Raw genomic sequence first — 72,089 nt, forward strand, 5'->3', positions numbered from 1 at the left:
CACCAAGTGCTGGCTCCAGCACCTGGGATCTCACCAGAACGCAGAGGACACAGAATACATAGCTCTTGACCCCCACCCAGAGGTGACAGGCAGTAACTGTGACCAAATACTACTACACTGCACAAAACAGAGCCATGCCCTCTAGCAGTATCAAAACGTATTTTAAATCTCCAGACCAGAGAGAAAATGACAAGTACCCAGAAATCAGTCCTGAGGACACAGAAATATGCAATCTGAATGACAAAGAATTCCAGATAGCTATCATCAAAAAATCAACAAGTTAAAAAAGAATGTAGAGAAATAATTCAACAAGTTCAAGAGCTACTTCACAAAAGAGATTGAAATTATAAAGAAGAATCAGTCAGAAATATTGAAGATGAAAGACACAATAGAAGAGATAAAACAAAATATGGATTCCCTGAATTCTCAAGTGGATATCATAGAGGGGCAAATGAGCATAATCGAGGATAGACATGTTGAAATGCTCCAGATAGAGGAGGAGAGAGAACTAAGACTAAGCGTAAATGAAGAAAATCTCCAAGAAATATCCAACTCAATTAGGAAATGCAACATAAGAGTTATAAGTATTCCAGAGAGAGAAGAGAAAGAGAATGGAGTAGAAAGCTTGTTCAAAAAAATAATAGCAGAGAACTTCCCAAGCCTTGGGAAGGAGATGGAAATCCAAGTGGAAGAAGCTATCAGATCTCCTAAATATGTCAATGTAAAAATGACCTACTGCAAGGCATATAGTAGTGAAACTGGCAAAAGTGAATGACAAAGAAAAATACTAAGGGCAGCATGGTGGAAGAAAATAACCTACAAAGGAACCTCTATCAGGCTTTCACAAGATTTCCCTGTAGAAACCTCGCAGGCTAGGAGAGACAGGAATGACATATTCAAATCTTTGAAGGAGAAAAACTTTCAGCCAAGAATACTCTATCCAGCAAAAATATCCTTCAGATATGATTGAAAAATAAAAACTTTCCCAGATGAACAAAAGCTAAGGAAGTTCATAGCCATAAGAGGCTCCCCCTACAAGAAATCCTCAAGAAGCCCCTCATACCTGAAAAAAAAGGAGAAAACAGTTACAAATCATGAAAGAAGGAGATAAAAAGGCAGACAAAATCAGAAAATTGTAGCTATACATCAGAACAGGTTAGCAAATACTGAAGAATAGCATTAAAGATAAAGGGAAGTAAAACACCAAAAACAAAGATAATCTTTTCATTTTAACCACAAGCTGACAACACAAGATGGAATAAGATGTGAGAAAAACAACTTAGGAGTGGAAGAAGAAAGCAATTGAATCAGTTTAGTCGAAGAAAAAGAGACCATCAGAAAATGTACTATCTTATCTACAAGATTTTGAATATAAACCATGATAACCACTAAACAAAAAAGCAGAACAGAGACACAAATAATAAATAAGGCGAAAACAAGGAAACACAACATCAAAAAGTACGTAACTCAATTGGTAGACCAAAATACACAGGAGGAGAAACAAAGGAAATGCAGGAGAACCAGAAAACGAGTGATAAAATGGCAGCATTAGCCCTCATATATCAATAATCACCCTAAATGTAAATGGATGGAATTCTCCAATAAAAAGACACAGAGTGGCGAGACAGATTAAAGAACAAGACCCAACAATATGCTGCCTCCAGGAAAGACATCTCAGCTCCGACCACAAACACAGGCTCAGAGTGAAGGGACGGAAGATGATACTACAAGCTAATGGCAAACAAAAGAAAGCTGGTGTTGCCATACTTCTATAAGACAAAGTAGACATCAAGATAAAAAAGCCAATGAGAGACAAAGAGGGGTAGTATATAACAATAAAATGGGCTGTCTATGAAGAGGACAAAGCACATATAAATATATATGCACCTAACACAGTAAGACCAAAGTACATAAGGCAACCATTAATTGACCTAAAAGGAGATATTAACAGCAACACAATAACAGTACGGGACCTGAACATCCCACTTACATCAATGGAAGGATCATCCAGACAGAAAGTCAACAAATAAATAGTGGAACTAAATTAAAAACTAGACCAGACGGACTTAATAGGTAAATATAGAACACTCCATTCAAACTCACCAGAATACACATTCTTCCCAAGTTCACATGGAACATTCACAAAGATAGACCATATGTTGGGAAACAAAGCAGATCTCAATAAATGTAAGAAGATTGAAGTCATATCAAGAATCTTTTCTGAACATAATGCTATGAAACTAGAAATCAACTACAAGAAAAAAGATGGGGAAATGACAAACATGGAGACAAAACAACATGCAACTGAACAATGAACGGATCGCTGAAGAAATTAAAGGAAAAACCAAAAAGTATTTGGAGACAACTGAAAATGATAATATACCATACTAATTCACATGGGACGCAGCAAAAGTGGTCCTAAGAGGGAAATTCATAGCAATACAGGCCCACATTAACAAATAAGAAAAATCTCAAATAAGCAATCTTAAACTATACCTAACATAACTATAAATAGAAGAATAAACAAAGACTGAAGTCAGTACAAGGAGGAAAATAATAAAAATTAGAGCAGAAATAAATGAAATTAAAACCAAAAAAAACAATAGAGAGGGTCAATAAAACTAAGAGCTGGTTCTTTGAAAAGATAAGCAAAATTGACAAACCCTTAGCTAGACCCACTAAGAAAAAAAGAGAGAACTATCAAATAAATAAAATTATAAATGAAAGAGGAGAAAATACAATGGATACCAGAGAAATACAAAGGATTATAAGAGAATACTATGAAAAACTATGTACCAACAAATTGGACAACCTAGAAGAAATGGATAAATTTTTAGACATAAAACCTTCCAAAACTGAACCAAGAAGAAATACAGAATCTGAAAAGACTAGTCGCAAGTAAAGAGATTGAAACAGTAACCAAAAACCTCCCAAAAGATGAAAGTTCAGGACCACATGGCTTCTGTGGAGAATTCTACCAAACATTCAAAGAAGATTTAGTACCTATCGTGCTCAAACTGTTCCAAAAAACTGAAGAAGATGGAACACTTTCTAACACATTTTACAAGGCCAACATCACCCTGATCCCAAAGCCAGACAAGGACAACACAAAGAAGGAAAATTACATGCCAGCATGGCTGATGAACATAGACACAAAAATACTCAAGAAAATAATGGCAAAACGAATACAGCAACACATTAAAAGGATCATACACCATGATCAAGTGAGATTTATTCCAGGGATGCAGGGATAATTCAACCTCTGCAAATCAATCAATGTGATACACCACATTAATAAAATGAGGAAGAAAAATCAGTTAATCATCTCAAAAGATGCAGAGAAAGGATTTGTCAAGATCCAACACCCGTTTACAATAAAAACTCTCAACAAAATGGATATAGAAGGAAAGTTCCTCAACATAAGAATGGCTATATATGACAAACCCACAGCCAACATCAAACTCAAAAGGGAAAAACTGAAAGTCATCCCTCTGAGAACAGGAAGAAGACATGGGTGCCCACACTTGCCATTCCTGTTCAACATAGTCCTGGGGGGTTTGGCCAATGCAATTAGGCAAGAACAAGAAATGAAAGATATCTAAACTGACAAGGAAGAAATGGAACTTTGCTGTTTGCAGGTGACATGATTTTATATACAGAAAACCCTAAAGAATCCATCAGAAAAGTATTAAAATTAATCAACAACTGCATTAAAGTTGCAGGGTACAAAATCAACTTACAAAAATCTGTTGAATTTCTATACTCTAATAATGAATTAACAGAAAGAGAACTCAAAATACAATCAAATTTACAATTGCAACAAAAAGAATAAAATATCTAGGAATAAATTTAACCAAGGAGGTGAAAGACCTATACAATGAAAACTTCATGGAAATAGAACAAAGAATCCTAAAATTCATATGAGACAACAAAAGACCCTGAATAGCTGAAGGAGTCCTGAGAAAAGAGAGCAAAGCTGGAGGCATCACAATCCCTGACTTCAAAGTATACTTCAAAGCTATAGTAATCAAAACAGCATGATACTGTACAAAAACAGACACACAGATCAATGGAACAGAATTGAAAGCCCAGAAACAAAACCACACATCTATGGACAGCTAATCTCTGACAAAGGAGCTAAGAACATACAATGGAAAAAGGAAATTCTTTTCAATTAATTATGTTGGGGAAACCGGACATCCACAAGCAAAAGAGGGAAAGTAGACCACTATCTTACAACATACACAAAAATCAACTCAAAATAGATGGAAAACTTGAAAGTAAGACGTGAAACCATAAAACTCCTACAAGAAAATATGGGCTGTACACAATTTGACATCAGTTTTCGAAGGATCTTTTTGAACACAATTTCTACTCAGGCAATGGAAACGAAAGAAAAAATAAACAAATGGGTCTTCATCACTAAAGATCTTCTGCTTGGCAGAGGAAATCATTAACAAAACGAAAAGACAACCCATCAATTGGGAGAAAATATTCACAAATCATATATCCAGCAAGGGGTTAATCTCCAAAATATATGAAGAACACATTCAACTCAACAACAACAAAAACAAATAACCCAATAAAAAAATGGGCAGAGGGTATGAACAGACATTTTTCCAAAGAAGACATACGGATGGCCAACAGGCACATGAAAAGATGTTCAACATCACTAACCATCAGGGAAATGCAAATCAAAACTACAATGAGATATCACTTTACACCTGTGAGAATGGCTATAGTCACCAAGGCAAAAAACAACGAATGTTGGAGAGGATGTGGAGAGAAGAGAACCCTCACACACTGCTGGTAGGAATGCAAACTGGTGCTGCTACTATGGAAAACAGTATGGAGATTTCTCAAAAAATTAAAAATAGAAATTCCATGTAACCCAGCTGTCCCACTGCTGGGTATTTATCCAAAGAACTTGAAACCAACAATTCAAAGAGACTTATGCACCCCTATGTTCATTGCAGCATTATTCACAATAGTCAAGATGTGGAAGCAACCCAAGTGCCCATCGACTGATGAATGGATAAGGAGATGTGGTATATAAATACAATAGAATACTACTTAGCCATAAAAAAGACAAAACTGCCCCATTTGCAACATGTATGGAACTTGAGAGTATGATGTTAAGTGAAATAAGCCAGACAGAGAAAGACAAGCACCATATGATTTCACTCATATGTGGAAGATAAACAAATACATGGACAAAGAGAACAGATTATTGGTTACCAAAGGGCAAAGGGGTTTAGGGGTGGGCATAAGGAGTAAAGGAGCACATATATATGGTGACTGACAAATAATAATGTACAACTGAAATTTCACAGAGTTATAAAATCCTATGGCCTCAATAAAATTTTTTGAAAAGAAACACAAAAGAGCAATAGAAAAAGGAAAACAAGTTTTCTTTTCTCCACCCCCATGTGTTTTAGGAACACATAAGACTGCCATGAACTCACCATTACAACATAGATTTTTCATAATAAAATTCTGATCATTGATAACACATTACATTTTTTATGTGCAGGTCATCCTTTTCTTGGCATTAAAAGAAAGTTTGAAACTCCTATTTTTCCTCACTTTAGGGGACCAAAGATCCTACTGCTACAGTTCCTTATTTTGGAAGCCATGAAAATCCTTATCTTATGGGAATCTAAGATACTCCCTTCTAGAAACCCTCCATTTGTTTCCCAAAGATCCAGGCACATTCAATAATTACGCTTTTCTGATTGAACATATAAACAAATGCACTCCATGGACTTCCAGCCAATTAAGAGAAAGAGGTAAACGCAGTTCACTGAAATGTAATTTTTAAAACTTATAGGATACAATAGAGCATATAATTTTCATGGAAATATAGGCTACCAAAATGGACTAAAAAAAGGGGAAAAATCTTTTTTTTTTTTTGGAAGATTACCCCTGAGCTAACTACTGCCAGCCCTCCTCTTTTTGCTGAGGAAGCCTGGCCCTGAGCTAACATCCGTGCCCATCTTTCTCTACTTTATACTGGGATGCCTACCACAGCATGGCGTGCCTAACAGTGCCAGGTCTGCACCCAGGATCTGAACCAGCAAACCCCAGGCCACCAAGAAGAGGAATGCACGAACTTAACCACAGCGCCATCAGGCCAGCCCCAAGGGAGATCATTAATTGTAAATGAATTGAAAAGGTTGTCAAAGACAGACCATTTTTAAAGGCATCAGGCCCAAATTGTATTGTGGGTGATTTCCAATAAACATTTAAGGATCCTGAAACTTTCGGTTTTCTTATGAATTTTTCTTAACTCATTCTGTTAGGACAGCATAACCCTCTCTGCAAACCAGATAATAGCACCTAATATATCTGATAACATCACACATCTAATATATGTATACACACCAATCACATCTTCGAATATAGATGTAAACTTCTTATAAAACATTAGCAAATTACATATCAATGAAATAAAGCAATGAAAAATCATTATTGGGAAGAGTTTAGTCCAGAAATTCAAGGAGAAATATTAATGCTGAAACAGCAGATTTAAAAGAAAAATAATGTGGATTACCTCAGTGATGCAAAAAGTATTCAATACAATTCAGCCCAAATCCTTGCAAGAAAAAAACACTTAAGAAGCCAGGAACTGAAGAAAAAAAGTATTATCTTGATAAAGAATATCTGCGAGAACTATATAGTAAACATTATACCTAATGAATAAACAATAAAACACTTTCCATTACCATCCATGGCTAGACACTGATGCACTTTATTACCACTAACATTAATCTTTAAACTTTAATTCACTACAGTTCAAAAGACACGAGAAAAAATGAGAAAGTATATAAATTTTGGAAAGCTGGAGAAAAAGAAATCATTGTTCCCTGGTATTGAAAGGATGTATCCAAAATAATTTAAAGGAATTCACTGAAAAATTATGGAAAATGATAAAAGAGTTCAGTCAGGTGGTAACATGCTAAATCAAATTATGTACATCATTGGTTTCCTATACACCACCACTATCCATGGAGAAAATGTAATAGAGCTTCCTCAGGCAAAATGAAAGACCATGTATCATAAAATAAAGTCATGATCTAAATGTGCACACACACATTAGAATTGCTTCTACCAAACATCCACTTAAACACACGTCAGGAATCACAGGAAAGGAAGGGAAAGGCTCAGGACCAAACATAGATAGAAAGCAGAGAAGTTAATACCCGTCCATCAGTGAAAGGGTAAACTGGAAAAAAATCCACCTACCAGCAAAGAAGATAACAGTATAACTTGTCTGCCTCAGGCTGGGCTTTGAGAGGAAGAAAGATAATCTCTTCAGAGAATTCAAAATCCTGATGTGAGTTTGGGATTCGAGTTTGCAATGCCTACATGGAATGGGAAGCCCCAAAGTGAGAAATTAACTAAGAATGATTCAGGGTTAGTAAAGCCCTATGATGCCTGAAAGAAACAAATATCTGCCCTCTCTTAAGGAATGCACACTGAACACAAGCCTTCCAAAGTTTCCACATAAATAGCTGAGCATAAATTCATAATTCAAAATAACAAAAAGCATGAAGAAACAAGCCATTATTAGCAAGAATCAAAAGAGACAACCAAAACACAATCACACTCTCAAGGACTTTGAGTACTGGAGTAATCAGATAGAGCATACAGTATAAATATGAACGCTAACAGAAAAAGTCTAAAGGTGATACTTTAAAAACATGAGCAAGAAACAAGATATTATAAAAGAAAAAAAGAGATTTGTAAAAAGAATAAAACAGAAATTCTAGAAATGAAAACTATACTGAACTAAAGAAACTCCCTGAAATAGATCACATACAAAGAGAGAGAATACACAAGAAAGGTGGTTAGGAGACATGGAGAAGAAAACGAATGCATTTAATAAATATTATATGTGACATGAGTTTCAGGAGGAAAAAATAAGAATGAGGAAGAAGTACTATTTTATGAGATATAACTGAGAAATTTTCACAACTGATGAAAAATACAAATTCCTAGATGTACAACATATCCTGACAGAATACATAAAAAGTAATCCACTTATACTCACATTGTAGCAAAACTGCACATCACCAAAGACAAAAAGCACATCATTTCTATACACTAGCAACACTCAGAATAAGAAATTAAGAAAACAATACCATTGTGCCCCGCCTGGTAGTGTAGTAGTTAAGTTCACGTGCTCCAACTCAGCCACTGGAGGTTTGCCTGTTTGGATCCCAGGCATGGTCCTAGCACTGAAGGTCAAACCATACTGTGGTGGCATCACACATAAAATAGAGGAAGATTAGCGCAGATGTTAGTTCGGTGACAATCTTCTTCAAGCAAAAAGAAGAAGATTGGCAACAGATGTTAGCTCAGGGACAATCTTCCTCACCAAAAAAAAAAAAAAGAAGAAGAAAAAAGATACTAGAAAAAAATGTATCTTTAAATTTAAAAGGAAAAGAAAAGAATCCCAATCACAATTGCATCACAAGAATAATACGCCCAGGAAGAAATTTATTCAAGGAAGTGAAAGATCTGTTCATTGAAAACCTTAAGACATTGATGAAAGAAAGTGAAGACGATATACATAAACGCAAAGATATCCCATCCTCATGGACTGGAAGAATTACCATTGTAAAGTATACACGCTACCCAAAGAAATCTACAGATTCCATGCAATCTCTTTCAAAATACCAATGGCATTTCTTACAGGAATAGAAAAAACCATACTGAGAAAGAAGAACAAAGCTGGAGGCATCATAATTATGATTTCAAACTATATACTACAAAGCTACAATAATCAAAACAGTATGGTACTGGCATAAAAACAGACATACAAACCAATGCAACAGAATCAACAGCCTAGATATAAACTCATGCATATACAGGCAATTAATTTACAACAAAGTCAAGAATATACAACAGGGAAAGGATACTCTCTTCAATAAATATTGAGAAAACTGGATAACCTCATGCATAATAATGAAATCAGACCCCTATCTTACACAACTCACAAAAATTGCTTGAAATGGATTAAAGATTTAAGCATAAGAACTGAAACCATAACCTCCTAGAAGAAAAAATAGTGGAAAAGCTCCTCAACATTGGTCTTGGAAATAATTATTTGGCATTGATAGTAAAAGCACGAGCAACAAAAGCAAAAATTGATAAATGACACTACATCAAACTAGAAAGCTTCTGCACAGCAAAAGAAACAGTCAACAAATGAAAAGACAACCTACAGAATGGGAGAAAATATTTGCAATTTATGTATCAGATAAGGTGTTAGTATCCAAAATACTTAAACAAACTGATAAAATCAATAGCACAATAAAACAAAATCAGATTTTAAAATGGGCAGAAGAATTGAATAGATATTTTTTCAAACAAGGCATTCAAATGACCAATAGGTACATGAAAAGGTGCTCAACATCACTGAGCATGAGAGAAATTAAAATCAAAACCACCGTGAGATAATCACTTCGCACCTGCTAGATTGGCTATCATCAAAAAGACAAGGGATAACAAGTGTTGGTGAGGATGTGGAGAAAAGGAAACCATTGTGCACTGTTGGTAGAAATATACATTGGTACAGCCACTGTGGAAAACAGTATAGACATTCCTCAAAAAATTAAAAATAGGACTACCATATGGTCCAGCAATACCATCACTGGGTACATACCCAAAGGAAGTGAAGTTAAGATCTTGAAGAAGTATCGGCATTCCTATGTTCATTGCAGCATTATTTACAATATCCAAGATATGAAGACAATCTAAGTGTCCATCACTGGATGGATGGATAAAGAAGATGTGGTCAGTCATAAAAAATAGAAAATCCTGTCATTTGTGACAACATGGATGGACCTTGAGGGCATTATGCTAAGTGAACCAAGTCAGATAAGACAGATATTGTATGATCTCAAATATATGTGGAATCTAAAAATCTGAACTCACAGAAACAGAGTAGAATGAACATAGGTTACCAGGTGCTGGGGATGGGGAGAAGTGAAGAGATGTTGGTCAAAGTGTACAAACTCTCCGTTATAAGAAGAGTAAGTTTTCGAGATCTAATGTGCAGATGGTGATTACAGTCAACAACATGGTAATACTTGAAAGTTGCTGAGACAGTATGTCTGAAATCATCTCACTCTAAAAAGAACTGGTAATTAACATGAGGTGATGAAAGCATTAGCTAACACTAAGATGATAATCATTTCGCAATTATAAATGTACCAAATCAATACATTGTATACCGTAAACAAACACAATGATACATGTCAATAGTATCTCAGTAAAGCTGGGGGGTGGAAAGGAATTACCCGTCTCAAACACACAAGCTGTCTCATGCAGTTTTTAATCAGTGTAGACTAGCATAATGTACTAAAACAAGACAGAAAAGCAGGTAAATCCAAACCCATGAGCATTCTGCAAACAGTGGAAGTGCATTCTATATAAGATCAAACCATTCAATAAATTCAGCTAATCTTAAATAACTACTGTAATTTTGTAGATAGCTTCACTAACATGCTTATCTAGCTGTATCCAAATTAAGAGATTTCATATGAGTAGAGTGTTGGAAAAGAGGAAAACTGGGCAAGCATTTTTCCCCAAACATCGTCTGTTTCTCTACATGTGGAAACTTATAGCAACATTATGAGACTATAATCATTCTGCATATAATTAAAAACTGGACTGGTAGCCAAGGATTTGAGGTCCAGTTCTCTTCTAGGTTTTTGGCAATCTAATTGAAACTCATTTGTATGTTGTGCTCTCTGAGCCTTACAAGCCATGAAAATCGAGCCCTTGTACTCTCTCAGGCATAGCATTTGGCATGTTTTAACAAAATTCTCTTTGAGCTATGGTTAAGCAGATAGATTTCCTCTACTGCCTCTAAATAATTTGGATACCAATCAAAATGTGTCCGTGTGTGTGTGTGTGTGTGTGTGTGTTTCCACACGTGCATATCTCAGTAACTTCTTAATGACTCCCACTGAAACTTCATCACCAGCAGCAGAATCAGACACTTGACTTCCACTTCCTTGTCCAATATTATTCCCTTTGCAATTCTTATATTAATCCTGAGGCTGAGGGATTTTCACATAAGACAGGGACACAATGGAAGTTCTTGAAAACGTGACTTTTTGAATCTGCCCTTTCTTTCCTGAAAGGGAAGTAAAGACACTAAGATGTTTAGTCTGCTAAAAGGCTATACCTTCAGAAACAATATTTTCAAGAATTAATGTCACCAGTGTTCATTCTGCTCTGTACCTAATAATATACAATTTGTAGTTGGAGTTTCAGGATCAAAGAATTAGGTAAAGACGTTAAGCTTTTAGCTCAGGTTAAAATTGTGGATAGTGAAATTGAGATGTCGTATTGATTACATATAAATAGTTTGACTTTGATATTTTCCAGGTATATTAAATGCTTCAGAGCCAAGATGATCTTCTCAGTGCCAGAAACAACAAAGGTGGGTGTTAACTATTGGGAAGAGAGGTGATGTGTTAAGAAGGATTCAGAAATGTGGTCCATTCAGTGTGAGAGAAGGCATCATGCATTTGCTGTGACTCTTTGAGTTGCTTATTGATGAGGCTGCCTCAGGCTAAGGTCAACATAAATTGGGTTTCCAGAGCCCCTTTCTGCCAAATTCTTATCTTCAGGCAGACTTTACCAAATATTCTTGTTATACGAAATTAGACCCCATATTTATAAGATTGAAGGGGGAAAACAAACCGTTGTGTCTTCCCTCCTTTTTCAAGATTTCCCTTTGTCTCAGTCAAACATAGATTCATAATATAATCCACATGAAAAACAGGAATAATATTAATACTTACCAGAGGACAGTGATGAAAATTCAATAAATCAACATTTCATAACTTTTCACACACAGTAAACACTCAAAAAATAGTATCTTTGTCACTGCTGGAAATCATATCTCCTAAATTATCACCTATCCAGCCCAAATCTACCTCTACTTTCCTCTTGACATTTTACATTTTGTCTTGCATTATGTTCATTAATTTATAAAAATCATCCACTTTTCCTAAGCTGAAAACACTTTGACAATGTGGTCCCATTTATCCATATACATTTGAAGACTGCAATAAATGTCCACTTGCTAAGTATGAGGTAGAGCAAATAATAATTTTAAATTTCCTAAGAATGATCAATAACACCTTATAAAAAATAAGCATTATTCTAAAGATGTGTACATCTCTGCCTGCTGTGTGATGCCTCCACTCTCTTGGCTTTTCCCACAAAGGGAAAGAGGAAGAAGAGAATGTGATTGATACAGTATGCACCACCTCTCAAAAGCAGGTCACTATCTTTATTCTCTTCCCTACAATCAAGCAAGGATCATATCAGTTATGCAAAATGAATAAATTCTAGAGAACTGCTGTACAGCGCTGTGTCTAATACTGTATTGTGCACCCCAAAATTTGTTAAGAGCGTAGGTCTCATGTTTAAGTCTTTTTAACACAATAAAAGAAATTACAGATATTCTTTAAGATTTGGATTTGCATATTGTCTCAATTTGTTTCCCAATAATAAATTTTAAATATTTTAAAATAATTATCAAGCAAATAATCTGATTAGTATAAGGTAATCACAGTGACAAGTAACCTATATGGAACAATAGGTTGTATTTTAAGAAATTCAAACAAAGCAGCCAACAGCAAGGAAACTGACTCATGTCCCAGTAACATTGCAGTAAGAAACAGAACGATATCCATTGTTTTTAGCAAGATAAGATGCTGTGGAAGTCAACAGAATGTTTGCTAATAAGAATATAAAAGTTGTAGACTACGAGTCTACAGTGGTTGGAACCATGGTTAGTTAACTTTGTATTTATGCTTCAGACAGTTCCTGACATTCAATAAATTTGTGTGGAATAAAAAATAATAACAAAATTTAAAAACTAAAATATGTTAATTAAATGAAATATGTAACCATCACTACTTAACATAAATGATTATTCTTTTCAAAAAATAGTTTTATAGGGAAAGAATTATTGAATGACATTGCTTGTGATAATTTGATTTGATCACCAAACTGACTGGATCTTTAAAATTGGGACAACTCAACAAACTGCAAACAGTACAACCACATGAGGAACATCCTGAATTGCATTCTTAGTGCGTTGGAAGAAAACAAAATAAATAGCGAAGTCTTTTCAAATGAAGTAGCTTGAAACAAAGGAGAGAGAAAGATGACTCAATGGAGCTGAAAAACTACACCAGGGTCAAAGAATTTATTTTCCTTGGCCTAACCCAAAATCAAGAACTGAACTTGCTCTTATTTCTCTTATTGCTTTGGGTGTATGTGACAACCCTGCTGGGAAACCTCCTCATCATGGTCACCGTGACCTGTGACTCTCGCCTCCAAACCCCCATGTATTTTTTGCTCCGTAATTTGTCTATTGCCGACATCTGCTTTTCTTCTATCACAGTTCCCAAAGTTCTGGTGGACATTCTGTCACAGAGAAAGACCATCTCCTTCAATGGCTGCTTCACCCAGATGTTTTTCTTCCACCTCATTGGAGGGGTGGATGTATTTTCTTTGTCGGTGATGGCATTAGATCGCTATGTGGCCATCTCCAAGCCCCTGCACTATGTGACCATCATGAGTAGAGGCCATTGCATTGGGCTAATAGTGGCCTGCTGGGTGGGGGGCTTTGTCCACTCCATCGTGCAGATCATCCTGTTGCTCCCCCTCCCCTTCTGTGGACCCAATGTTCTTGACACTTTCTACTGTGATGTCCCCCAGGTCCTCAAACTGGCCTGCACTGACGTTTTCATGCTTGAGCTGTTGATGATTTCCAATACTGGACTGCTCAGTGCACTGTGGTTTATGTTCCTGCTTGTGTCCTACACAGTCATCCTAATGATCCTGAGGTCTCAGGCAGGGGAGGGCAGGAGGAAAGCCATCTCCACCTGCACTTCACACATCTCTGTGGTGACCCTGCACTTTGTGCCCTGTATCTATGTCTATGCACGGCCCTACACTGCCCTCCCCCCCGATAAGGCCATCTCCGCCACCCTCAGTGTGATCTCCCCTCTGCTGAACCCCGTGATTTACACTCTGAGGAACCAGGAGATGAAGTCAGCCATGTTGAGACTGAAGAGAAGATTTGTGCCTTCTGACAAGGTATAGACTGGTCTCTCACTCCTCACCACGTTTGAAAATGTTTGTCCATCACATAAACTCTATTGACTACAGGATTTCTATATAATCATTATATTTCTACTAAGATGCACATGACTTTCAGAGATTCTGATCAGCATGCAATAATAATGTAAAAAGATGAATTTCACATTACAAAAGGAAGTAGAAAACTCAAATTGTTAGCTAGAGAAGTGTTTATTGCTTTTGTGACACAGTCTTGGGAGAAATAAAGAAATCAGAATAGAAATACACTCGGACAATTTTATCACATTGGAATTGTTGTGGGGTTTGTTTCCCAGCTCTAGTGGTGTAACTGACAAATAAAAATGGCATGTATTTAAGATGTACAACTTGATGTTTTGATATACATATAGATCGTGAAATGAACATTGGGGGGAAATGGGTTAAGGTGGGATCCCTCTCTCTTATTTCTTACAACTGTGCGGGAATCTCCAACTTTCTAAATAAAAGTACCAGTAAGGAAAAGGAAAAATATATATGCTCAGACATTCCCATTCCAGGAATGAAGTTGAGACACATGTTAGAAAATAATGCAGTTTGGACATTGGATTTTATAAATTCTCTCATGAAGTAATCACATCGTAAAGAAGTAAACACATCCAAAGTAACTTCCTCCTCTGATTCTATGATAGGATAAATAACTATCACCTGATGGTTTTTCCATATAAACCCACACTCCCATGGATGAGAGCAGGTGCCTGGAAGCTAGCACATTTGGAGTTAGAATATGGACCTCACCAACTACAAATCCTGTGACCTCATGCGAGGTCCTTACCCGAACCTTCCTCTGAACCACAGGTCCACTGGCCATGCCTCCACCACTCTCCCTCCATGCCCTGGGCTTAGCTTGAGCACAGCACTCAGGACCTTGTTTCCAATTCCCTGTCCTCCTTCTTCCTATCTCCCCCGGTAGAAAGAGGCTTTACTTGTTGTATCCCCAGCATCTGGCACAGAAAGTAGAACATGGAAAATACTCATAGAAGTTTTTCAGTTACAAAACTCAATGAATGAATATTGCCTCTAACTCTCTTCTGCTCCTCTCAAGTCATTGGAGAATAGGGTTAAGAAAACAGTTAATTTGTTATTATTCTCTGTTACCATGTCTCCCTAAAAATGACAGAAACATACAAAGCTACATCAGACTATGCATATGCATTCAGAAGGGTTGGCATGAAGTGGGAAACATTATTCAATATATCAGCTTGGCTTTTATTTGTTTACTTTTTACAGCTGCTGGGAGTTGGATATTTTTTCCTCTCATTTCTGGAGGTACATCCTAGATTTTAGAATCTTTGAAACTAGAAATATGTTCATGTCACAGTACAAATCTCAGTCCAAAAATCAGACATGCAAATGTCCTCAGGTGGGGATGTGCCCAGAGCATCCAAGAAACAGCAAGGAGGCCTTTGTAAGTAAATGAAAGGAGGAGAGAGCTAGTAGTTGAGGTCGGAGAGATAATGGAGCCATAGGACCAGGTCTTTAGGAAGGTTTAGACCATTATGAGGATTTTGATTTTCACATTAAACAGGATGGGAGGCAATTGGAGGGCTTTGAAGAGCAGAATAGTGATGCATGTTTTAACAGAATTGCAGGGGCTACTGTTATGCCTAGACTGAAGAGGGATGAGGACAAAAACAGGGAGACCAATTAAGAGGCTGCTGCAATAGTCCCATGAAACAAATAATGAAGACATGATTTAGGGTAGTAACAGTGGAGGTGGTGAGAATATCAAAAAACTCTGAAGGCAAGCAAGTAGGATTTGTTGAAGGATCCAGCATGGATATTCTGGTTGCATGTGTATCCTGTGAGAACTACATTACCTATTTTGTTCATCAGCTCTTTGAGAGCTCCCTCACTCTCACCTACATAACCTCTTCAGGTCCAACAGCTCCTTCCAATACTTGAGTATCACACTTCAGGAATCACCTTGTGTGCATGAAACTGCCTAAGGAAGTTGCTCAGAATTCTGAAGAATCAACGTTAACATCCCAAAAGAAAAGCTATCAAGAGGAAATGTCGGGAGTAATGTGGAATTCTGGCTAAATTGACTTAACAAGATTATCGCTAAAGCCAGGCCAAGGTGATCAGACATCACTTGGGGGATGGTGGAGGTTGAGGAATCTGAATAGAGGGTGATAGGATATGGAGGATGAGAGATTTTGGCTAAACTGGCTTAGCAGGATTTTTGCTAAAATTGGACAATGCAGAGACAAGCATGGAGGTCCAAAAGTTGAAGCCCAGTTGAAAAGTTCAGGGGAGCCTGAGTAGAATATGGTCAAGGAGAGAATCTTTATCACTGCTAGAAAATTTTAGACCCTGGAAAATATTATTTCCTGAGTCTGCCATTTTCCATGTAACGATAGAAGGGAAGCTGCTGAAATCACTGGCTTTGAGAGGGGTGTTTAACAGAATTTTCTAAAGCTAAGTGAATCCCAAGGTACGTGAGAACATTATTTAAGATATTGGAGAAGGAGATTGGAGACTTTAGGCAAGAAATATAGCTGTATATGAGGGTGAACGCCAGTGCTGTCTGGGTATCTATGCACAAGCATGAGAAAAGAGTGCGAATAATTGAACTCTAGATGTAATCGTTACTATTCATAAATACATTCTGTCTAAAAATAATGTAGTAAGTACACAAGATGCTACATTCCAGGGTGAAACTTCAGTGACAGGCAGCACAGCTAAGAAATATGAACAAAGAGAATATTGTGAAGTGAGAGTCATAGAAAGGAATTCAGTTTGGAATTGGGGAAAAGGCAACTCTTTTTTTTTCCTTGAATCCCTTGAATTACACAAAGAAGAGATTATTGTCAGGCTTCTTTCCTGTAGATGGATCTCCTCAGATTGAAATCTACAGAGTTGCTTCTTATACTAAATTTAAAACTAGAAAGAAAATAAAATGTGTCAAAACTTATAAAAGTTGGAAGAATAGTGCAATGAACACCTACATACCCTTCCTAGATTTACCAAAGAATAAAAATTGTATGGCAATGATATTCTTTCATATGTCTTTCCATGCTCACATACTTGTGTCCTTTCTTTCCAGAAAAACTTCTGTCTCATGAGCAACTTGTATATATTCAAGTGATCCCCTAAAGCCAGATCTTCTGTTCTCTCCCCTCCCATATACTGCAAACATAGATGTCACCGCTTCCATGCAGGTTTCTCTGAGCCTCTAGGTGAGAAGTCGCCCATTTCTCACACATGGCTCATTTGTCTTTAGCCGGTCCCCAACACTCCCATATCACTGTTAGATTTCAGTTCTTTTTCTACTGCTTTTGGATTATATTCCTTTCTCTCAAATAACCTTGAACCCTGTCAATTTTATATCAATATTTGCTAAATAATTAGATGGATTAAAAATAGGGAAAAATGGAGTAGAAGATGGAGGATGTTGCCTGAATTACCAAAGGTAGTTTGTGAACACAAGACCTATTCCTTTCTGACAAATAAGCCTGACTTGGGGTCTAAGGTACTATCTACCTTCTACCCTTCTGTGTAGACCATAATCTGTTATTTACATGGGGGTCCCTGTGGAGTGCTTTCATAACTAGTTTGGACCTCCACGATATCTCTAGTAACTAAAAGGAGGAGATGTTTTCTGGTGATCATTTCTGCTCTTTAACTATTAGAATTGATGGCTCAGCTGCCATTTAGTTCAACACAATCCATTTCCTGATAAGCCTCCAGTGTTAAGGTTAGCCAACATAGTACTAATCATAACAGATGACCAGCCACGTATTCTGAGACTCTGCATATGTTAATTCACCTAATCCTCATAACTTCCCTGTGAGGTGGGTGTTACTATAATCCCTATTCCACAGATGAAGAGGGGGAGACTCCATGAGGTCTCACTTACCCAAATGACACAGTGACAAAGCCAAGACTTGAGCCCAGGTGGCTCTCATTGCAGAGAACTACACTGGACTTCTCTGGTCTGCTACGATGATGTCAGATAATAAGCCAAACCAAGAAGGTACCCCCTTGCTACCATACACTGTCACCACCCTCTGGGCTACTCTCATTGACACTGGGAGAGAAACACTTGCAATTTACCCCAAAATGGTATGTTCTGTTCAAGCTCTTTCAGAATACACGTTCTGGGAAATGTACAGTTCCTCTAAAAGATTATCAGTATATTTAAAGAAGCTGTGTGTCTGTGACACTTACTAACCTGGAATTTTTCTTTAAGGTAACACAAGTGTAAGCTCACATATTGATTAGGCAATGCTCTAAATATTGATGCTTTTGCATAGATTCACTCATTTAATCTTCACAAAAATCACATGAGGGAAACGCTATTGTTTCCAAATACCGATGCAGGGGCAGAGGCCAAAGGGCTAAATTAGCTTCTCTTGTAGCATAATGAGTAAGTGGCCAGCTAGGAGTTGATCAGGCTGTGGGATGTCAGAAGCTCCCAGGTATCTCCCTGTATGCTATGATACCTTTTTGTAGCTATTTTAGTTTTCCATATTAAGTAGACTTGGGACAAAATTGAGTACAGACAAAAGAAAACTTGAAAGGAATGTAGCAAGGTGAAAAGAAATATCTTCGTTTGTACTGAGAAACACACTCAAAAAGTGGGAGAAGTGACTTTCACCTTTTGTTTCTCTTTATGGTAAGAAAAGGAAGATAAACTGCAAAGAAAGAAATTAAAGTCCATTTCAAAGATTGATGGAAAAAAAGAAGGCATTTAAAAACAATACAATTATATAGTGAGTATATGCTTAACATTTTAAAAAACTGACAAACAGCTTTCAAAAGTGATTGCACCATAGTACTTTCCCACCAGAGTTTCAGTTCCTCTGCATTTTTGTTGACTGTTGCTACAAGTCTTTTTTTCTTTTAGCTGTTCTAATTGGTGTGTACTCTTATCTCAGTAGTGTTTTAATTTACATTTCCCATGATAAATGATGCTGAGCATCTTTTCTTATACTTATATGCTGTCCGTGTATCTTCTTGTTGAGGTGTCTGTTGAAACTTTTTGTCACTTTTTTAAAATTCAGTTGTTTGTTCTCTTATTATTGAATTTTAAGACTTAAAGCCATTCTACTCCTAGGTACTTACCCAAGAGAAATGAAAACATATGTCCCCCGAAGACCTGTACACAAATATTCGTAGCGGCTTTATGTGTAATAGTCAAAACCCAGAAACAACCCAAATGTCCGTCAACAAGTAAATGGATAAACAAAACTGGCATATCTATGCAATAAAAAAACCCAAAATATTGGTACACACAAAAACTTGGATGAATTCTATGAGTGAAACAAGCCAGACAATAAGGGAGTGCATATTGTAGGAATTCTTTTGTAGAAAATGCAAATGAATGGATAGTGACAGAAAGCATATCAATGGTTGCCTGAAGAAGAATGGGTAGAGAGGACATATGACAAAGTGTGACAAGAACACTTTTGGTGTCAACAAAATGTTAATTATCTTAAACATAGTGATGATGTCATAGGTATATGCTTATGTCAAAGCATATCAAAGTGTACTCTTCAAATATGAGTCTGTTGAATGTCATTGATAGCACAATAGAAAAATAACTTTTAAAAATAAATTTGAACAATGAAAAGAAGAGAAGCTCTAAGTTACCACTTTTCTTTTAATACTTTAGGAGCTATTCAACAGCCAAGGGTTTTGGTACCTAAAGAAGTTTAAGGTAAAGACAGAAACAAAGTAGTCCCCTTAATGAAGAATAGCGGAACAGAAAATTTTCTGGCTTTAAAATTTTCTAATTTTTCATAGCATTAAATTTGTGATTTAAAAGAGGGAGGCATGCTTCTGTAGAATTCAGTCCAAAGAGAACTATTTTTCAGATGGGGGTTCTTAAACTCTTTAAATGGAGAACTCAGTCTGGAAAAAACCCCACACTCCTGTGGAAACTCAAAGGCCCCCAGTCATACCAAATAGGCACTGCCTTATCCATACACAAAAGTGCTCTATCTTTATATCCTTCATGCCACAATAGTCCATTTCTGAATATTTAACATCCACTTGTTCACCTTGGATACTTAGAAATTATATGCTAAGAACATTGTTTTTATGCATTTTCTAAAATATTTGTAATTTACACAAGAAATAATTAAATGCATGCTTGTGTAAAAGATGTCATTTTCGACACGTTAGACATAACCTCGACCAGCTCTTCATGTCTTCAGACCTAATACTTGTCTCCATAAACCTGAATCTATTAGGGGAGAGTAAACCCTTTCTGAAATAACACGTTTAATTTTTTCCAAGTTACATGAGGAAGAACAAACATGATTCGATGGAGTTGGGAAATGGCCCCAGGGGAAAAGAATTTATATTTCTGGGACTTACTCAGTCCTAAGACATAAGCTTGGTCTTGTTTCCCTTTTCATACTTTGTGTACTTGACATCTCTGTTGGGAAACCTCCTCATCATGGTCACCTTGACCTGTGAATCTCACCTTTGCACCCACACATACTTCCTCCTCCACAATCTAGCCACATGTGACATGTTTCTCCTCAATCACTGCTCTGAAGGTCTTAATAGACATTCTGTCAAATACAAAGCTGCATGACATATCCTATACAAGCTGCATGACACAGATGTTTTTCTTCCATCTCCTTGGTGGAGCAGACATTTTTTTCTCTCTCTGTGATGGTGTTTGATTGCTAGATAGCGATCACCAAGCCCCTGCATGATGTGCCCATCATGATTGGGGGCTATGCACTGCCCTCATTTTGGCTTCCTGGGTGGGAGGCTTTGTCCACTCTATCGTGGAGATATGCCTATTGCTGCCCCCACCCCTTGCTGTGGACCCAGTGTTCTTGACACCTACTGTGATGGTCCACAGGCCCTCAAACTCATCTGTATCTTTGCACTTGAGCTCGTGATGATTTCGAACAACGGCTTACTCAAAACCCTGTGGATTATCTTCCTGCTTGTGTCCTACACAGTCATCCTAATGATACTCAGGTCTCAGGCTGGGGAGGGCAGGAGGAAAGCCATCTTCACCTGCACCTCACACATCCCAGTTATACACTTTCTGCCCTGCATCTATGTCTATACCTGGCCCTTCACTGCCCTTCCCACAAATAAGGCCATGTGTCACATTCACTGTCATCTCCCTTCTGCTGAACCCCTTGATCTACACTCTGAGGAACCAGAAAACGAAGTCAGCCATTAGGAGACTGAAGAGAAGACTCATGCCTTCTGTGGTGGAACAAAGTAAGAGTCTCCTACCTCTTCATCACCAAAGGCTCTTTTCATTATTTTTCTCATAGAGTCCTATATATATACTCAAATATTTTGTCAATAAATCAACTATAGTTACTAGGTAACAATATATTTTTCTAGCTAAGTTAACAGGTTGCTGGTAACCCAAGTTTCTGGTAAGCATGATGTAACTAGTGTTATAGGATTCACCTGATTGATGTATTTCCACTCAAAGACCAAAGTAGCAGTGTGTCAATCAAGGAAACTATATGGCAGATGAAGAGATTGTTGAATCCAACTCCTTTTCAAGAGGTAAGTAAACAGAAGCCTAGAGATAGAGTTATTTGTTCAAGATCTCATATCAACTTAATTATAGAGTCTTCCAAAACCCAATCAATTGCTCTTCCACCATTTGAATATAATTTATGACATTACTGTACCTGTCTATGGAAAACTGCAGTCCTGTTCTAGAGAGATCTTACGATCAGTGCATCTGAAGTACACATATATGGGTACATATTTGTCATCACAGTTTAAGACATTGTTTCTGCTTAAACTCCAAAAGGGCTTGTGTCCTTGAGAACCTCAAAGGTACATAATGGTTGTCTGTCTGGATTCCCATCAGGAATGAAGAAGCTTTGAAAGATTTCCAGTAATAGCCTAAAGGAATTTGTGTTACATAGAAATAGATGGGCCAGATTCACATTCTTGTGATAAGTTTAGACAAAGGCAGAACCTCAGGGATCCTAAGCAAAGAGTAAGTCATTCTCATTATTCAAGAACTGATTTTCCAGTTACAGCCTTACCAGGGCCAATCTGAGACTGGTTTCATCATTGAGGATGTACATTCTTCTCACTTCTCATTTCCAAGAAAGGAAGAGGAAGGGTTAAAGTTGATAAAACACTAATGAATCTATTTTTCAGTCTGTTGGTGTTTGTGAACAGGAATTACAAGCTAGTGTTTTTGTGTGGGAAAACATGGTAAAAGTAAAGTACTATAGCTGAAAGCTGTAACTTCACAGTCATACAAACCAGGGTCCAAATCCTATCTCTGCCATCCACCAGAGTGGGAACTGGAACAAGTTATTGTATCTCTTCACAGGTCATAGTTCACCTATACAAAGATACTTATAATATCCATCTCATGGAGTTGTTATGAAGGTTAAAATGAGATGGTATATGTGAAACATACAATGTTTGGAAGACAGTAAGTGCTCACTGAAAAACCAAATTTTTTTTTATATCATCCATATTGCACTGCCTAACAAACACACATTCTGTCCTTCATCAATGTGTTTCACTCTCCTCCTGTGTGGCCCAAACTCATCATTACACGGAAAAAATGAATGGGGTAGAAAATATAGGAATGTGCAATGAATTCAAATAACTTTTCATCTTAAAATCTGGGCTTTCTGTCATTAAAATGTGAAAATAGCTTTGCTTGCTATTTTTATAGCTTAAAGAATCATCCTGAAGCTGATGAGATAAAGCAAAAGAGTATTTCATATCAAAAGAAGGCAATGGCTCAAAGATAAACCCTTGGCTTTTAGAGTAGAGGTAAAAGATCAGATCATGAAGTCAGATCCCATGGGATAGAAAAGAACTCAAGGAAAGTTAGCCAAAGGATACGGAGTGTTGAAAACAAACTTCACTTACGTCCCACATTGAATCTGGAATGGTCCCAGAAGCACTCGTCACCTAACTGGCTCAATTGATTGCCATTTCCTGTCACCAGGTCAATCCATTCTATCTTTTACAATATTAATCTACTTCCCCTAGCATGAAAATTCTAACGATAATTCACAAGTTAAGTCACTATTCACAGGGTCCCACTATCTTTGCTCAGGTAGCTCTTGTCTCAAGTCCCTAAGCTTTTCCATACGAAATTGCCTATGCTAAATGCATACCATGAACAATTTTATAGCCTGTTTCCTGCCAATGGATCCTTTCCTTTCCTTCCTATCTCTTGTGACTCACTCAAATCAGATTTTTATGACTATTTCAGAATCGGATGATGCCAAAGATCTGTAGGGTCTGAATCACTGGCTGTATCTCAGAAGCATAATCCCAAGGGGCAAGAACCCAGGAACTCCTGCCACATCATTGTCCCTGAGACTTCATCAAACCATGTAAACACACAACACAATCTAATTCATTATTTCAATAGAATGGGAAATAATTGCCTCTGACTGAACAAACATATATCATTTATCTGGATGACATAAAATCACAAGCCGGGCTGCATTTTGTCCAATTAAATCAGTTATTATTATTTTTTAAGCTCTGCTGCTAAGAGCCATAAACATCAACTGTCTCTTGGCACACACATGGCTTTCAAACTACCCTCTCTTTCATTGCTCCCTGAATCAAACATTTCAGTGATCAACATCTCTGGGTAACAATGAACCCAATAATATAAAATAATTCTGAAATAATTAAACTGATGAATATCAAGAGCTGTCACCATGATACCTCTCTAGATTCTAAGTGAGCTGTGGATCTTAGAGATGTAGATTAAGATAATTGCATAGGGTCAATGTATATATTGTGTGGGGGAGTGGAATTAGCCACCCCAAGATATGTCTCTTTTGCATGAGGATTATTTTGGGTTGGTGACTTTTAAAAACTGCAGACAGTTTTTGAAAAGTTTCTGAAAAGTAGAATTTACTTACCCTTTGTTAAGAGATGTTTACATTTGTAAAGGAAATCTCCATCTGAAAAGGTGTCTCCCTTTCCGTACCAGGAAGGAGGGATGACCTTATCTCTAGAAACTCTCATCAATATAATAACCTGACTCTTGTTTACTGTACTTGTCTGGTAATTTCCCATAACTGACCCCCCACCCAACATCCTCCTTTGTCTTTAGCTGAGGGTGGTGTTTAAGATGAGAACTTCTGCCATTTTGGTGAATTGATCAGTTTGCCTGAGCCTCTCCCATGTATACATGTTATGAAACTCTGTTTAACTTTCCCCTGTTATTCTGTCTCATGTGAATTTAATTCATTGTCTGGCCAGAAGGACCCAGAGCAGGTAGAGGAAATGTCTTCCTCCCCTACAATTGCATTCAACAGAAATTGCACTTATAAATCTACATCATTCAGTCTTTGATAGTTGCCCTGACAGCCACCACAGAGCTTTGATTTTTCCATTGCTACAGTTTTATTTAAGTTTTCTTTCCCAGTCAATTGCAAGCAAACTGATTTTGATCAGGAAAAAGACTGCACAGTCCTTGGTGTGCATGACACCTCCTTCTTGAGTCAAGAGGGATAATACTCTGTCTAGAGAAAAGGATAATTACTGAATGTACACTGGTGCCTCTGTATGTACTTATGTGATGGGACAGAGAAGAGATGACGGAGAGAGAGGAGGACAGCTTGGTGACATTTTAATGACTCCCACAGGAACTCCATTGAATTGGACAGTCAGCTTCCACTTTCATACCCCAAAATAATCCCTTTGCTAATTTCTTTATTGGGCTTGTAGCTGAAGGAATAATAGCAGTGGCTGAGGCACTGTAAGGCAAAGTGTAAGAATCAGAATTGATTGATTCCCTGAGGTTGCCTTTTCCTGTCTGAAGGAAGAAGATAGCAAAATCACTAGCTTGAGGTATGATTTCTATTAAACATAGAATTTTCCCAGAACTCAGTTCCTCTAAGATGCAGTTGGAGCATTATAAGAAGATCAGTTTCTCACTTGGAGACTGACATCAGATAGTGTTGGTGTTTGTGAACGTCTGAAACTGAAAATCTGTTAGAGTTGAGTTTTCAGAAATGCTGCAATTGTGTGGAATGTTCCTGTTGAAACCAAAACTCTTAATGAAGCAAAGAAAAGAGGTAGTTTTTCACTACTAGGAAGAGGGGAGGCGTGGCTTGTAAAATATTGGAAGAGGGTCACTTGGTTCCAGGGGATGTGATACGTTCTACTTGCCAGAAAGTTGAGGTTGGAGGTGTTTGTAAGGCAATTGAGAAGTTGCTAATGTCCCCAGCTCTCTGGAGGGCGATTGCCTTGGAAAAACAGCACTCAAAGACAGCAATACCTGAATTCATTATGTGCAGCCTAGTCAGCTTTGCTGCTTGGCTGGGAATGGAAGTTTGGGAGTTTAATCAAGGTGTTTTAATGGCTAGTTTATCTATGCCCTCATGGCCTACTGAATATGAATAATACTCCTAAAACTTTTAGGGATTCAATCAAGAGTAGAGGCTTTCCAATAATAAGAAAGCAAAAAAAGAGCAGCCTTGTCCAGTGGGAAGCTGGGGTATGGGGATTACACTCAGTTTGCAGGTTCTTTCCAAGATGCTTGATAAGCTTGTTTCCGAAATGATGCGGGGTCGGTGAGCTGAGGAGTCGAAAGAAAGATTTCTTAGACTCTCAAGATCTGGCAGTAGTGCTCTTTTATTTAGAGAATAGTGTGGAATAGCATGGGGACAGGACCCATGGGCAGTCAGAGCTTCTGCTGCCCCCAGTTGAGGGTTAGAGCTAAATTTAAGGCATAGATATATGATTCATCTCTTTACAAGACAAAGGAAAGAATACGAAAAAAAAGTTAAAATGGTATCAGTGCAGGTGGGGTCTGGTCATTGAGTGATCCCATGACTTTTAGACAAGAATCAAATCGGATTAAGTAAAGGTTAGAAAGGTTAGACGCCACCACCCTAAACCAGTTACATGAGATTGCCAGACAGCAACCAACTTAAGTTCTTGCCTTCCCCATTAAGAGCTTCTAGGGACAAGGTCATCTCTCTTCTTCTTCCTGGTACAGAGAGGGAGGCACCTTTTACAGATAGAGATTTACCTTACAAATGTAAATGTGTCCCAACAAGGGCAAGTTCCATTCCCCAGAGCCTCCTTCCCTGTCCCAGTTTATCGAAAGCAATCAGCCCAAACAATCCCGATGCCAAAGAGACATATCTTGGGGTGGCCAATTTCGGGTCCCTACAAGGTCACCCCCCCTTCCTTCACAAATGCAAATGTCTCAAAAGGGCAAGCAAAATTCCAGTCCTCAGAGCCTGCTTCTCATCTGCAGTTTTAAAAGTAACCAGCCTAAAAATCCTCATCATAAACCATTTTAAAATTAAGCAGCCTAAAAATCCTCATCACAAAGGATGGTCCCCTTTAGGGTGACTTCTAAGAAATCCTCGTGATCCTTATTTTGACCTTGCAAAAACACATCAAATAGTATTTCTTTATCCATTTCCCCCCTCTCTCTCTCTATGGTGCATGAGTTTCAATGCAACGTACCTAATCCTAGACTTTCACAGTATCCTTCCCACTCTTTGTAAAAAGACAGCATCCATAGGAACCCACCAGATCAATTATGTTCAACAGGAGTTCATGTTTGAGGAAATGCTACTCAGAACTCATTTCTTCCCCTGCCACTGGAACACTACGTAGTTGATCCAGGTTCTTGGTGGAGATGCCTCTAAAGACTAGAAAGTTTGTGTTTTCACACTCTGCTTTTGTCTCTTTTCAAGGCCACCTCTGATGTCCTCTCATGTTACATTACTCTCAGCCATACCTCTCACTCACCCTGTGCAGGCTTCTTACACCCACATACCACTTTCACTTGATTTGAGAAAGATTTTCCTGAGATTTTTCTTCACAGGATTTTCTGGGAAGGCAGATCAACACTGGGAAGAACTATAGTTGCAGTAGTTAAGAGCATAAGTCTTTGGAATAAAATGAATCATTGACAGAGACTAGCTCTACCAGCTGTGAGGCCTTGAGCAAGTTACTTGATCATTGTGTGTCTCTGTTTCCTCATCTATAAAATCAAGACAATAATATCATTTTCCCATGGATATGATAGGTTTTGGAAGCGATAAAATTAAGCAGTTTGCATAAGAATCACTCCACAAATGTTTTCTTAAAGCAAGGAAAATAGCAAAGCAGAGCTCCATCATTCTGCCCACATTTCCATAATGCAGAGACCTTGAAAGTTTCATGGAGCCTCCCCTGCTCCAGCGACCTGATAGACAGGTGACTGGGTTTGCATTTAGGGATTATAATTTATTTTCTTTCTGTAAAGTTTGATAATATAAATATCTATATTTACAACTCCAAAGAAAATTTTATTTATGTTTATAAGCAGGTGTGTGATAACAGTACTTTGATTTTTGGAAGATATGTCTTGCCTCAAATCCCTCAGAGAAAAGGAAAACATCCCCAGAGGATAGAGAGCATTTCCCACTTTCTCCAAAGTGTTGAGAAGAGGACTTTGAAACACAGGGTCAATAGCAAGATGAGCCGATCTCAGACAAGCCCCCACAAGTGAGTCTGGCATGTGTAAGGAAAGAAGCACTCACCTGGGGCTGATGAGATTGGCAAGATCAGATTCCTCAGCTGCTTTCAGTTTCCTAAACAGACATACAATCTCACCTACTCCTTAGAGCACAATGTGTATCAGGTAGGTCTCATTATCATGACGTTGTAGATAAATTATAATGGTGCAGGCTGAGAACTGACTCCAAATCCTGTCCTGTGAACCTCACATATATTTCTCCTTGGTTTGGTACAAGTATTGAGTGACTTACCCAAGGTCACACCAACTAGAAAGTGGTAAAATCTAAATTGCTTAAAAGCTCCAGACAATCCACACCTGTGTATCCAAAATGCAAGTAGGAGACAATGATACTGTTCAGCACACCTCCTGGATGGAGTTTACAAACATTTTTGCCCAAATGGGACTATTTTCCTATACATCTCCTTGATTTTCTAACTTCTCACTTTTCTTTCTGCTGACTCCACAGCCTGCAACACTTTTATTGGCTTAACTGTAAACCCCCTGAGGAAAGGATCTATATTTGAGTCACCTTTCCCTCAAAAAGACCATCTCAATGTCATTATGACAGTTAATTTTATGTGTTATCTTGATGAGCGACAGGGTGCCCAGATTAAACATTATTTCCAGCTGTGTCTGTGATAGTGTTTCCAAATGAGATTAGAATTTGAATTGATGGACCAAGTAAAGCAGATTAATTGCCTCCTCAACAAAGGTAGACATCATCTTTTGAGGGCCTGAATAGAACAAAAGGTGGAGGAAGGAGAAGTTCATCCCCATTTTCCTGCCTCTTTGTTTGAGCTAGGACATCTCATCTCATCTTCTGCCCTCAGACTGGGATTTCCACCATAGTCTCCCCTGGTTCCCAGGCCATCAAACTAGGACTCAATTACACCACCAGCTTTCCTGAGTCTCCAGCTTGCAGACCACAGATAATGGGACTTCTCAGCCTCCACAATCATGTGAGCCAGTTCTTCACGATAATTTTCCTTTACACATCCATATATATCCTATTGGTTCTGTGTCTCTGGTGAACCCTAATACAATCATAAAAATACTATCTAGATGAAGGAACAATGAAGGAAAGAAAAGAGAAAAAAGTAAAGGAAACAGGACAGAAAAAGAAAGGAGGAAGGGAGAGCACAGGCAACACAGGAAGCTATTAGGCTTGTCACAGTGGTTTCCTGAGCAGAAGATTTGAAACCACTGACATACCATTCCAATATCCAAAAGAAAGATTCTAGAGCGGGCTGCTATCATTAATTAAAATATATTTCTACATGCCAAATTAACCGAGACTCCTTTGGGGATAATTTCTCCACTTTCTAGCCATGGTAAGTATAGTGTGGGGAATTCTTACTTCTCAGATTCCAGAGACCTGAAATCTTCTACAATCATTATCATTTACTCTTATCATTCTGTACTGTTGACATAAACATCAAAGAGGGGAGACTGAGATAATCTGAACTGAAGACAATGGAATCAGAAAGGGGGCTCCTACCTTATTCTTCTGTGTGAACAAAAAAGAGTGCTGCTTGGGCAAATGTTATCTCTTAAGGATTTTTTCTAAGATTTAAAGAGAAAAATGAAAAAAAACAGGAAAGAAATTAAAACCGGAATCTGAGAAATAACTACATGTGGACATCAGGGCAACCTGAATAACACAAGAACTTGGGAGGACCTAAAGTCTGCAGGTGAGAGAAAGATAAAAAGGTAACTCAGGTTGTAGCTGGTAAGGGCCATTACAATATAACTATAAGAAACCATTATGAAGTGGGTGGCCAATTAAATTTCACTTTAAATGAAAGTCATTCTTTAGATGTGAGATTAAAATGACCACATTAATTATTTTTAACATTCTACTGAAGGATGATGTACATACCTATGGAAAAATGTACGTAAGTGTATAGCTCAATGAATTTTCACGCAAGCTGATCGTATATTTGTAACAAGCACCCAGATCAAGAAACAGAACATCATCAATGCCTCAAAAGCCTCCCTCATATTCCCTTTAGTTTTATATATTTCTTGTTCTTTATATGAAAAAAAAAGAGATTACACACTCTTTTGTGACTGGACTATTTGCCTCGACATTGTGTTTGTGAGATTCATTTATGTGGTTCATGCACTGTATGTGGATCATTCCCATTGCTCTATAGTATTGTGTGAATTTAACAATTTGTTTATCTTTTCTACTGTTGGTGGGCATTTGTGTCATTTTCCATTTTGAGTCAATTACAAACAGTGCTACTATGAATATTCTAGCATATATATCTGGTCGATATAACATATGTACATATTACCTAGGAGGGAAATAGATTGTTCTTACAATGGATATATGTATACCTATATATATAACAATGCTAAGAGTTGAATTAACAATGTGTACATATCCATTCTAAGATGGATGATTAAATAGATACAAATATATCTACAGATAAAGATATAGATACATAATATTAGCAGATACCATCAAACAGCAATGTGGTTATGCCAATTTTACACACTCACTAGCAGACTAATGAAAGGTCCAATTGTTCCACATCTTCACCATCACTTGGTATTTTTCATCTTTTTCAGTTTAGCCATTTGGTACGTAGGTTGTAGTTTCTTGCTGTAATTTTAATAAGCATTTTCCTGATAATGAATGAAATTGAATTGGCATTTAAATATCCTCTTTTGTAAAGTTTTAGTTCATGTCTTTTTCCATTTTCCAGTTTGTTCATCTATCTTCTTTTTACTGATTTGTAGAAGTTCTTTATATATTTTGGTAGTGAATCTTCTCTCAGCTACATATATTGTAAATATCTTCCCATTTGTGGGTTATCTTTTAATTCTCATGATGGTGTCTATTGTGAACCAAAGTTCCTCATGTCAAACTTAGGCTTATTATTCACTACTTTGTGTCATATTTTAGAGTAAAAGTACAGTTGAATAGGTTCACAGACCTGTCACCTGCATTTCAGTGGCCACAGTGATAGAACCGACCTGTTTGGATGACTGAGTCAAATACCTGGGTCCTCTTCCATCTAATGGAAGCAGACAGAATTGCAGGCACAAACCATACATAGAAAATGAATTTCCTCCCCAGGAAAACACCAAACTCAAGTGACAGAAAAGATAACAGTAGATTTCACAACACTTTCTTTAACTGCACTGTTATTTCTTGCAAAGATCTCCTTTCAAAAAGTATCTGTGACCAAATGGAGCAGGGAAATTATACCACAGTGAAAGAATTTATCTTCCTTGGAGTTACACAGTCTCAACAACTAAGCTGGGTCTTATTTGTCTTCTTGTTTTTGGTGTATGTGACAACTCTGATGGGAAACCTCCTCATCATGGTTACAGTTACCTGCGAATCTCACCTTCGCACTCCCATGTACTTCCTGCTCCACAGTCTATCTGTTCTTGACACTCACTTTTCCTCCATCACAGCTCCTAAGGTCCTAGCTGATCTTCTATCAGAGAGAAAACCCATCTCCTTCAATGGCTGTGTCACTCAAATGTTCTTTTTCCACCTTCTGGGAGGTGTGGATGTTTTTTCTCTCTGTGATGGCATTTTATCGCTATATAGCCATCTCAAAACCCCTCTATCGTATGACTGTCATTAGTAGGGGACAATGCACTAGCCTGGTTGTGGCCTCCTGGATGTGGGGCTTTGTCCACTCCATCATGCAGATTTCCCTGTTGCTGCCCCTCCCTATCTATGGATCCAAAGTTCTTGACACTTTCTACTGTGATGTCCCCCAGGTGCTCAAACCTACCTGCACTGACACCTTCACTCTGGAGCTCCTGATGATTTCTGATAATGGATTACTTAGTTGGTTTATATTCTTCTTGCTCCTCATATGCTACACAGTCATCCTGATGATACTGAGATCTCATACTGGAGAGGGCAGGAGGAAAGCCATCTCCACCTGCACCTCACACATCACTGTGGTGACCCTGCACTTTGTGCCCTGCATCTATATCTATACCCGGATCTTCACTGCCTTCCCCACAGATACTGCCATTTCTTTCAACTTCACTATCATTTCTCCTTTGCTCAATCCTGTGATCTACACCCTGAGAAATCAGGAAATGAAGTCAGCCATGAGGAAACCAAAGAAACAAGTACGGCATTCAGAAAGGGTTTAAATTCTATAAGGATGAGACAACACTCAAATTTAAAGATAGATTTTAAATATCACTTTCTCAAAATGGCAAGAGATCAACTTAATGTGAAAAACAAATGGGCATCTATGGTTACCATGGCGTCTTAAAAGAGGCTGATCCTATAGTACGTGCTGGGGACCTATAGGTGATGCTATTTAAGGTGAAACCCATTCATGTCTTCCTCTACCCACTTTCAATTATTCATCCCACAAATATTGACAGAACACATATTATATGCCTGAAAGTGGTAAGATTCAGACTGCTGCAGGAAGATTAAAGATAGTCACTGACCTACATGCATACTCCAAGAGGCTTTAATGAAGATATGAACCAAGTGCTGTGGAAATATTGTAGTCACTTTACTTGAGAACTTCAGAAGACATTTGAGAGTAAGGGGATAAAGGCAGAGAGGGACAATCCAAGCAAAGAAATCACTATGTGCAGAGGGAGAGAATGGTATAAGTGTGTGCCACATTATGCGACAGTCAGTTCATTGTAGTCACGAGGTAGTACACTCATGAAGTCAATACCATTCAAAGAAAAGTTTGGAAAGAACTCCTTCTGTGGTCTCCTGAGCAATGCAAATCCTTGATTTCTATTGGAGAGAGGATCCCCAAATCATTCCAAGGCCATGGTTTCCTCTGGGGCAGAAGGAGGTAATGCTGTAAGTGGGAATATTCATAAAGAAATAAGACTGATGAGTAGAGGCTGTGACAGCTCACCTGGACTGGAGAAAGCCTTAACCAAAGACAGGTGCTAGGCACTCCCTTGGGAAGCAACTGACTCCCAATTATGTAGCAGAATTATCCCAATCACAGACTGGACAGGCCCAAATTTCTCATTGTTTCTGCTTTTTGATTTTGGGGTTTTTTTTTCCAGCTTTGTTGAGATATAATTGACATGTAACATTGTGTAAGTTTAAGGTGTACAACATGCTGATTTGATAAACATATATGAAAATATGATTACCACCATAGCATGAGTTACCACCTCCATCACATCACACAATTAACATTTCTTCTTCATGGTTCTCATAGTCTCTCACATAAAGACCTCGAAACTTCTTTATACCTCATTAAAAGGAAAAGTAAGGGCAATAAAAGCATGAAGATTTAATCAACAAATCAGAATTTTCTAGTCTCTGTGAAATATAAGGCATGAGAATGGTGCTAGGAGAAGGTTTATCTAATAATCCAGCTGGTATTTTGTGGCAATCTGTTGACTTTACTGTACAATGTCTCCCATCATGATAAAGCTGAAGCCATAGATGCTGGCACTCATGTATTAATCAGACACATCAATGCTGTGACAAAAACGTCCAAATTGAAGTTGTTAACCACAGTAAAAGTTTATTTACTGCTCATGTCACCAACTAATGCTGGTCTTCAGAAAGAGCTATTGCATGCAATAATTAGGAGCAACAGGATCTTTTTCTTCCATCCTGGACTCCGGCTCTCTCTAAATCCTCAGAAACCTCTCCATTCATCCAGAAAATGGAGAAAAGGAAAGAGGACTAAGAATTATGGGGAGAAGGGGGAGGGTAGTTATAGGGCATTCTGAAAGTAACATGTATCACTTTTGAACCACATTCCGCAGGACAGCTCGTAGTCATATGGCCTCAACTGACTGCAAGGGAGCCTGGAGAATGTAATCCTACTCTGTTCCCAGTAAAAAGAGGAGAACATGAATAATGATGAACTCCAGCGATCTCTTCCACATATGTGACTCATTACTAAGAAATAACAATTGGATTACATGACAAAGACTAAGATTTTGTCTCTAAAAGGATTCTCTTAACACCTAGAAATGTTTGCTGGAAGTACTACTGGAACCTTGGAATTCACAGAGAACCAAACTGAAAAGAAGGAGATATGAGGAAAGGAAACTTAATTGAAAGGAAGGGAAAGGTGATCAAGGTAAGCCTGGGAAATAGGATGATAATAGGCTAGAAGGTCAGGATCCAAAATATAGAACACTGGAGGAGAGTGTCCAAAGAAGACTCATCAAGAAGACAAGCTTAACTTATCCTCATACTTTCTATAAGCTAGTTATAAACCAATATTTAATCATGCAGAAGCTCCTGTAGAGATGAGTGTCATCTTCTTTGTTGATTGCTCCTTCATGTGTTCTACTTTATGCCCATCATTGAAACATTTTCTGAACTATTTTCTAATATTAGACATACTTCCTCAAGCATAAAATTAAATAAAGACATACATTTGTCTTCAGCTGTATCCATCTGCAGACCAAATGACTATTTACTGCCTGGCTACATGTTTCCTCTGGCATCACTGTTCTTCAAATCCTCCCTACTTTTCACATTGATGCCTTTTTCTTATCTCTCTGTTGACTTCACCTCAAGCAAAACCTTTGTGACTAGGCGGAATTTTAAGCAACCAACGATTTATACAATCAGAGTTATGTTCCCAAGTATAGGACCTACAAATGACAGAAACCCAGCAAATGCTGCCCAGGAAGCTGCCTTGGACTGTTTACACAGGCAAAACAATCTGATCACACACCGTGATGAAAAGCATGGAATTCAGGACAACACCATTAAATTTACTTCTCTTTCAACATGACACCAATTAATTATTTGGATTAATCTATATTTTTCTCCAGGTGGAGACATTTTCTTAGAGAAATATTAGATATTACACTGATTCTAGCTTATCGTACAAAGGTTGCACATATTTGCTCCTACCATCTGTGATTTTTTTTCTATATAAGAGAGGTTGGCTTTAAACTTGCACAATGTTTTTCATAAGCAAATAAATGTATCTATACAGACAAACTGGCTGGTTTAGGAGCAATCCTGCTGTTATGGACTTGTTCGAGAAATTCAAAGAATGTTCAGGTTATTGAAACTTTATTTCTCAGACTCTAGGATAGTCAGCAAAACAGAAACTATTTCTAAGCATCATGAAGTTCCAGTCACGAAACTATAGGCTGGAGGGATCTTCAGAGTTTTGTTGTTATTGTTGTTGTGTGACTGTTCTTTCAAGTCTGAAAGGTAATGTTGTCAACATTACTCTTATTCAATAAAGCAAACTATTAATTTAGTACTGTATTAGTAATCTATTGCTGCATAACATATCAATGCAAAATGTAGTGGCTTATAACGACACACATTTCTTAAGTTGCAGTTTGTGTGGTGGGGAATGAGGTAAGATTTAGCTAAGTCTTCTCCTTCAGGGTCACTCACAAGGCTATGTCAAGGTGTCAGCTGAGAGCTGCAGTGTCATATGAAGGTTAACTGAGGAAGAATCTACTTCCAAGCTCACTCACATGGTTGGTGGTCAGAATCAAGAGCTATTGGCCTGAGGGTTCAGTTCCTTACTGGCTGTTGGCTGGAGGCCTTCCTCAGGTTCTGGTCTTGTGGGTCTCTCCAACATGGCGGCTTCCTTCATCAGAGAGAACAATCAAAGCAGAAGAGAATGTGTTAGCAGGAAAGAAGACTCTTGGAAGTGGCATCCTGTCACTTTTTATATATTCTCTTCCAGAAGCAAGTCACTAGTCCAGCCTACACACAAGAGGAAGGAATTGCACACCTTTGTTAATATCAGGGCAGGGACTGCAAGTTTCTAGAAAAAAACTATGAAAAATAAGGGTTTCCTTCTCTGCACATTCTCTCCAGCATTTGTTGTTTCCTGTCTTGTTAATTATAGCCATTCTGACTGGAGTGAGGTGATACCTCATTGTAGTTTTGATTTGCATTTCCCTGATAGCTAATGATGTTGAACATCTTTTCATATGCCTGTTGGCCATCTGTATATCTTCTTTGGAGAAATCTCTGCTGGTGGGAGTGCAAACTGGTGCACCCACTATGGGAAGTGGAACGGAGTTTCCTCAGAAAATTAAGGATAGATCTACCATATGATCCAGCTATCCTACTGCTGGGTATTTATCCAAAGAACTTGATAACACAAAGGCATAAAGATACCTGCATCCCTATGTTCATTGCAGCATTATACACCATAGTCAGGACTTGGAAGCAACCTAGGTGCCCATCAAGGGACGAATGGATAAAGAAGATGTGGTATTTATACACTATGGAATACTACTCAGCCATAAGAAATGATGAAATCCAGCCATTTGTGACAACACGGATGAACCTTGAGGGTATTATGCTGAATGAAATAAGTCAGAGGGAGAAAGTCAAATTCCATATGATCTCAGTCATAAGTAGAAGATAAAAACAATGACAAACAAACACATAGCATTGGAGACTGGATTGGTGGTTACCATAGGGGAAGGGGGGAGGGGGAGGGCAAAAGAGGTGACTAGACTCACATGTGAGGGGATGGACTATAATTAGTTTTAGGGTGGTGAACATGATGTAATCTATACAGAATTTGAAATATATTATGATGTACATCTGAAAATAAGTAAATAAATAAATAAACTATGAAAAATCATTGGAAATCATGAAAGAAACCTAAAAGTTATTTGTTCAAGAAGGGTTACAAAAGACCAACAAGAAAGGAAGAGGAGGTAAGGGAGAGTGTCATAGATAATTCAGATAAACTGAGCCCTTGTGACAAGGAGAATGATAGTGCCAGCTACAAACGGAAAGTATTTAATTCTTGATAACAATGCTCACATCTATTTTAGACATTTTAAGTGGGAGGTGTGCCATATATCCAAGTGAGACTATCCATAGACCTATAGTGAGACAAGGTTTCAGAAATGACATTGGGAATGAGACAAGAGGGAAAATGGAATTCTTTGCTTTTAGGATCTCTAGAACCACAGGGTCTAGAACATGGAGGTGCTCAGAAAATATGTCATAATTAAATACACATACAAAAGAATGAAAGTAGACCACTATCTTACACCATTCATAAAAGTGGACTCAAAATGGATTAAAGACCTGAGACTATTAAACTTCCAGAAGAAAACCTAGGCAGTACACTCTTAGACATCAGTCTTAGCAGCATATTTTCAAGTACTATGTCTGAACAGGCAAAGGAAACAATAGAAAAAATAAACAATTGGGACTATGTCAAATTGAAAAGATTCTGCACAGCAAAGGAAACCATCAACAAAACGAAAAGATAGCCTAACAACTGGGAGAAGATATTTGCATACCCTGTATCTATTAAGGGGTTAATATCCAAAACATATAAAGAACTCATACATCTCAACACCAAAAATTTAACAACACAATTAAAACACGGGCAAAAGATCTGAACAGAGATTTCTCCAAAGAAGATATACAGATGGCGAACAGGAACATGAAAAGATGTTCAATGTCATTAACTACCAGGGAAACGCAAATCAAAACGAGCATGAGATATCACCTCACTCCCATCAGAATGGCTATAATTAACAAGACAGGAAACAATAAGTGTTGGAGAGGATGTGGAGAGAAGGGAACTCTCATACATGGCTAGTGGGAGCGCAAACTGGTGCAGCCACTATGGAAAACAGTACAGAGATTCCTCAAAAAATAAAAATAGATCTACCATATGATCCAGCCACTCTACTGCTGGGTATTTATCCAAAGAATATGAAAACACGAATGTGTAGATATTCATGCACCCCTATATTCATTGCAGCACTATTTACAATAGCCAAGACTTGGAAGCAATCTAGGTGCCCCAAAAAGGATGAACGGCTAAAGAGGATGTGGTATATATACACAATGGAATACTACTCAGCCATAAGAAACAATTCAATCCAGCCATCTTTGACAACATGGATGGATCTTGAGGGTATTATGCTAAGTGAAATAAGTCAGAGGGAGAAAGTCAGATACTGTATGATCTCACTCATATGTAGAAGATAAAAACAATGAAAAACAAACACATAGAAAGAGAGATTGGATTGGTGGTTAGCAGAGAGGAGGGCGGGGAGGGAGGGGGGTGAAAAGGACAATTAGGCACATGCATGTGGTGATGAATTGTAATTAGTCATTGGACGGTGAACATGTTGTAATCTACACAGAAATCAAAATATATAATGATGTACACCTGAAATGTATATAGTTATAAACCAATGTTACCACAATAAAAAAAATTAAAAATAAAATGTAAATAAAATATATAGAAATACCATGTTTAAAAACAATTAAAAAAAAAGAAAACAATTGCATTTACAATTGCATCAAAGGGTAAGAAACACAACCAACATAAGTAACAAAGTGAAAGATCTGTTCACTGAAAACCATAAGACATTGATGAAAGAAACTGAAGAAGAAACAAACAAATGGAAATATATTCCATGCTCATGGGTTAGAAGAATTATTTTAAAATGTCTGTGATACCCAAAGAGATCTACAGGTTCAATGCAATCCATATCAAAATTCCAATAGCATTTTTCACAGAAAGGGAAAAAGAATCCTAAAATTTGTGTAGTATCACAAGACAACTAATAGCCAAAGCAATCCTGTGAAAGAAGAACAAAGCTGGAGGCATCACACTTATGATTTCACACTACATGCTACAAAGATATAATAATCAAAACAGTATAGTACTGGCATAAAAACAGACGTACAGACCAATGGAACAGAATCAAGAGCTCAGAAATATACCCATGCATACACAGTCAATTAAGTATCAACAAAGAAGCCAAGAATATACAATGGGGAAAGGATACTGTCTTCAGTAAATGTTAGGTAAAACTGGATAACAACATGCATAATAAAGAAATCAAACTCCTATCTTACACCACTCACAAAAATTAACTTGGAATGGATTAAAGATTTAAGTATAAAACCTGAAATTATAAGACTCCTAGAAGAAAAAATAGTGGAAAGTTTCCTTGACATTGGCCTTGGCCATAATTTTTCGGATATTACACCAAAAGCACAAGCAACAAAAGTAAAAATTAATAAATGGGACTACCTCAAACTAAAAAGCTTCTGTACAGCAAAAGTAATCAACAAATGAAAAGACAACCTACAGAATAGGAGAAAATATTTGCAAATCACATATGGGATGAGAGGTTAATATCAAAAATATGTGAAGAACTCAATAGCAAAAGCACAAACCATTTGATATAAAAATGGGCACAGGACCTGAATAGATATTGTTCCAAACAAGACATATAAATGGCCAACAGTTATATGAAAAGGTGCTCAACATCACTAACCAGCAGAGAAATGCAAATCAAAACCACTGTAAGATATCACTTAACACCTGTAAGAAGGGCTATCATCAAAAAGACAAGAATAACAAGTGTTGGTGAAGATGTGGAGAAAAGGAAAAACCTTGTGCCCTGTTGGTGGGAAAGTGAATTGGTACAGCCACTATGGAAAACACTATAGAGTTTCCTCAAAACATTAAAATTAAAACTATCACATGAGCCAGCAATCCCATCTCTGGCTATTTATCCAAAGGAAATGAAATCAGGATCTTAAAGAGGTATTGGCACTCTGATGTTCATTGCAACATTATTCACAATATCCAAGATATGGAAACAGTCTAAGCATCCATCGATGGATAAATGGATAAAGACGTGGTGTATACATACCATGGGATATTATCAGTCATGAAAAAGAAGAAAATCCTGCCATTTGTGACAACTAGGTGGACGTCGAGGGCGTTATGCTAAGTGAAGAAAGTCAGATAGAGAAAGACAAATACTGTATTATTTCATAAATCTGTGTAGACTAAAACTCTAAACTCACAGAAACAGAGAGTAGAATGGTGGTTACCAGGTACTGGGGGGTGGGTGAAATGAAGAGATGTTGGTGAAAGTGTACAAACTCCCAAGTATAAGATGAATACGTTCGGAGCTCTAATGTACAGATGGTGATGATCGTTAATAATACTTGAAAGTTGCTGAGAGTATATCTTAAATGATCTCACCATACACAAAAAAGTAGTAATTATGTGAGGTGATGAGGAATAAGCTAACACTATGATGATAATCGTTTTGCAACATATAAATGTATCAAATCAACCATTGTATATCTTAAACACCCACAATGATACACGTCAATAATATCTAAGTAAAGAGGAGGGAAAAAAGAATTACCCATCTCAAACATACAACCTGTCTCATGTGGTTTTTAATCTGTGTAGACTAGTTTAATGTACTAAAACAAAATGGAAAATCAAGTAAACCCAAACCGGTCAGCATTCTGGAAACAGTGGAAGCGCATTCTACATAAGACAGAACCATTCAATAATCTGAGTTAATAATGAGTAACTATTGTAATATTGTAGACAGTTATAATAACTTATCTAGCAGTAATCCACATTGAGAGATTCCATATGAATAGAGCATTGGAAAACAGGAAAAATTACATTCCTGAAATATCATCTAAGTCATGTTTCTCTACATGTGGAGACTTGTAGCAACATCATGAGACTATAACAATTCTGCGTATAATTAGAAACTAGACTAGGAGCAAAGGATTTTAGGTCCAGTTCTCTTCTAGGTTTTTGACAGTCAAATTGAAACTCATTTCTATATAGTGTCCTCTGAGCTTTACAAGCAATGAAAATTGGACCCTTGTAATCTCTTGGGCACAGTATTTGGCACATTTTAAAATAGTTCTAATTGAGCGATGGATAAACAGATAGATTTCCTCTACTGCCTCTAAATAATTTGGACACCAACCAAAATGTGTCCATCTGTGTGTGTGTATGTGTGTTTACACATGAACATGTTTCAGTAGCTTCTTAATAACTCCCACTGAAACCTCATCACCAACAGCAGAATCAGGCACCAACTTCCACTTTCTCGTCCAATAACACTCCCTTTGTAAGTCTTATATTAAGCCTCAAACTGAGGGATTTGTACATAAGACAGGGATACAGTGGAAATTCTTGAAACTGTGATTTCTTTGAATCTGCCCTTTCTCTCCTGAAAGGGGAGTAAAGACACTAAGATATTTAGTCTTCCAAGAGGCTCTGCTTTCACAAACAACACTTTCAAGAATTAAAGTCACCAGTGTTCTGTTCTGCTCTGTATCTAATAACTTACTATTTGTAGTTGGAGTTTTGGTCAAAGGTGTGAGGTAAAGACATTAAGCTTTTAGCTAATATAAAGGTTATGGATAGTGAAATTGAGTTGTCATGATTGATTATGTACAAATAGTTTGACTTTGATATTTTCCAGGTATATTAAATTCTTCAAAGCCAAAATGATCTTCTCAGTGACAGGAACAACAAAGGTGGGTGTTAACTATTGGAAGAGGGGTGATGTGTGAGGAGGGATTCAGAAATGTGGTCCATGCAGTGTGAGAGAAGGCATCATTCATTTGCTGTGATCCTTTGAGCTGCTGTTGGTGAGTCCACCTCAGAACAAAGTCAATGTAAATTGGGTTTCCAAAGCCCCTTTCAGCCAAATTCTTATCTTCAGACAGACTCTATCAAATATTCCTGTTATACAAAATTAGATCCTATACATATAAGATTGAAGGGAGTAAAAATAGTTTATTCCTTCCTACTTCCATCACTTCCTTCCTTTCAACAAAATATAGATTCATTATATATGCCATAAGAACACAACTATAACATTAATACTTACTAAAGTATGGTGGGGAAATTGAATAAGTCAACTTTTCTTGAGTCTTCACTCATACTAAATCCTCAAAAAAAATAGTACCCGTTTTTACTGCTGGAAATCGTGATATCTCCTATCCCACCCAAATCTACCTCTACTTCTCTCGTGACACGTTTCACAGTTTATCTTGCAATATGTCCATCAATTTATACAAATCATCCACATGTGTTAGCCTGCAAACACTTTGAGAATGTGGTCCAACTTATCCAAATACATTTAAAATTGCAAGAAGCGTTCACTTTCTAAGAACAAAGTGGAACAAATAATAATTGTAAAATGTCCTGAGAATGATCGATAACAGCTTATTAAAAGTAGGCGTTATTGAGACCAGCCTTGTTGCACAGTGGTTAAGTTCGTGTGCTCCACTTGGCAACAGATGTTAGCTCAGGGTCAATCATCCTCACCAAAAAACAAAGGCATTATTCTAATGATACCATCATCTCTCACTGCTGTGGGATCCCTCCACTCTCTTAGCTTAGATCCACAAATGGAAAGACACAGAGGAGAGTGTGGTTGATATAGTATGAACCACCTCTAGAAAGTAGGTCACTATCTTTATTCTCTCCCTGACACTCAAGCAAGGATCACATCATATTATCCAAGGTGAATAAGCTGTAGAGAATTGCTGTACAATATTGCAGCTATACAGTTTCATGCACTTAAAATCTTGTTAAGAAGGTAGGTCTCATGTTTAAGTGTTTTTATCTCAATAAAAGAAAGTAAAGATATTCTTTGAGATTAGGATTTACATATTGTTTCAATGTGTTTCCCAGTCATAAATTTTAATCATCTTAAAATAATTGTTAATCAAACAATCTGATTAGTATAAAGAAATCACAATAATGAGCTACCTACGTGGAACAATCTGCAATTTTAAGAAATTCAATGTAAAACAGCCAACAGCAAGTAAAATGACTCATGCCAGAGAAACATTGCAATAAGAAACTGAATGACATCCTTTTATTCAAAAAAGCAAGACCTCTTGAAGTCACCAGAATATTTGCTAATATGAATATTGACTTTGTGAACAATAAGTCCTCAATGGCTGGAGCCATGTCTTCCTTATCTTTGTATATAGTGCTTCACACAATTCCAGACATTCAATAAATTTGTGTGGAATAAAAAATAATGATAAAATTTAAAAACTATAATAAATTAATAAAATAAAATATGCTATGGAATTTTAACTACTGAACATAAATGATATTATTTTCAAAAGTAGATTTATAGGGAAAGAATTATTGAATAACTTTGCATGTGATAATTTGGTTTGATCGTGAAACTGAAGGCAATCTCAAAAATTGGGAGAAGTCAACAAATTGTAAACACTGGAACCACAGGAGGAACAATCTGAATTGGGTTCTTAGTGCTTAGAATGAAAATAAATTAAATAGCCAAACATTTTCATATGGAGTAGCTTGAAAACAAAGTGAGAGAAAGAAGGTGATTCAATGGAGCTGAAAAACTGCACCAGGGTCAAAGAATTTATTTTCCTTGACCTAACCCAGAATCAAGAACTGAACTGGGTCTTATTTCTTTTCCTACTTTGGGTGTATGTGACAACTCTGCTGGGAAATCTCCTCATCATGGTCACGGTGACCTGTGAATCTTGCCTTCACACCCCCATGTATTTTTTGCTCCGTAATTTGTCTATTGCCGACATCTGCTTTTCCTCCATCACAGCTCCCAAGGTTCTGGTGGACCTTCTGTCACAGAGAAAGACCATCTCCTTCAATGGGTGCTTCACTCAGATGTTTTTCTTCCACCTTGTTGGAGGGGTGGATGTATGTTCTTTGTCGGTGATGGCATTTGATCGCTATGTGGCCATCTCCAAGCCCCTGCACTACGTGACCATCATGAGCAGAGGGCGATGCACTGCCCTCATTGTAGCCTGCTGGCTGGGGGGCTTTGTCCACTCCATCGTGCAGATTTCCCTGTTGCTGCCCCTCCCCTTCTGTGGACCCAATGTTCTTGACACTTTCTACTGTGATGTCCCCCAGATCCTCAAACTCGCCCATACTGACATTTTTGTGCTTGAGCTGCTGATGATTTCCAACAGTGGGCTGCTCTCCACACTGTGGTTTATCTTCCTGCTTGTGTCCTACACAGTCATCCTAATGACGCTGAGGTCTCAGGCAGGGGAGGGCAGGAGGAAGGCCATCTCCACCTGCACCTCACACATCACTGTGGTGACCCTGCACTTTGTGCCCTGTATCTATGTCTATGCCCGGCCCTTCAATGCCCTCCCCACAGATAAGGCCATCTCCGTCACCTTCACTGTCATCTCCCCTCTGCTGAACCCCTTGATCTACACTCTGAGGAACCAGGAGATGAAGTCAGCCATCAGGAAACTGAGAAGAAGATGTGTACCTTCTGAGAGGATATAGACTGGTCGCTCACTCCTTCTCACCACCTTTGAAAATGTCCATCAAATAAACAGCATTGACTAAAGGATTTTTAAATAATTTTGATATTTCTACTAAGATGCACATGACTTTCAAAGATTCTGTTTGGCATGCAATAATAATGTAAAAAGATACGTTTCATGTTGCAAAAGGAAGCAGAGAAATCAAACTGTTAGCTGAAGAGTTGCATAATGCTTATGCAATAAAGCCTTGGAAGAAATAAAGAAAAGAGAATATGTATGCACTCAGAAATTTTATCACATTGGAATTGTTGTGGGGGTTTCGTTCAGCTCTATTGCATATAATTGAAAAATACAAATGTTGTTTATTTCAGATGTACAACTTGATGTTTTGATATACATATAGATTGTGAAATGATCATTGGGGGAAAATGGATTAAGGTGGGACCTCTCTTGGTTATTACTTACAACAACATGGAAATCTCCAATTGTCTAAATAAAATTAACAATAAGAAAAAGCAAACATATATATATATACTCAGACATTCCCACTATATTCTTGTTACCAGGAAGGGAGCTGAGAAACATAATGCAGCTTGGGCATTGGATTGCTAAGGTCTTTCATGAAGTAATCACATTTTAATGAAGTAAGCACACTCAAATTAAGTTCCTCCTCTGACTTTCTGATATGAGTAAATTAAATAACTACTACCTGAAGATTTTTCCGTCTGAAGCCCACACTCCAGTGGTTGAGTGCAAGTGCTTTGAAGCCAGCACAGCTTGAGTTAGAATGTGGACCCCAGTAACTATGGGTTCTATGACGTCATGTAGGTCCTTACCCTGACCTTCCTCTGAACCCCACACCTACTGACCACACTTCCATGACATTGCCTCAGCGACCGGGGCTCAGCTCAAGCACCACACTCAGGACCTTGTTTCCAATTCCCTGTCCTCCTTCCTCCTATTCCCCCAGTAGGGCTATGATTTATTTATTGCATCCCCAGCACCTGGCACAGCAAGTAGAACGTAGAAAACTGACCAAAAAATGGTTGAGTTAAAGAACTCAGTGAATGAATATCACCTCTCACTCCTTTCTGTTTCTCAAATCATTGGAGAATAGGAGTAAGAAAACAATGGATTTGTTATTATTCTCTGTTAACATGACTCCCTAAAAATGACAGAAACCTATGAAGCTGCTTCAGACTATGCATATACATTCAAAAAGGTTGGCATGAACGGAAAAACATTATTCAATACATGAACTTGGTTTTTATTTGTTTTCTTGTCCTGCTATTTACAGCATTTGGGAGTTTTTCTTTTTTGCCCTTCATTTCTGCAGGTAGATCCTAGATCTTAAAATTTTTGAAATTAGACAAATGTTCATGTCACAGTACAAATGTCAGTTCAAAAATCAGACATGCAAAGGTCCTCAGGTGGGGATGTGCCCAGGCCTTCATAAGAAGATGAGAGGAAGCAAGGAGGAGACAGGTAATAATTGTAGTCAGAGAGATAATGAGGCCACGGGATCAGGTCCTTAGGACCTTTTAGACATTGTGAGGATTTTGACTTTCACCTAAATAAGATGCGATGCATTTTGAAGAGCAGAATAGTGATGAATGTTTTAGCAGAAATGCAGTGCTTACTGTTATGAATAGACTGAGGTGGGGCAAGGACAAAAACAGGGAGACCAATTAAGAAGCTACTGCAAAAGTCCCAGGAAAGAAATAATGAAGACACAACTTAGGGTAGTAACAGTGGAGGTGGTGAGAATGGTGAAGAACTCTGAAAGTCAAGCAAGTAGGAGTTGCTGATGGATCCAGTGTGGATTTCCTGGTGATGTGTATGTCCTGTGAGAACTCCATCACACACTTTCTTCATCCGCCCATTGAGATCTCCTTCACTCTCATCTACATAATCCTTTCAGGTCCAATGGCTCCTTCCAATACTTGTGTGTCACACTTGAGGAATTACCCTACATGGGTGAAACTGCCTAAGGAAGTTGTGCAGAATCCCTAAGAATAGGCATTTATGTCCCAACAGAAAAACTACTAGGGGAAACATCAGAGGTAAGGTGGAATTCTGGGTAAAGTGACCTAACAGGATTCTTGCTGAAGGCAGGCCAGGGTGATCAAATATCACTTGGGGCATGGTGGATGGTGAGGAACCTGATTACACACTGATGGTGATCAACATGGAGGGTGGGGGATTTTGGCTAAACTGAATTAGCAGAATTCTTGTTAAAATTTGACAATGCAGAGACAAGCATGGAGGTCCCAAAGTGGAGGCCTAGTTGAGAAGTTCAGGGGAGCCTGAGTAGAGTTTGGTCAAGGGGAGAATCTTTGTCACTGCTAAAAACTTTTAGATCCTACACAAAAAGTGTGTTCCTAAGGACATGTGCCTGAGTCACATCTTGATTACTCCCACTGAAACCACCTCGCCATCAGTAGAATTTTTCCACAACCACATCCAATTATATGCCCTCTGATAATTCTCACACTAGTTCTGAGATTGACAAATTGGTACATATGATGGAACACTGTGAATCAGTGTGGAAGAGCCAAGGAAATATTATTCCCTGAGTCTGCCCTTCTCCACATAAAGAAAGCCACTGAAATCACTGGCTTTCAGAGGGGTATTTAACAGAATTTTCTGAAGCCAAATGATTCCCAAGGTTCGTGTGAACATTGTTTAAGATGTTGGAGAAGGAGATTGGAAATTTTAGGTAAGAAACATAACTCTACATGAGTGTGAATGACTATGGTCTCTGAGCGTCAATGAATAAGCATGAGAAGAGGAGTGAGAAAAGCTGAAATCTAGATGGAATCGTTAAGATTAATAAATACACTTTGACTAAAAATAATGCAATATATACCCAAGATGCTGCATTCCAGGGTGAACTATCAGTGGCAGACAGCGCAGCTAAGAAATATGATCAAAGAAGATATTGTGAAAGGAGAGTCATAGAAATGAGTTCAGTTTGGAAGTAGGGAGGAGGAAACTCTTTTTTCCTGGGATCCCTTGAATTGCACAAACGAGATTTTTCTCATGCTTATTTCATGTAGATGGATCTCCTCAAACTGAAATGCTAAATTTAAAACTAGAAAGAAAATAAAATATTTCAAAAAAAGTTGAAAGAATAGGACAATGAACACCTACATGCCTGTCCTTAGATTTATCAAGAACTAAAATTTTACAACAATGATTTTCTTTCCATGCCTACATATTTGCATCCTTTTCTTTCCAGCCAAACCTCCCACTCATCAGCAACTGTTATATATTCAAGTGGTCCCCTAAAGCCAGGTCTCCCATTCTCTCCACTCCCATGTGCCCCAAACAGAAATGTCACCTCCTCCATGCAGCTTCCTCTGAGCCTCTTGGTGAGAAATCACCCTTTTCTCACACACAGCTCATCTGTCTTATGACGGTCCCCATCACACCCGTATCACTATTATATTTCAGTTGTTTCTCCACTGGTTTGGGATTATATTCATTTCTCTCAAATAACCTAGACCTCTGCCAATTTTTTATCAATATTTGTTAAATAATGAAATGGAGTAAAAATAGCAGAAAAATGGAGCAGAAGGTGGAGGATGTTGTCTGAATTACGAAAGGTAGTTTGTGAACATGGACCTATTCCTTTCTGACAAACAGGCCTGACTTGGAGTATGAGGTACTGTACCTTCTACCCTTCTGTGTAGACCATTGTCTATGGTTTACGTGGAGGTCCCTGTGGAGTGTTTTCATAACTAGGTAGGACCTCCTCAATATCTGTAGTAACTAGATTGAGTTGGTGTTTTCTGGTGATCATTTCCCCACTTTAGTCAGAATTGATAGCTCAGCTACTAATTAGTTCAACACACTCTATTTCCTGATAAGCCTCCTGGGTTAAGGTTACCCAGCATAATACAAATCACAACAGATAAGCAGCCATGTGTGCTGAGACTCTGCATATGTTAATTCACCTAATCCCCATAACTTCCCTGTGAGGTGGATATTACCATAATCCCCATTCCACAGATGAAGAAGTGGAGACTCCATGAGGTCTCTCACTCACCCAAATGACACAGTGACAAAGCCAGGACTTGAGCACAGATAACTCTCACTGCAGAGACCTGCACCAGATTTCTCTGGTCTGCTAAGATGATGTCAGATAAGAAACCAAACCAAGCAAGCACTTTCCTTGCTACCATACACTGAAACCACCCTCTGGGCCACTCTCATTGACAGTAAAAGAAAAATACCCCCTATTTTCCCCCAAAAAAGTATGTTTTGTTGAAGCTGTTTTAGAAAACATATTCTAGAAAATGTACAGCTCCTCTAAAAGATTGTCAGTACATTTAAAGGAGCTGTGTGCCTGTGACAGTTACTAACCTGGAGTTTTACTTTAAGGTAACACACACATAAGCACACTTATTGCTTAGGCAATGCTCTAAGTATTGATGCTTTTGCATAGATTAATTCATTTAATCCTCACAAAAATCACACAAGGAAGATGCTATTGTTTCCAAATACTGATGCGGAAGCTGAGGCCAAAGGGGTAAAGTAACTTCTCTTATACCATAACCAGTAAGTACCCAGCTGGGATTTGAACAGGCTGTGTGATGCCAGAGGCTGCCAGGTACCTGCCTGCATGCTCTGATTACTCTTGGTGGCTTGTTTAGTCTCCCATATTAAGTAGACTTTAAACAAAATTACATACAGAAGAAAGACAACTTGAACAGAAAGTGAGCTAGGTGAAAATAAATTTCTTCATTTGACCTGGAAAACCCACCCCAAAAGTGAAAGAAGTGACTTTCATCTTTCTTTTCTTTCTGATTATGGTAATAAAAAAGAGATAAACTGTAAAGAAAGAAATTAAGTCCCTTTCAAGGATTCACAAAAAATAAGAAAGGAATTCAAAAGCAAAATGATTAGATTGTAAGCACACACTTAACATTTTAGGAAACTGATAAACTGTTTTCAAAAGTGGTTGCATCATTGTACATTCCCACCAGAGTTACAATTCCTCTACATTTTTGTCAACTCTTCATATATCCATCTTCTTTATTTTAGCCATTTTAGTAGATGTGTACTGTTATCTCACTATGGCTTTCATTTACATTTCCCCAGTGATGAATGATGTTGAGCATGTTTTCATGTGCTTATCGGCCATCCCTATATCTTCTTGTTGAAGTGCCTGTTCAAAGCATTTGCCCCCTGTTTTTTAATTAGGTGGTTTGTTTTCCTATTGAATTTTAAGAGTTACAACCATCCCATTCTTAGGTACGTACCTAAGAGAAATGGGAACATATGTCCACACAAAGACCTATACACGAACATTCATAAAAGCTTTATGTGTAATAGCCAAAAACTAGAAACAATCCAAAGATTCATCAACAGGCAAACTGAAAAACAAAATGTGGCACATGCATACTATAAAAAGGAAAAAAATATTGGCGCATGCAAAAACATGGATGTATTTTGTAAGTGAAAGAAGCCAAACAAAAAGAGAGTACACATTGTAGGATTCCATTTATAGAAAGTTCTAGAAAACACAAACTAATACATAGCGACAGAGCACAGATCAATGGTTACCTGAAGAAGGAAGGGCAGAAGGGACATATTATAAATGGCCACAAAGACATTTTTGCATTGATAAATATATTAACTATCTTCAACACAGTGATGATTTCGTGGGTATACGCTTATGTCAAAATTTATCAAGGTGTACGCTTCAAACATATGATTCTATTTTATGTCAGTGACAGCACAATAAAAAAATAGCATTTAGGAAATAAATTTGACCAGTGAACATAAGAGAAGCTCTGCGTTACCACTTTTATTTCATAGCTGAGGAGTTATTCAACTCCAGGGCTTTTGGTACCTAAAGTAGTTTAAAGTAAAGACAGAAACAAAGAAATCCATTTAAGGAAGATAAGAACAATAGAGAAGAATTTTACAGCTTTAAAATTTTCTAATTTTTCACAGCATTAAACTTGTGATTCAAAAAAAGGAGGAGTGCTTCTGTGAAATTCAGTTGAAGGACAACCATGTTGCAGATAGGAGTTCTTAAAGTATTTAAACGGAGCACCCAGTCTGGAAAAAAACCCATACTCGTGCGGATCCTCAAAGGACCCCCGTCGTACCTAATAGGCATTGTCTTATCCACACACCAAACTGCATCCATTTTTGTATCCCTTGTGCCAAAATACTCCATTTCTGAATATTTAACATTCACTTGTTTATCTTGCATACTTGGAACTTATATTCTGAGAACACTATTTTTATGCATTTTCTGAAATACTTATAAATTACAGAAGAAGACAATAACTAAATGCATGCTTGTGTAATGAGATGTCATGTAGGACATGTTAGCAATAACCTTGGAAAGGCTCTTCATGTACTGATAACACCTCACTAGTTTTCTGACCTAATACCTGACTCTGTAAACATGAATCTATTAAGGGAAAGTAAACACTTTCTGAAATAACACTTTTAATTTTTTCCAAGCAATACGAAGAAGAAGAAATATGATTCAATGGAGTTGGGAAATGGCACCAGGGTAAAAGAATTTATATTTCTAGGACTTACTCAGTCACAAGATCTCAGTTTGGTCTTATTTATTTTCTTGTGTTTTGTGTACATGACAACTCTGCTGGGAAACCTCCTCATCATGGTCACTGTGACCTGTGAGTCTCGCCTTCACACCCCCATGTACTTCCTGCTCCGCAATCTAGCCATCCTTGACATCTGCTTCTCCTCCATCACTGCTCCAAAGGTCCATGCAGACCTTCTGTCAAAGATAAAGACCATATCCTATACTACCTGCATGATGCAAATATTTTTCTTCCACCTGCTTGGTGGAGCGGATATTTTCTCTCTCTCTGTGATGGCATTTGATCGCTACGCAGCCATCTCCAAGCCCCTGCATTATGTCACCATCATGAGTAGGGGACGATGCACTGCCCTCATTTTGGCTTCCTGGGTGGGGGGCTTTGTCCACTCCATCATGCAAATTTCCCTGTTGCTGCCCCTCCCTTTCTGTGGACCCAATGTTCTTGACACTTTCTACTGCGATGTCCCCCAGATCCTCAAACTCGCCTGTACAGACACCTTTGCACTTGAGCTCCTGATGATTTCCAACAATGGCTTAGTGACTACCCTGTGGTTTATCTTCCTGCTTGTGTCCTACACAGTCATCCTAAAGATGCTGAGGTCTCAGGCAGGGGAGGGCAGGAGGAAAGCCATCTCCACCTGCACCGCACACATCACGGTGGTGACCCTGCACTTTGTGCCCTGCATCTATGTCTACGCCCGGCCCTTCACTGCCCTCCCCACAGATAAAGCCATCTCTGTCACCTTCACTGTCATCTCCCCTCTGATGAACCCCTTGATCTACACTCTGAGGAACCAAGAAATGAAGTCAGCCATGAAGAGACTGAAGAGAAGACTCATGCCTTCTGTGGTGGAATAGAGTAAGAGTTTCCAACCTCTTCATCACCAAGGACTAAATACATTATTTTTCCCACAAGTTCTATTTACATACTCAAATATGTTGTCAATAAACTAATATACATTTACTAGGTAACAATTTATTTTCCTAGTAAAGTTAATAGGTTGCTGGTAACCCAAGCTTCTGGTAAGCATGAAGGAACTAGTGTTATACGTTTGAGCTCATTGATGTATTTCCATTCGAAGATCAAAGTAACAATGTGTCAATCAGGACAACTATATGGCAAGTGAAGAGAATGATTGAATCCATCTCCTTTTCAAGAGGTAGGTAAACAGAAGCCTAGAGTTAGAGTGATTTGCTCAAGATCCCACATCCACTTAATTACAGAGATAAGTCTTCAGATACCCGATTGATTGCTCTTAAACTATGTGGATGTAATTTATTACATTACTGGACCTGTCTATGCCAAACTGTGATCCTGTTCTAGAAAGATTTCATGATCAGTGCATCTGAAGCACACATATATGGGGACATATGGCCCATCACAGATTAAGACATTTTTTCTGCTTAGTTGAACTCTACATGGGCTTGTGACCTCTTGAGAACCTCAAAGGCGCACAATGGTTGTCCTCCTGGATTCCTATCAGGAATGAAGAAGGCTTGAAAGATTTCCAATAATGGCCTACAGGGATTTATCTCATGCAGAACTACATGTACCAGACTCACATTCTTGTGGTAGGTTTAGACAAAGGCAGAACCTCAGAGATCCTACACAAAGAGCAAGCCATTCTCATTATTCCAAAACTGATCTTCTAGTCCAGCCTTACTAGGGCCAATCTCAGATTGGCTTCTCCTTTGAGAATTTACACTCTTCCCACTTCTCACTGCCCAAGAGAGAAAGGAAGGATTAAAGAAGATAAAACCCTAAACAGTCTGTTTTTCAATCTATTGGTGTTTGTGAAGAAGTATAGGCTAGTGTTTTTGTCTGGGAAATCATGGTAAAAGTAAACCATTATAGCTGAATGCTCTAACCTCAGAGTCATATAGCCTTGGGTCCAAATCCTATCTCTGCCATCCCCCAGTTGCCTAATCTTGAGCAGGTTATTTTATGTCTTCAGAAGTCATAGGTCACCTATAAAAAGGTACTTATTTACATGTCATGGAGTTGTTGTCAGGGTTAAAATGAGATGGTATATGTGAAACATACAATGCCTGGCAGGTAGTATATGCTCAGTGAAAGGCTAATGTCATTATTAATATCATCCAAATGGCTGTGCATTACGCACATTCTGACCCAACCCTAACCCTAATCCCCATCGACCTGTTACACTCTTCTCCTACAGGACCCATACTCCTCATTATTGGGAAAAAACTGATGGGGTAGAAAACATGGGAATGTACGTTGAATTCAAAGCATCTTTCATCTTAAAATTTCCAGCTTTTGGTCATTAAAATATGACAATAGCTTTGCTTATTATTGTTACAACTTAAAGAGTCATCCAGAAACTGTTGAGATAAAGCATAGGAGAGTTTCATATTAAAAGAAGGTAATGGGTCAAATATAAACCCTTGGCTTCTAGAGTAGAGATAAGGGATCAGAACAAGATGTCAGAGCACCCAGGACAGAGAAGGGCCCAAGTAGAGTTAGCCAAAGTATATTGAGCGTTGAGGACAAAATTTACTTATGTCCCACTTTGGATCTGGAATGGCACCATAAGCATTCATTGCCAAACTGGTTCAATTCATTGCAATTGCTTGTCACCTGGTCTATCAATACTAAATTTTTACAATATTAACCTGCTTCTCCTAAAATGAAAATTCTAAGAATAATTCACATTTGTCGAGTCACCGTTCACAAGGTCCTGCTTCCTTTGCTCAGGCAGCACTGGTCGCGAGTCTCTAAGCTTTCCTATATGAAATTGCCTATGAAAAATGCATACCACAAACTACTTTATAGTCTATTTCATGCCAACGTGTCCTTTTCTCTCCTTCCTATGTCTCGTGACTTACTCAAATCAGATTTTTATCACTATGTCAGAATTGGATGGCACCAAAGATCTATGGGGTCTGAATCACTAACTGTATCTCAGAAGCATAACCCCAAGAGACCAAGAACCAAAGAACCCTTGCCATATCACTGTCCCTGAGACTTCCTCAAGCCACGTTTAAACACACAACACAATCTGATTCAATAATCCAGGGGAAGGGGAAAGAATTACATCTGATTACAAAAACATCTATCATTGATCTGGATGGTGTAAAATCTAAAGGTGGGCTGCATTTTTTCCAACTAAATCAGCCTTTATTATTTTTAAGCTCTGCTGCTAAGACCCATGCAAAAGTCGACTGGCTGCTCTGGACACACACATAGCTTTCAAAATACCCTTTCTTACATTGCTCCCTGAATCAAATATTTCAATGATCAACATCTCTGGGTACCTGTGAACACAATAACATAAAATAATTCTGAAGTAATTAACCTGATGAATATCAACAGCTGTCACTAGGCTACCTTCCTAGATTCTAAGGGAGCTGTGGGTCTTAGAGATGTAGATTAATATGATTGTGTGGTATAAATGAACACATTGCATTCAACGAAATTGGACATATAAATCCACATCAATCAATCTCTGACAGCTGCCCTGACAGTAGCCACAAAGATTTGATTTTTCCATTACTACTCTTTTAATTAAGCTTTACATCTCAGTCAATTAAAGCAAAGCAATTTTGGTTAGAAGGAAGACAGCACAGCCCCTGGTGTAGTTTAAAATGCTTTCTTCTTGAACCAAGAGGGATGATGCACTGTCTAGAGAAACATATGTGTACTGAAAGTGCACTGGTGCCTCTGCATGTACATGTGAGATGGAACATGGAGATGAGGGAGAGAGAGGAGGAGGGCTTGATGACATTTTAATGACTCCCACAGGAACTCCATTGAATTGGTCACTCAGTTTCCACATCCATATGCAACTATATTCCCTTTATTGATTACTTTAATAGGCTTGTGGCTGACAGACTAATAGACGTAGTTGAGTCATGGTAAGGCAAAGTGGAATTGTTGAATGATATGATTCCCTGAGGTTGCCATTTCCCATATGAAGGAAGAAGATAAAAAAAAATCACTAGCCTTGAGCTAGGCTTTCCATTAAACAATGAATTTCCCCAGAACCTACATCTTATAAGATGCAGTTGGAGCATTATAAGAGGATCAATTTCCCACTTGAAGACTGATGTCAGTTAGTGTTGGTGTGTGTGAACTTCTAAAACTGATAAGCTGTTAGGGCTTATTTGTCAAAAATGCTGCCATTGTGTGGAATGTTCCTTTTGAAACCAAAACTCTTAATGAAGAAAAGAAAAAGGTTAGTTTTTCATGACTAGGAAATTGGGAGGTGTGGCTTGAAAAATATTAGAAGGTCAGTTGACTCAAGGGGATGGGATGTATTCTACTTGGCATGATGTTGAGGTTGAAAATTATTTGAAGGCAATTGAGAAGGTGTTCATATCCCCAGCTCTCAGGAGGGTGATTGCCTTGAAAAACAGCACTCTAAAAGCCTTCCTAAATTCATTATATGCTTCCTAGCCAGCTTCGCTTCTTGTCTGGAAGTAGAAGTTTGGGGCTTTAAGCAAGGTCTTTGAATGGCTAGCTTATCTGTGTCCTCATGTGCAACTGAATATGAATAATGTTCCTAAAATTTTTAGAGATTCATTCAAGAGTAGAGGCTTTTCAATGTTAGGAAAGAGAAAAAGGAGCAGCATTTCCTCAGTGGGAAGCTGGAGTATAGGGATAACATTCAGTTTGCAGGTTCTTACGAGATGCTTGATAAGCTTCTTTCCAAAGGATGGTCCCCTTTGGTGTGATTTTTAAGAAATCCTGTGATCCTTATTTTGACCTTGCAACACATAAAATTATATTTCTCTATCCATTTGCCCCCTTCCTCCTCTTATATGCATGAGTTTCACTACAATGTGCATAATCCTATACTTTCAAAGTATCCTTCCCACTCTTTACAAAAAGACAGCATCCATAGGAACAGACCAGATCCATTGCTTTTGAGAGTTCATGTTTGAGGAGATGCTACTCAGAACTCATTTCCCCTGCCACTGAAGCACTATGAAGCTGATCCAGGCAGTTGGTTGAGGTACCCACAATGACTATAAAATTTGCTTTCTTCAAACTCTGCTTTTTTTTTTCAGAGTCACTTCTGACATCATCTCATACTATGGCAGTCTCAGTCACAGCTCTCACTCACCACCTGCAGGCTCCTTACACCCACAGACTAACTTGTTTTGAAAAAGATTTTTCTGAGCCTTTTTCTTTGTACCATTTTCTGGGAAGGGCTGATCAACACTGGGAAGAACTATAGTTGCAGTAGTTAAGAGCATAAGTCTTTGGAATGAGACAAATCTAGGATTGAGACCTGGCTTTACCAGCTGGGAGACCTTGAGCAAGTTACTTAATCTTTCTGTGTCTCAGTTTCTCATCTATAAAATCAAGACAATAATATCAATTTCACATGGATATTATAGGTTTTGGAGAGATAAAATGAAGCAGTCAGTACAAGAATCACTCCACAAAAGTTTTCTAAAAACAAACTTCAGCAAAGCAGACCTCCATTATTTTGCCAACATTTACATAATGTTGAGACCTTGAAAGTAGCATGGACCCCCCTGGGGCCTGATATCAAGATGATTGGATTTGTAAATGAGGATTATAATCTATTTTCTTTCCATAAAGGATTGTAATATAAATAACTATATCTAAACTGCATACACAAATTTATTTATGTTTCTAAGGAGGTGTATGATACAATACTCTGATTTTTTGAACGCGTCTTAGCTCAAATTCATAAGTGAAAAAGAAAAAAGTCCCTAGAGGAGAGAGAGTATTTGTCACTTACCTCAAGTGTTGAGAAGAGGGCTTTGAACGACACAATCAATAGCAAGATGAACCAGTCCCAGACAACCCCACAGATGAACCTGGCATGTATAAGGAAAGAAGCACTCACCTGGAGCTGATGAGACTGGCAAAATCAGATTCCTCAGCTGCTTTCAGTTTCCTAAACAGACATACAATCTCATCTATTCCTTAGAAGCACCTTGTGTATGAGGTAGGTCTCATTATTTTCGTGTGGTAGATAAATTATAGCGGTGCAGGCTGAGAATTGACTCTAAGCCATTCCCTGTGAAACTCCCATGTATTTCTCATGAGTTTGGTACAATTATGGAGTGATTTGCCCAAGGCCACACCAACTAGGAAGGTGGTAAAATCCAAATTGCCTGACTGTTCCAGAGGATCCACACATGTGTATCCAAAATGCAAGTGTGGGATATGATACTGTTCAGCACACCTCCTGGATGGAGTTTACAAACATCGTATGCCCAAATGGGGCTATTTTCATATACATCCTCATGATTTTGGACCTCCTCCCTTTTCTTTCTGCCGACTCCACCACCTGCAACACTCTTATTGTCTTAACTGTAAACCTCCTGATGAAAAGATCTATGTTTGAGTCGCCTTTCACTCAAAAAGACCATCTCAATGTCATTATGATGGTTAATTTCTGTCAACTTGACAGGCGACATGGCGCCCAGATTAAACATTATTTCTGGGTGTGTCTCTGAGAGTGTTTCCAGATGAGATTAGCAGTTGAATAGATGGACTCCGTAAAGCAGACTAATTGCCTTCTCAATTAAGATACACATCATCCAATTCACTGAGGGTCTGAGTAGAACAAAAGGTGGAGGAAGGAGAAATGTGCCCTATTTTCCCTGCCTCACAGCGTGAGCTGGGACATCTCATCTCATTGTCTCCTTCCCTCGGACTGCGATTTACACATTGCCTTCCCTACTTCTCAGGTCATCAAACTAGCACTGAATTATACCATCAGCCTTCCGGGGTCTCCAACTTGCAGACAGCAGATCTTGGGACTTCTCAGCTTCCATAATCACGTGAGCCAACTCTTCATTATAATTTTACCTTGTATATCTATATATGTCCTATTGATTCTGTTGCTCTGCTGAACCCTCATACGGTCACAGAAATATCTAGAAGAAGGAAGCAAAGAAGGAAAGAGAAACAGGGGAGGAAAAGAAAGGAGGAAAGGAGAGCACAAGTGACAACGTAATCTATGAGGCTTGTTGCAGTGGTTTCCTCAGCAGAAGATTTGAAAACCATTGACTTATCAGTCCAATATCCAAAAGGAAGATTCTAGAGTGGACTGCTGTCATTCATTAAAATCTGTTTCCACACTCTAGATTAACTGAACAGTGCTTTAGGGGTGATTTCTCCACCTTCTAGCCATGGTAAGTATAGTGTAGGGAATTCTTACATCTGAGATGCTAGAGACCTGAAATTTCCCACAATCGTTATTCTGAACATGTGTTCGTATCACTCTGTGCCATTGACATAAACACCAAAGACGAGGAGACTGAGATGAATCCGAACTGATGACCATGGAATCCGAAAGGAGGCTCTTATCTTATTCTTCCAGGTCAGCAAAAATGAGAGTGCTGCTTGGGGAAACATGGTCTTTTAAGGATTTTTTTCTGAGGTTTAAAGAACAAAGTAAAGAAAACATAGAGAAACAAAAATCAGAATCTGAGAAGGCACTACATGTGGACAGAAGGGCAACCTGCCTAACACAAGAATTCGGGAGGACCTAAAGTCTGTGGGTGAGAAAAAGATAAAAAGGTAACTCAAGTTGTAGCTGGTAAAGGCTGTAACTATATAACTATAAAAGTAACCGTTATGAAGTGGGTCGTCAATTAAACCTCACTTGGATGAAAGTCATTCTTTAGACATGAGATTAAAATGTTATAATCACCATGTTCATTATTTTTAACTTTCTGCTGAAGGATAATATACAAACATACAGAAAAATGCACATTAGTGTACAGCTCAATGAATTTTCACACAAGCAATAAATTTTTGTAACAAGCACCTAGATTAAGAAACAGAACATTCTCAGTAGTTCAAAATCCTCCCTCATATTTCCTTTAGTTTGGTATACTTTTTGTTCTTTATGTGAACAAAATAAGTGGGTGCACACTCTGTTGTGCCTGGCTTAGACTCTACATTGTGCTTATGAGACATTTGTGTTGTTTCATGTACCATACATTGATCATTCCCATGGCTCTATGGTATTGTATGAATTTAACAATTTATTTATCTTTTCTACTGTTGATGGGCATTTGCGTCATTTCCAGTTTGAGGCAATTACAAACAGTGCTTCTATGAATATTCTAGGATACATCTTGGTGGAGATGACATATGCACATATGTACATACTTCCTAGGAGTGAAATAGATTATTCTGAGGACGGAGATGTATCCTCAGAAAAATCAATACGTACAACTGAATGAACTATATATATGTATCCATTCTAAGATAGGTGATTAGATAGATATACATAGATATAGGTATAGATATGGATATGGATATAGATAATGGCGTTAGCAGATATAATCAGACAGCAAAGTGATTCTCCCGATTTGCACACCCACCAGCAGGCTATGAGAGGTTCCAGTTGTTCCACGTCTTCACCATCACAAGATATTTTTCATCTTTTTCAGTTTAGCCATTTTGGTATGTAGGTAGTAGTTCCTTGCTGTAATTTCAATTTACATTTCCCTGATAATTCATGAAGTTGAATTGGAATTTGAATATCCTCCTTGGTAAAGTTTTGGTTAGTGTCTCTGCTGTTTTCTCTTTCAACATCTATTGTTCTTTACTGATTTGTAAAATTCTTTACATATTTTGGACCTGAAGCTTTTCTTAGTATACGTATTGTAAATATCCTCCCATTTGCAGGTTGTCTGTTAATTCGCATAATGGTGTCTTTTGTGAAGAAACATTCTTCATATCAAATTCATGCTTATTTTTTAATAACTGTCATATTTTGTATTAAAAGTACAATTGAATAGGTTCACGGATCTGTCACCTGTGTTTCAGTGGCCACAGTGATAGAACCTACCTGTTTGGATGACTGAGTCAAAAACCTGGGTCCTCTTCCACTGGTGGCACAGAATTGCAGGCACGGCCACATACATAAAAGATGAACTTCCTCCCCAGGAAAGCATCAGACGCAAGTGACAGAAAGACAACAGTAGATTTCATAAAACTTTCTTTAACTGCACTTTTATTTCTTCCAGAGATATACTTCAAAAAGGATCTGGGACCCAATGGAGCAGGGAAATTATACCACAGTGAAAGAATTTATTTTCCTGGGAATTACCCAGTCTCGAGAGCTGAGCTGGGTCTCATTTGTCTTCTTGTTTTTCGTGTACATGACAACTCTGATGGGAAACCTCCTCATCATGGTTACAGTTACCTGCGAAGCTCACCTTCACACTCCCATGTACTTCCTGCTCCGCAATCTATCTGTTCTTGACATCTGCTTTTTCTCCATCACAGCGCCTAAGGTCCTAGCTGATCTTCTGTCAGAGAGAAAAACCATCTCCTTCAGTGGCTGTGTCACTCAAATGTTCTTCTTCCACCTTCTGGGAGGTGCGGATGTTTTTTCTCTCTCTGTGATGGCATTTGATCGCTACATAGCCATCTCAAAACCCCTCCATTATATGACCATCATGAATAGGGGACGATGTGCTAGCCCGGTTGTGGCCTCCTGGGTGGGGGGCTTTGTCCACTCCATTGTGCAAATTTCCCTCTTGCTGCCCCTCCCCTTCTGTGGACCCAATGTTCTTGCCACTTTCTACTGTGATGTCCCCCAGGTGCTCAAACTCGCCTGCACTGACACCTTCACTCTGGAGCTCCTGATGATCTCTAATAATGGATTGGTCAGTTGGTTTATATTCTTCTTTCTCCTCATATCCTACACAGTCATCCTGAGGATGCTGAGATCTCATACCGGAGAGGGCAGGAGGAAAGCCATCTCCACCTGCACCTCACGCATCACTGTGGTGACCCTGCACTTTGTGCCCTGCATCTATGTCTATGCCCGGCCCTTCACTGCCCTCCCCACAGATACTGCCATTTCTGTCACCTTCACTGTCATCTCTCCTTTGCTCAATCCTATGATCTACACCCTGAGAAATCAGGAAATGAAGTCAGCCATGAGGAAACTAAAGAAACGACTATGGCATTCAGAAAAGATTTAAATTCTATGAGGATGTGCTAACACTGAAATTTAAAGATAGATATTAAATTTCACTTCCTCAAAATGTCCAGAGATCACCTTAATGCCAAGAAGAAAGGGGCATCTATGGATACCATGGGGTCCTAAAAGAGGCTGGTCCTATAGTACGTACTGGGGACCCATGGGTGATACCGCTTTAAGGTGAGACCCATTATGTCTTCCACTACTCGCTTTCAATTATTCATTCCACATATATTTACAGAGTACATATTATGTGCTTGGCAGAGGTGGGATTCAGACTGCTGCAGAAAGATTAAAGATAGTCACTGTCCTACAGGCACACTCCAAGATGCTATAAGAGGATATGGACAAAGTGCAGTGGAAATATTGTAGGCACTTTACTTGAGAGCTTCAAAGGACATTCGACAGTGAGGAGACCTTTTCAAGGGGAAAAAGATAGAAAGGGACAGTCTAGGCAAAGAAGTCAGTATTTGTGGAGGGAAAGACTGATGTAAGAGTGTGCCACGTTCATGCAACAGTGAGCTCGTTTTAGCCACGAAGTAGTACACTCCTGGAGTCAATACCAGTATTTGACGTTTGGAAGGAAAAACTCCATCTGTGGTCTCCTGAGCAATGCAAATCTGTAATTTCTACTAGGGACAGAGGATCCCCAAATCACTCCAAGGCCATGGTTTCCTCCTGGCAGAAGGAGGTAATGCTGTAATTGGGAGTATTCAGGAAAAATTAACACTGATGAGTAGAGGCTTTGGACAGCTCACCTGGATTCATGAAAGGCTTAAGCAAACACAGATGCTAAGCACTCCCATGGGAAGCAACTGAATCCCCATTAGAGAGCAGAATTATCCCAATCACAGACTGGATAGGCCCAAATGTCTCATTGTTTCTGTTTTTTTGTTTCTTGGGAGTTTTTTTTCCAGGTTTGTTGAGATATAATTGACATGTAACATCATGTAAGTTTAAGGTGTAAATCATGTTGATATGATAAACTTATATATTACTATATTATTACCCCCATAGCATTAGCTACCACCTTCATCACATCACATCACATGATTAACATTTCTCTTTTGTGGTCCTCATGGTTTCTTCACACAGAGACCTCACAACTTCCTTACACTTCCCATTCAATCCATTAGAAGGTAAAGACAGGATAATAGAAAGCATGAGGCTTTAATCAGTGAATCTGAGAATTTGCTAGTCTCTATGAAATGAATGGAATGAGAATGGTGCTAGGAGAAGATTAATCTAAAAATCCATTTGGTATTTTGCTGGGATCTATTGACTTTACTGTACAATATCTCCCATTATGATAAAGCTCAAGCCATAAAAGCTGTCACTCAGGTATTAATCAGACACCTAAACACCATGACAGAAAAGTTCAAAACAGAAGTAGTTAACCACAGTAAAAGTTTATTTAATTCTCATGTCACAGGCCAATGCTGGTCTACAGTAAGAGTTGTGTCACACATTCATTTAGAGAAACAGGCTTCCGTTTCTTCCATCTTTGGCTCCACTTCTCTCCAGAGCCTCACAATGCTTTCCATTCATCCACAAAAAAAGGAAAAAGAGAGAGGATTAAGAATTATGAGGTAAAGAGAGGGATGGTTATGGGCCAGTCATGAAAGTAATGTGTATCACTTTTGACCACATCCACTGGCCAGCTCATAGTCCTATGGCCTCAACTGACTGCAAGGGAGTTTGGAGAATGTGATCCTGCTCTGTCCCCAGTAAAAAGAGGAGAACATGAAAACTGATGAACTCCAGCGATTTCTTCCATACATATAACACATTATTAAGAAATCACAATTGATTTAGATGAGAAGGACTAAGACTTTATCTCTAAAAGGATTCTCTTAATACCTAGAAATATTTGCTGGAAGTGCTACTGGACCATTTGGATTCACAGAGAACCAAACTGAAATGAAGGAGATAAGAGGAAAGAAAATTTAATAGAAAGGATGGAATGGTGATCAAAGTAAGCCTGGAAATAGCATGATAATAGGCTAGAAGGTCAGGATCCAAAACATAGAACACTGGAGGAGAGTGTCCAAAGAGGACTGGTCAAGAAGACAACCCTCACTTAGCCTCATACTTTCTAAAGGCTAGTTGTAAACAAACATCTAATCATCCAGAAGCTCCTATAGAGATAAATACCATCTTCTTTGTTGATTGCTCTTCCATGTGTTCTATTTTTTGCCCATCACCCAAACATTTTCTGAATTATTATCTAATATGAGACTTACTTGCTCAAGCATAGAATTGAACAAAGACATAGGTTTGTCTTCAGCTGTATCCATCTGCAGACCAAATGACTATTTACTGCCTGGCTCCCTCTTTGCTCTGGCATCATTGTTCTTCAGATCCTACCTACTTTTCACAATGATTCCTCTTTCTTATATTTCTGTTGACTTGACCTTGAGAAAAACCTTTGTGAATGGGCAGAATTTTAAGTAACCAAAGATATATGCAATCAGAGTTTATATTCTCAACTGTAGGACCCTGCAAATGATAGAAACCCAGCAAAATCCACCCAGGAAGTTGCCTTGGACTGTTTACACGTGCAAAACAACCTCATCACACACAGAGATGGAAAGCAATGGAATTCAGGACAACACCATTAAATTTACTTCTCTTTCAACATGACACCAATTAATTATTTGGATTAATCTATATCTTTCTCAAGGTGGAGACATTTTCTTTGGAATTATTAGATATTAAACTGATTCTAGCTTATTCTACACAGGTCATATATACTTGGTCCTACCATCTGATTTTTTTCTATATAAAGAAGGTTGGTTTTAAACCTCCACAACATTTTTCATAAGCAGATAAATGTATCTACATACACAAACTGGCTGGTTTAGGAGTGATCCTGCCATTCTGGACTTGTTTGAGAAATTCCAGAAGGTTCAGGTTGTTGAAGCTTAATTTCTAGGACTCTAGGATAGTCAGCAAAACAGAAACTACATTTAAGCATTCATGAAGTTTCAGCCACAAAACTCTGCCCTGGAGGGATATGCAGAGTTTTGTTGTTGATATTGTTGAGGCATGACTGACATTTCAAGTCAGAAAGGGAATGTTACCAACAATGCTCTTATGCAATAAAGACAACTATTAGTTACTACTTTATTAGTAATCTATTTCTGTGTAACATATTAACCCATAACACAGTCGCTTAAAACAACACACATTCCTTAAGTCACAGTTTGTGTGGGATGGGAATCAGTCAAGACCTAGCTAAATCTTCTGCTTCAGAGTCTCTCACATGGCTATGTCAAGGTGTCAGCTGGGAGCTGCAGTCTCATATGAAAGTTCAACTGGGGAAGGATCCACTTCCAAGCTCACTCACATGACTGTTGGCCAGAACCACAAGCTATTGGACGGAGGGCTCAGTTTCTTACTGGCTGTTGGCTGAAGGCCTTCCTCAGGCCCTAGTCCTATGGGTCTCTCCAACATGGCAGCTTACTTCATCAGAGGGAGCAATCAAAGCAAAGGAGAGTGTGTCAACTAGATAGAAGTCAGTCTTTTATAGCCTCATCTTGGAACTAACATCCTATCACTTTTTTGATATTCCCTTAAGAAGCAAGTCACTAAGTCCACTCTACACACAAGAGGAAGGAATTGCACAACTTCGTTAATATCAGGGAGGAACTGCAAATTTCTAGAAGTAAACTATGAACAATCATTGAAAATCATGAAATAAACCTAAAAGTTATTTATTCAGGAAGGGTTACAAAAGACTAAGAAAAAGAAATAAGCGGTAAGTGAGAGTCTCAAAGATAATTCAGATATACTGAGCCCTTGTGACAAGAAGAATGATAGTATCAGCTAAGAGAAGTATTTAGTTCTTGATAACAATGCTCAAATCGATTTTAGACATTTTAAGTTACAAGTGTGCAATATATGCAAGTGAGAATATCCATAGACCTATGGTTAGACAAGGTTTCAAAAATGACTTTGGGAGTGAGACAAGGGGGAAAATGGAATTCTTTGCTTTTAGGATCTCTGGAACCATAGGGTCTAGAACATGGAGGTGCTCGGTAAATATGTCACAATTAAATACTTGATGAGTGAATAGTACCTACACATCATTTGTCTGCTTACATCTCCTCTTCATGTGAGCAGCTTGATGGAAAACAAGAGCAAATGCATTTCTCAGTCTTTATGATGCTTCTGCTTACATATCTTAATAGGACATAAGCACTCAATCTTCCTAGAAATAAAATGGAATGGGCTGCCACACTGGGAGCTCTATTCATTTTCCCTCAGTTCCTACCTCCTAAGGAGACAGACTCTTGTTTGTCCCCTGTAAGCCCTTCAAGCAAAGATATCTGGGCTTTAAGCACAAGGTTCATGAGGATTCATCTTCTCCTCTACACTAGCGGAATTTCAAAACCAAAACATGCATGTCTGCACACATCTTCTAGTGCATCTTTGACTTTTCAATAACATTCAAGGAAGCTTCATCACAAATGGAAAGTTTGGCTATTCAAGTTCAATAATTCCATGAAAATATATTCCGTTTGGTGATTCTTCTACCAGACCTGGGGCTGAGATGCTGATTCTCATGGGGCAGTGTGGCAGGACAATGCATAGACAATCAAGTATAACAGGATGGCACAGACACAAAGGATAGGAAACCTGGAACACTGTCATTGAGAAGGAACACCTTCAGGAAGTTAAGTAGATTGAACATAGTCCTTGAAGAGTAATTGAAAGCAAGAAGGGCACAAATGTGAAATAGAGCAAAAGTTCTTGGGTATCCATGCAATGGCGTAAGCATAGCACTGTGATGTGCAGACAACCAGTAGGCAGCTGGGACATCTATCTCAACATTGTAGGGATCTAGCAGCTAGTTCCCACTTCAGTAATAGTTACCCTATGTCTACTTATTAAGTATATACTTACATACTAAACACTGTAAACCTTCTTCTCTATTACTTCTGTTGTAAAAGCAACTTTGCAGCTTCTTTTTAATCAACTCACTTATAAAATACACTGGCACAAACCCCCACAACCATTCAGTATGTGTAAAGAGTCTTAACTTTTAAGGATCTCCATTGCCTTTCACTCCCTGTGACTTTGTCCAAATTGGATGTGAACTGGGACTTCTATAGTTGAACTTTGTGTAGTTGGACTTTGTTTGTCCCATGTATAACTACAGCAATGGCCACAATCTAGAACTACAGGTCCTTCTGTTCATACCACTGCCTCAGGTATGAATTAGTTCCACTAGTTGAAGAAAGAAAAGGCTATGTCCAATCCAATAAATAATTGTATTTTTCGTATGTGCACTATTTTGTCATTTCCCTTACAATGGTATATTAAAATACCCCATAAAATTTCAAAGTAGATCTAATTCTCCTCTATATCACCAGTGTCTGGAAGAGTGCCTGACATGCAAGAATCTAGAAGGAAGTGTTGGTTGAATCTGTAGAATGGAAGGAAATGAATGTATCTTAGAAATGATACCAAAATCTACTTAATCTTGGATTTAGTACTTAAAATTGACTGTATCTCTTGAACAGATACCTCCACAAGGAAGCCAAAGGAAAAGGAAAAGATTGAATCAGAGTGTCTGTTATTATACGCAAGACTTTAGCCTCTATGTGGGTCTTTTTGAGATCACCAAATCAAGTGTTAGATCCAAAAACTTTTGTTGAGACTGAGGTACACAATAGAATAGGAACATCCTAGGACAAATGAATGTTTTGCGATATTCATGGCAAATGAATGTACAAATTCAATCACAGTTTTAAAAAACCAGTGCTCTGAGTATGTCCAGACAGACACTTGAAATGAATGGTAATCATATAGAGGAGGATGGGATTTATTTCCACTTTCCTCCTTCTGGAGCATGGGATGTAGTAAGACTAAGTAAACAGAGTCATTGAAATGTAACTATAGTCTAATAATTACAATAATAATACTAATAATACAAGACCATGTTCTCTTATTTTCACTTATTGTAAACAAATAGGTTTGAGAATTTAAAATTTCTTAGATTTTAGAAAGATAAAACAGTGCATGTATTGTATATTATATCATTTCTCCCATGGGGAGCACATGATACCCAAACACCATAATACTTCTTCAGGAAAATGTATGAATATTCACAGTAAGTGCAATTAATAAAATCTAGGCATGGTCTCACATTAATTCAGATCTGATTTTGCCACAAAATTAATTCAGGTCAGATCAGATTTTACCACCAAATGGCTTTCTAAAAATCTTCCAGAATTCAGAGTTTAGAGACTTCAGAATGACTGGCAACAAATATGGACACTGAATAAGAGGGGATTGTAGCAGGCAGAATAATCCCCCAACAAAGATATTCACATCTTGATCCCCAGAATCTGTGAGCGTACTATGTTAAAAGGAAGGGAAATTGAGTTTGCAAATGGAATTAAGGTTGTTAATGAGGTGACCTTTAAATAGGGAGATTATCCTCGACTATCTGGGTGGGCCCAGTGTAATCACAAGGGTCCTTAAAAGTGGAAGAGGTAGACAGAAGAGGAAGTCACACTAAGGCAATGTGAGGAGTACTTGACTTGACGTGGCTGGCTTTAAAGATGGAAGGTTCTACAAGCCAAGGAATGGGGCCAGCCTCTAGGAGCCAGAAAAAGTAAGAAAATGGATTCTGCTGTAGACCCTTCAAAAAGGAATGCAGCCTGCTGACACCTTAATTTTAGCCCAGAAAGAACCATGTTAGACTTCTGACCTGCAGAATTGTAGGATAATGAATTTGTGATGTTTTAAGCCACCAAGTGTGGTAATTTTGTTACAGCAGAAATAGGAAACTAATACAAGGCTAATGCTTCAGTTGGAGATGAAGAGGCTGTTGGGGCTAAAACAGGAAAAGAAGAGAAAGACAGATGCAAGGAAAATGGGTCATGGGTGTGAGAGGGACCAACCAAGGGAGGGTGGTCATAGGCTTCACCCAAGAACCTAAGAATGAGAACCACACCCATGCACAAATCTCAAATAAAGAGCAATCAGCTAGAGAAGCCAGACCCAACCTGTCACCACTTTTTGAACTCTGTATAGGATGGAATAGACATTTGAATCTAAAGTAAAGATCTAATTTAACACTATCTGAAATTCCACTTGTAACTGATGAACAGGAAGACCATTCGATGCCCCTACACTTTATGAAAACAGACCCAGAGATTGAATTTCAAGTGTTTTGGATAGCGAATATACTTAGCATAGTGGAACTGAAAATGTCAAGTGCTGTAAAATGCATTTGCCACTTTAATAACAGCTAAGTAGTAAAAATGAAGCACTACCATATTACATGTAGTCATTGCTTGTAAGACATATCTCAATTTCAGGGACATTAAAATGTGAAAGAAAGAAAGGTTTATCTTTGAACTTAGAAATTCAATTTTTAAAAATAGAGTCATGCACCGGATAACAACATCTTGGTCAATTTGGGCCTCATTGACAACAGTGGTCCCATAAGATTAGTACCACATAGCCGAGGTGTATAGCATGCTGTATCATCCAGGTTTGTGTAAGTACATTCTATGATGTTCACACAATTACAAAATTGCCTAACAACGCATTTCTCAGAACACTTCCCCATGGTTAAGCAATGCGTGACTGTATGAGATAATCTGTCCCTGTCACACTCATGTATACACACAAAAACACACACACTCAAACACTTTTCCAAAGAGAGACAGATAAAAAGCAAACAAGTTTTATTTTTTCAACAACAGGTTTTAGGAATACAGAAGACTGCCATCAACTCACAAGTAGAAAAGAGACTTTATATAATCAAATTCTTATCGTAGATAACATTACATTATTTACATGCAGTTCATCATTGTCTTGATATTAAAAGAAAGTGTAAAACTCCTAGTTTTCCTCACTTTAGGGGACCAAAGATGCTACTGCAACAGTTTGTCACTTTGGAAGCCATGGAGATATTCATCTTATGCCAACCTGATAAGATATTCCCTTCTAGAAACCCTCCTTTTGTTTCCCAAAGATCCAGGTACATTCAAGAGTTACATTTTCCTGGTTGAACATAAAAACAAATGCACTCTGTGGACTTGCAACCTATCAAGAGAAAGAAATAAAGACAGTCCATTGAAATATAATTTTAAAAATTGACAGGATGGGAGCCACTCCCATGCCCTAGTGATTTCATTCAGCCTGCTCCACTTTGGGAGTCCAGATTCATTTCCTGAGCACAGACCTACACCAGTTGTCTGCAGCTATGCGGTGGCAGTGGCCCATATACAGAATAGAAGATTGGCACAGATGTTAGCTCAGTGCAAATCTTCCTCAAGCAAAAAGTGGAAGATTGGCAACAGACATTAGTTCACAGTGAATCTTCCTCAGCAAACAAACAAACAAACAAACAAACTGACAGACTGGAAAAGAGCATATAGTTTTAATGGAATATATACATTACCAAGCGGCTCAAAGAAAGGAAAAAAATCTTAATAGATCAATAATTGTAGATGAATTGAAAAGGTTGTCAAAAATAGACTCTTTGAAAAGGCACCAGGTCTGAATTGTTTTGTGGGTGATTTCCAATAAATATTTCAGGAGCCAGTAACTCCCAATTTGCTTATGAATTTTAAAAGCTTCTTAACTCATTCTATAAGGACAGCATAACTCTATCCATGAATTAGATAATAGCCCATAACGTATGTAATACTATTACATATCTGATATATGTATACACACCAATTACATCTTTGAACATAGTTGTAAGTTCTCACAAAACATTAGTAAATTACACAACAATGAATTAAAACAATGAAAAATCATGATCAAGTAACGTTTTCCAGAAACTCAAAGAGAAATCCAATTCACTAAAATAACAGATTAAGAGGAGAAACAGTAGGATTATCTCAATGATGCAGAAAATACTCTATACAAGTCAACCCAAATTCCTAGGAAACAAAACACCTTAGAAGCCAGGAACTAGAGAAAAAGTGTATTATTTGAAACAATATATATAAGCAAGAACAACATAACAAATATTATACCTAATGATTAACATTAAAATAATTTCCATTGCCATCTATAACTAAACATGGATGGCCATTATCACCACTAATATTAATCTTTAAACTTGAATTCCCTTAAAATACTAAAACACAAGAAAAAAATGAGAAAGTATATAAATTTTTGAAAGCTGGAGGAAAAAAATCCATTATCCTCCATTATTGAGGGTACGTATCCAAAATAATACAATGAAATTTCACTGAAAAATTATAGAAAATAATAAAAGAATTCAGAAAGGTGGTCACATACTAAGTCAAATTACATACATCCTTAGTTTCCTATCCACCATCAATAAGCATGGAGAACATGTGATAGAGCTGTTTCAGACAATATGAAAGGCCACATATCCATGAAATAAAGTCTTGATTTAAACATGCACTCACATTAGAAGTGCTTATAGCAAATATTAACTTAAGTGCATGTCAAAATTCACAGGAAATGAAGGGAAGGACTCAGAACCAAAGGTAGATTTAATGCGGGAAACCAGAGAATTGAATACACCTCCATCAGTGAGAGCGTAAACTGGAAATAAATCCACCTACCAGCAAAGAAGATAGCAGTAAAACTTCTATCCCTCAGTCCAGGCTTTGAATGGAATAAAGATAATCACTTCTAAGAATTCAAAACTTTGACATGAGTTTGGGATTCAAGTTTGTAATGCCTACATGGAATGGGAAGCCCCAAAAAGAAAAATTAACTAAGAGTGATGCAGGGTTAGTAATGCCCTATTATGCCCAAAAGAAACAAATATTTGCCCTCTTAGAAGGAATGCACACTAAACACAAGCTTTCCAAACTTTCCACATAAATAGCTGTGCATAAATTCATAATTCACAATGACAAAAACTGTGCCAAAACAAGCAATTATTAGGAAAAATCGAAAGAGACAACAAAAACACAATCAGACTCTCAAGGAGTTTGAGTACTGGAGTACTCAAATACAGAATATAGTATAAATATAGGAGTGAAAAGAAAAAAATTAAAGTAGATACTTTAAAAACATGAGCAAGAAGCAGGATAATAAGGAAACAAAGGAGATTTATATAAAGAGCAAAACAGAACATCTAAATTACAGGCCAATATCACTGACGAACATCGATGCAGAAATCCTCAACAAAATACTAGCAAATCGAATACAACAATACATTAAAAAGATCATACATCATGATCAAGTGGGTTTCATTCCGGGGATGCAGGGATGGTTCAACATCTGCAAATCTATCAACGTGATACACCACATTAACAAAATAAAGAATAAAAATCACATGATCATCTCAATAGATGCAGAGAAAGCATTTGACAAGATACAGCATCCATTTATGATAAAAACTCTAAATAAAATGGGTATAGAAGAAAAATACCTCAACATAATAAAGGCCATATATGACAAACCCACCGCAAACATCATTCTCAATGGAGAAAAATTGAAAGCTATCCCTCTAAGAACAGGAACCAGACAAGGATGCCCACTGTCACCACTCTTATTTAACATAGTATTGGAAGTCCTAGCCAGAGCAATCAGGCAAGAAAAAGAAATAAAAGGGATCTACATTGGAAAAGAAGAAGTGAAACCGTCACTCTTTGCAGATGACACGATGATTTTATATCTAGAAAACCCTAAAGAGTCCACTAAAAAACTTTTAGAAATAATAAAGGATTACAGTCAAGTTGCGGGATACAAAATCAATGTACAAAAATCCGTTGCGTTTCTATACACTAACAAAGAAGTAGCAGAAAGAGAAATTAAGAATACAATCCCATTTACAATTGCAACAAAAAGAATAAAATACCTAGGAATATACTTAACAAAAGAGGTGAAAGGCCTGTACACTGAAAACTATAAGACATTGTTGAAAGAAATCGAAGAAGACACAAAGAAATGGAAAGACATTCCGTGCTCTTGGATTGGAAGAATTAACATTGTTAAAATGTCCATACTTCCTAAAGCAATCTATAGATTCAACGCAATCCCTCAACAGTTCCAACAACATTTTTTACAGAAATAGAACAAAGAATCCTAAAATTGTATGGAACAACAAAAGACCCCGAATAGCCAAAGGATTCCTGAGAAAAAAGAACAAAGCTGGAGGTATCACACTCCCCGATTTCAAATTATACTACAAAGCCATAGTAACCAAAACAGCATGGTACTGGAACAAAACAGACACATAGATCAAAGGAACAAAATTGAGAGCCCAGAAGTAAACCCACATGTTTATGGACAGCTAATATTCGACAAGGGAGCCAAGAGCATACAATGAAGAAAGGAGAGTCTCTTCAATAAATGGTGTTGGGAAAACTGGACAGCCACATGCAAAAGAATGAAAGTAGACCATTCCCTTACACCATGCGCAAAAATCAACTCAAAATGGATTAAAGAATTGAATGTAAGACCCAAAACCATGAGACTTCTAGAAGAAAACATAGGCAGTATGCTCTATGACATTGGTCTGAGCAGCATATTTTCAAGTGCCATGTCTGACCGGGCAAGGGAAACAAAAGAAAAAATGAACAAATGGGACTACATCAAACTAAAAAGCTTCTGCACAGCAAAGGAAACCATCAACAAAACGAAAAGACAACCTAACAATTGGGAGAAGATATTTGCAAACCACGTATCAGATAAGGAGTTAATATCCAAAATATACAAAGAACTAATACAGCTCAACAACAAAAAAACCAACAATCCAATTAGAAAATGGGCAAAGATCTGAACAGAGATTTCTCCAAAGAAGATATACAGATGGCCAACAGGCATATGAAAAGATGCTCAACATCATTAGCTATCAGGGAAATGCAAATCAAAACTACAATGTGGTATCACCTCACTCTGGTC

At 38.0% G+C, this 72,089-nt stretch overlaps 5 protein-coding genes across 5 annotated transcripts; all 5 read left to right on the forward strand.

Moving 5' to 3' along the window:
* The first annotated feature begins 13,206 nt into the window (after positions 1-13,206).
* LOC139040656 (olfactory receptor 4D10-like) lies at positions 13,207-14,142 on the forward strand. Its single transcript, XM_070487405.1, has one exon. The coding sequence runs from the start codon at positions 13,207-13,209 to the stop codon at positions 14,140-14,142; it is 936 nt and encodes a 311-aa protein (XP_070343506.1).
* A 17,050-nt stretch (positions 14,143-31,192) lies between these two features.
* Positions 31,193-31,777, forward strand: LOC106823277 (olfactory receptor 4D9-like). The gene has a single exon (XM_070487406.1). It carries the CDS (start codon positions 31,193-31,195, stop codon positions 31,775-31,777), a length of 585 nt encoding a protein of 194 aa, XP_070343507.1.
* A 10,988-nt stretch (positions 31,778-42,765) lies between these two features.
* LOC139040657 (olfactory receptor 4D10-like) lies at positions 42,766-43,701 on the forward strand. Its single transcript, XM_070487407.1, has one exon. It carries the CDS (start codon positions 42,766-42,768, stop codon positions 43,699-43,701), a length of 936 nt encoding a protein of 311 aa, XP_070343508.1.
* Positions 43,702-50,196: 6,495 nt separating this feature from the next.
* Positions 50,197-51,132, forward strand: LOC139040730 (olfactory receptor 4D11-like). The gene has a single exon (XM_070487492.1). It carries the CDS (start codon positions 50,197-50,199, stop codon positions 51,130-51,132), a length of 936 nt encoding a protein of 311 aa, XP_070343593.1.
* Positions 51,133-59,292: 8,160 nt separating this feature from the next.
* LOC139040775 (olfactory receptor 4D9-like) lies at positions 59,293-60,228 on the forward strand. The gene has a single exon (XM_070487772.1). It carries the CDS (start codon positions 59,293-59,295, stop codon positions 60,226-60,228), a length of 936 nt encoding a protein of 311 aa, XP_070343873.1.
* The last annotated feature ends 11,861 nt before the right edge of the window (positions 60,229-72,089 follow it).

The sequence above is a fragment of the Equus asinus genome, chromosome 17 (genome assembly GCF_041296235.1).
Source record: "Equus asinus isolate D_3611 breed Donkey chromosome 17, EquAss-T2T_v2, whole genome shotgun sequence".
Lineage (NCBI taxonomy): Eukaryota > Metazoa > Chordata > Mammalia > Perissodactyla > Equidae > Equus > Equus asinus.

Excerpts from the sequence above, each read along its gene's own strand:
- LOC139040656 (XM_070487405.1), top strand. The coding sequence starts at position 13,207 with ATGGAGCTGAAAAACTACACCAGGGTCAAAGAATTTATTTTCCTTGGC.
- LOC139040775 (XM_070487772.1), top strand. The coding sequence starts at position 59,293 with ATGGAGCAGGGAAATTATACCACAGTGAAAGAATTTATTTTCCTGGGA.
- LOC139040730 (XM_070487492.1), top strand. The coding sequence starts at position 50,197 with ATGGAGTTGGGAAATGGCACCAGGGTAAAAGAATTTATATTTCTAGGA.
- LOC139040657 (XM_070487407.1), top strand. The coding sequence starts at position 42,766 with ATGGAGCTGAAAAACTGCACCAGGGTCAAAGAATTTATTTTCCTTGAC.
- LOC106823277 (XM_070487406.1), top strand. The coding sequence starts at position 31,193 with ATGGCATTTTATCGCTATATAGCCATCTCAAAACCCCTCTATCGTATG.